General features: G+C 38.6%; 3 protein-coding genes across 6 annotated transcripts in view; all 3 read right to left on the reverse strand.

Annotated features, from left to right (window-relative positions):
* Nucleotides 1–11,820: 11,820 nt before the first annotated feature.
* LOC122030250 (TBC1 domain family member 5 homolog A-like) lies at nt 11,821–18,788 on the reverse strand. Of its 3 annotated transcripts, none has more exons than XM_042589432.1 (6): nt 18,435–18,786; nt 18,025–18,125; nt 16,834–17,010; nt 14,458–16,083; nt 14,267–14,349; nt 11,821–12,170 (listed from the first exon to the last, which is right to left on the reverse strand). In XM_042589432.1, the coding sequence occupies exons 1-6, from the start codon at nt 18,608–18,610 to the stop codon at nt 12,021–12,023; spliced, it is 2,313 nt and encodes a 770-aa protein (XP_042445366.1). In that variant the 5' UTR covers nt 18,611–18,786; the 3' UTR covers nt 11,821–12,020. The 3 variants fall into 3 exon arrangements, with proteins under 3 accessions (XP_042445366.1, XP_042445368.1, XP_042445365.1); XM_042589434.1 differs by having other exon boundaries at nt 11,821–12,114; nt 18,435–18,783; XM_042589431.1 differs by having other exon boundaries at nt 14,267–16,083; nt 18,435–18,788.
* Nucleotides 18,789–20,449: 1,661 nt separating this feature from the next.
* Nucleotides 20,450–30,343, reverse strand: LOC122029611 (glycosyltransferase BC10-like). Of its 2 annotated transcripts, none has more exons than XM_042588679.1 (11): nt 30,128–30,343; nt 28,605–29,116; nt 25,328–25,426; nt 22,879–22,979; nt 22,725–22,796; nt 22,458–22,548; nt 22,208–22,288; nt 21,685–21,744; nt 21,498–21,590; nt 21,348–21,386; nt 20,450–20,924 (listed from the first exon to the last, which is right to left on the reverse strand). In XM_042588679.1, exons 2-11 carry the CDS (start codon nt 28,983–28,985, stop codon nt 20,796–20,798), a joined length of 1,146 nt encoding a protein of 381 aa, XP_042444613.1. In that variant the 5' UTR covers nt 28,986–29,116; nt 30,128–30,343; the 3' UTR covers nt 20,450–20,795. The 2 variants fall into 2 exon arrangements, with proteins under 2 accessions (XP_042444613.1, XP_042444611.1); XM_042588677.1 differs by having other exon boundaries at nt 21,468–21,590; nt 30,128–30,342.
* Nucleotides 30,344–71,547: 41,204 nt separating this feature from the next.
* The window catches only part of LOC122030490, a 3,210-nt gene continuing 2,668 nt past the window's right edge, over nt 71,548–72,089 (reverse strand). The window contains exon 7 of the mRNA XM_042589711.1: nt 71,548–72,089. This exon is cut by the window's right edge and continues 30 nt beyond it. Within this exon, the coding sequence (XP_042445645.1) occupies nt 71,937–72,089 (153 nt within the window). The 3' untranslated portion in view covers nt 71,548–71,936.

A 72,089-nucleotide genomic window follows, 5' to 3' on the forward strand; every position in this document is an offset into this window, starting at 1 on the left:
TCTTATGACAGCTGCCAAGTCCTATGACTAGGCCATACTCCAAATCTGGCGGTAAGGTGTTCTGTTGTCCCATCGAAGACGTGCCGGGACTGTAGCAGTATGGTGTCAGGTAAGCTTTCTGACAAACACATACCGAGGTATGGGCTAAGGATACGTATTTGCCTCGGTAGGTGTGCGTGAGCTCTTTCACCGCTCTATATAAAGAGCCTTATACTTCGCCGGAGGTACGCGTTCTATAATTTTGGGAGCCACTTCTTCACTGTTAGCTTGCCTGACTTGAGCGTCGGAGGGTCGCCGCCGGGAACCCCTTCCCGGCCCGACTTCTATGCAGGTTCATCGGAGGTTCATACGATCAGCCGACTATCTACGTCAGCAACCCGGAGAGCGTCACGTGCCCAGCGTCCGTTGATTCAGCTTTCGGACATGATCAATTTGGCGCCGTCTGTGGGAACGCTCCTGCATCCGAACGGAAACAATGGACGAGGCTGGACGACAGCACACGGTGACGCTTTCCACGGAGGAACTTGACGCTCTGATCGAGTTGAGGGCCGCTAAGCTTGTGGAACAAAAACAGAAGGCACCAGCCGAGCGGCCTTAGCAGCAAGCCACATCAGCATCAGGTGGCCGAGCGGAAGCACCACAGGCCACAGTTCCATTCCATCAAGCTCTATTCCGTACTCCTGAAGCCGCAGCAACTAATCGAGATTGGGGATCATCTTCGGATGAAATGCCAAGACGGGATAGTAGAAAAGGAAAAGCCCCCCGAGCGGACGCATCGCCCGAGCGGATCAACCGTCAATTTTCAGAGGCTATTCTACGAGACCCTCTGCCCAAGCACTATGTGCCTCCGACGATCGGCGAGTACAATGGAACCAGCGACCCGGACGATCATTTGGGTAAATTTGATAACACTGCAACCCTGCATCAATACACAGATGGGGTGAAGTGTCGAGTTTTCCTCACCACCCTCTCCGGATCGGCTCAACGGTGGTTTCGGAGGTTGCCGGACGGATCTATCACAAGCTTCAAAGACTTCCGTACGACCTTCTTCCACCACTTCGCAAGCAGTCGGCGCTATCAAAAAACCAGTGTTAGTCTGTTTGCCATCAAACAGGAAGCCCGCGAATCACTCCGAGCCTACATCCAGCGGTTCAACAGAGTGGCCATGGACATTCCAACGGCCACCTTGGAGACCATGATGAATGCCTTCACACAAGGCCTCGTGGATGGGGATTTCTTCCGATCACTCATTCGGAAGCCGCCCCGAGACTACGACCACATGCTACACCGGGCCAACGAATACATCAACGTGGAGGAAGCGCAAGCGGCCCGGAAAAAAGAAACTCCAGCCGAGCGAGCTCCTCCTGCCGAACGGAAGCCGCACGCTGCTCATCAGCCACCCAGAGGACCAAGGGCCGAAGCAATCTGCTCCCCCCATGCTAGGTCCCACGTGCAAGAGGTAGCTACCCCGCGGCCCAAGCCAAAGAAGAGATGGACCCCAATGTTCTGCTCCTTCCACTGGACGGACACACATAACACCAGGGATTGCCGTAGTCTTCCTCTAATCGCCCACCCCGTTCCCAGAGGTGGCGGTCGTCGGTCGCCATCAGCCGACAGGCGACAGAGGCCTCGTGAAGCCGATCGGACGGTAGCTGACAGACGACAACAACAGACTCCCGAGTGGCATCGCTCTCCGAGGCGGGAGAATCTCCGGATGTCTAGGGAACGTCCCCGACCGTCCGCTCGGGAAGAAGAAAATAGAAGCAATACTTCCCGAGGCGATATCAACATCATAACTGGTCGGCCAACCGGAGGAGACTCCAACCGAGCAAGGAAGGCGAGCGTCCGGCAGCTCCAGATCCATGCAGTCAGCTGCAGCCAAGAGCGGGCTAGTGGACCCGAAATCAGTTTCGGGCCCGGGGACTTGGAAGGAGTTGAAGTGCCCCACGACGATGCTCTGCTCATCAAAGCGGTAATAGCCAACTACACTATTCACCGTGTTTTTATTGACACAGGAAGCTCGGTCAACATCATATTCAAAAAGGCGTTAGATCAACTGCAAATTAACCGCGCCGAGCTGCTGCCCATGCCAACCCCCCTCTACGGATTTACGGGCAATGAAGTCCTGCCGGTCGGACAAATCCGGCTGGCTATCTCACTGGGAGAAGAGCCGCTCAGGAGGACGCGGACAGCAAACTTCGTGGTGGTCGACTCTCCCTCATCATACAACGTCATTTTGGGACGACCGGCGCTCAGCGAGTTCCGAGCGGCCGTCTCCACCTTCCACCAGAAGATCAAGTTCCCTGTCGAGGACAAAGTGGGAGAAGTACGGGGAGATCAACTAGCAGCTCGGCGATGCTACGTCGAGATGGTCCGAGCAGAAGCCAATTCCGCTCGTAAGTCACCACGGATCGAGGTGAACGCTATAACTGAGAAGCCTCCCTCTCTAGTTTATGAAGAAAAAGAGGAAGTGCAGATTCACCCGACCCGAACGGAGGCCACAACGTTCGTTGCGTCCGACCTGGAGGCAGGCCAGAAACAGGAAGTGATCAAATGCCTCCGGAGAAACTGTGATGTCTTCGTCTGGTCAACGCACGAGCTGCCCGGAATTTCGCCGAGCATAGCGCAGCACGAGCTACATGTCCGACCGGACGCTCGGCCGGTGAAGCAGAGAAAAAGGGATTTCAGCGCCGAACAGAATGTCATCATCCGGGCGGAAGTTGAGAAGCTTTTGGAGGCCGGCCATATACGCGAGGTTCAGTTCCCGAGCTGGCTGGCGAACGTAGTATTAGTCTCCAAGCCGGGCAACAAGCGGAGAGTGTGCATAGATTTTCGGGATCTCAACAAACCTTGCCCGAAAGACTTTTATCCTCTGCCGCGAATCGATCAGCTGGTGGACTCCACCGTAGGCTGCGAGCTGATATTTATGCTCGATGCTTACCAAGGCTATCATCAGGTGCCGCTCGCCCGTGAAGATCAAGAAAAAGTCAGCTTCGTTACAGCCGACGGCACCTATTGCTATAATGTGATATCGTTCGGATTGAAGAACGCGGGAGCCACATATCAGCGGCTGATGAACAAAGTGTTCAAGGAGCAGATCGGGCGAAATCTGGAAGTATACGTGGATGACATTCTTATCAAGTCCTTCCGAGCGGCCAATCTCTTCGAAGACATGGATGAAACTTTTCGAACACTACGAAAATATGGAGTCAAGCTAAACCCCCAGAAGTGTCTGTTCGGAGCAAAAGGAGAGTGTTTCTTGGGTTACATAGTGATCGAGCGGGGTATCGAAGCAAATCCCAGCAAGGTGAAAGCTCTACAAGATATGCCACCTCCAAGAAATCTGAGGGAAGTGCAGCGTCTGACCGGTCGGATAACTGCTCTGTCCAGATTCATCTCCAAGACCGCCGACTGGAGCCTACCCTTTTTCAAAATATTGCGCAAGGCCACTAAATTTCACTGGGACGGAGAATGCGATCGGGCGTTTGAAGAACTGAAGGCATATCTGAATTCTCTGCCTGTGCTAGCCAAGCCAGCCGTAGGTGAGCCTCTTTGTATCTATTTATCTTCAAATGAGCAAGCAGTCGGCTCGGCATTAGTGAGGGCGAGCGGATAAGAGCCTGTATATTTTCTGAGCCATATTTTAAAAGATGCTGAATCTCGCTACACTAGGCTCGAGAAGTTAGCTTTCGCTCTGGTCCTTGCCGCTCGACGCCTTCGTCCATACTTCCTGGCGCATACCATCATTGTCAAAACTAATAGCCCGCTCGGACGAGTATTATTGAATCCAGAAGCGTCCGGACGTCTTATTAAGTGGACAACGGAGTTGAGTGAATTCGACATTCAATATCAACCCCGCTCGGCAATCAAAGCGCAGTTGCAGAACTCGGAGCCGGAAGCTATGTGGAAAATATTTGTGGACGGATCATCCACTCGGCTCGGAAGCGGGATTGGACTACTGCTGCTCTCTCCCCAAGAAGAAAAGATGAACTTATCCGTCCGGCTGGATTATAGAGCTACAAACAATGAAGCTGAGTATGAAGCCCTCATAGCAGGCTTGCAGGCAGCTCGACATGTGGGAGCCGGACGGGTGACTATACATTCAGATTCTCAATTGGCTGCTCAGCAGCTCTCTGGTACTTTTGAGATTAACAACGCTCGGCTCAAACTCTATGCTGAAGCCTTTGAGAAGCTCAGAGCCAATTTCAGAGAGGTCATCAAGAGGCCGATGAGTTAGCCAAACTTGCAAGTGCAATAACGTCGTTCATCACCCAGTCGCCAATCGAACAAGTGTCTTTGGTGGCGCACGTCGACCGGATGGAAGCCCTCACATTCCCAAGTGATTGGAGGACACCCATCATGGAGTTTCTCCGCTCGGGAGCTACGCCATCCGATCACCATGAAGCCCAACTTCTCAGGAGAAGGGTCGGTCGGTTCACACTTATTGGAGATCGCCACGTGTCAGCAGAAGCGAGATCGCCACGTGTCAGCAGGACACGGGTCGCATTTAATGAGCCCCCTTACCGCACGCAGCGCACGTGATTGGCAGTAGGGGAGAGGATTCTGCATGGATTCCAAGGGAGTACAAGGCACGGGCAAGACACCGTCGAACGGATGTGCATCCCTAAGCCTGGCCGAGCGGACTAATGCAGCGGCCGTTACTCAGTCTGATCGGCAGTCCAGTCAGTCGGACTTCGCCTCCTTCGACTAGACTTGAGGGGGAGGCAAGTGATCCGGCGGTTAGAACAGGGGACCCCCATTTTGAGGGGTCAACGCCACGTGGAAGTCAAAGGGCCAGGTGGCCGACCGGAGAAGGGCGGACCGGTCGGCCGACCGGAGAAGGATGGGCCGACCTCCCGGCCGGTCGACCGGTCGACCGGTGAATAACCGATGGCAAAAGGTGCCCCGACAGGGGTCGGGGTTCCGGTGCTCGATTGAACAGTAACGAAGGGCCGAGCAGAAGTCATGCTCGGCCGTAGACATAAAGTAACATACTGCTAGCATACCGAGGATCTCCCCAGCATACCGATGCATATGGAGGGTCGGACGTGACGTGAGTGCCGGGCGGCCGGACGTGAGATGAGTGCCGGCTGGCCGGACCGACCGGACGGGAGATGAGTGTCGGCCGGCCGGACGCCCCGGCATGGAATAGAGAGAGAAGGAACATCTTATGACAGCTGTCAAGTCCTATGACTAGGCCATACTCCAAATCTGGCTATAAGATGTTCTGCTGTCCCATCGAAGACGTGTCGAGACTGTAGTAGTATGGTGTCAGGTAAGCTTTCTGACAAACACATACCGAGGTATGGGCTAAGGACACGTATTTGCCTCGGTAGGTGTGCGTGAGCTCTTTCACCGCTCTATATAAAGAGCCTTATACTTCGCCGGAGGGACGCGTTCTACAATTTTGGGAGCCACTTCTTCACTGTTAGCTTGCCTGACTTGAGCGTCGGAGGGTCGCCGTCGGGAACCCCTTCCCGGTCCGACTTTTGTGCAGGTTCGTCGGAGGTTCGTACGATCAGTCGACTATCTACGTCAGCGACCCGGAGAGCGCCACGTGCCCAGCGTCCGTTGATTCAGCTTTCGGACAGGATCAATAACCATCCTCATGGTTTTAAAAGAGAGTTTTAAAAATTATAAATCTTTCCTTTTATAGCTTTCTATAAAATATTAAAAGAAAGATTTGATATCTTTCCTTATTTGTAGATTGAAAAGGAAGATTTTAATTTTGAGAATTATTTTTTGTAATCATCCACATGTTTTAAAAGAGAGATTTTAATTTATAAAAGTTTCCTTTTATAACCAACCATGAAGGAAATTTTTAAAGAGAAATTTTTATTTTAAAAATTTTTGGAAACAAATTAGGAAGTTTTAATTTTGTGTTTAAAACTTTCCGTCTTTGGAGGGATTATAGGGGTCGGCCACAAGTGGGGTTAAGAGGAAAATTTAATTAAATTTTCCTTATTAGCCATTGGCAAGGAAAATAAGGAAGTTTTAATTATGTTTAAAACTTTCCTTATTTGTCAAGACCAAAGAATATAAAAGAGAGGGTAGAGGTGTCTCATCTCACAACAATAATTCTATTATTCGTCTCTTCTCATCCTTGGTGGTGGTCAGTCCTCTCCTTCTCTCCTTTTCCTATTCTTCTTCCTTGGTGGCCGGCGGCATCTCATCTCAAGGAGCTTGGTGGTGACCGGATCTTGCTAAAGGAAGAAGGAGAGATAGGAGCCTTTGTTTCTTAGCATCCCTTGGAGCTTGGTTGGTGGCCGAAAGTTCTTCATCTCTTGGAGATTGTTGGTGGCCGAAACTTGCTTGGAGAAGAAGGAAGCTTGGGTGGATTCTCATCTCGGTAGATCGTCGCTCACACGATGTCCGAGATAAAAAAAGGAATATGGCAGACGATCGTGAGGTCTATAAGCTACAAAAGGTATAACTAGTTATTAGTTTTCACATCATAACTAGTTCATCCTTTTGTTTAGATCTTGAAATATCAAACATAAGAGGCTAATGAATCTAGGCTATTGAATTTATGTTTTCGATTTTGTGTTTCTTTTGTTTTTCGAACTTGTAATTCGATTGTTCTTTTTGGTTAAACCTAGAGTTACTATAAGGAGATTAAATATTGAATTTCGTTGAAAGACTTTATCTAGGAAGTGGTGGATGATCCCATACCCAAAAAGGTCTAGTGTCTCGCCATGTTTAACCTGGAAGCCGATCTCTGGAATAAATATTTAATCAAATTTGTAGCATGGGTGGATTTGGATCAATAATGTTAAACATCGTTTGCGATCCAAGTCTAAACCTCTAAGAACAGATAAGTTAAATTTGAAATCAATAATGTTAAGTTCTGTTTGCAATTCCAAATTTAATTTCTAAAGAACACAATAGGTTGTTAGGAATGGTTCATGACTTGTACAAAATTTTTGTACAGGGGAACCGGTACGATATTCCCAGTAGCAACCAACAAAAAGTTTGCTTCGAGCTTGAGCCAAGCTCGAGCCCGAATATAACTTAAATGAGTCGAGCTCGAGCCTAATACTGTTCGGCTCGGTTTGACTCGTTTACATCCCTACAAGCATGAGGTCCAATCATGACTTGGGCTTCTTAATTATGCCCGCAACTAGCTATATTCCTAACTTGGGAAAACTTTTAAGCCCACTTTATGCAAAAACTAGCCCTACGGGAGATAAGCATATGAATACCCAGGATTGGCATCTAATTCAGTAAATCAAAGATCTTATTCAACAATTACCAGATCTCACAGTACCTCCTACAGATAGTTTTATAATTCTTGAAACTGACGGATGTATGGAAGGATGGGGTGGAGTCTGCAAATGGAAAAGAAATAAATTTGACTCCAAATCCACAGAGAAAGTGTGTGCATAAGCCAGTGGGAAATACTCACCTATTAAAGCAACAATCGATGCAGAAATTTATGCGATGATGAATTCACTTGAGGCACTAAAGATTTATTATCTGGACAAAAAGGAACTTATAATTCGAACAAATTGTCAAGCTATTATTAGTTTCTTTGGGAAGTCCTCAATAAACAAAACATCCAGAGTTCGGTGGCTTACATTTACGGATTATATTACTGGCACTGGAATTCAAGTCATTTTTAAACATATAGATGGGAAGGATAATCAATTGGCAGATGCCTTGTCTAGACTAATATCTTGTCTTGCTACTACAGAATGGCTGAAGGAAACTATACTTGGCAAGCTGGAGCTAGTAGCCCCAGCCCTCAACGAGCTCAAGGAAAGGCCCAGCAAGGAGGCACAAGCCACACTGACCCAGGCTCTCCTGGCCCTCTCAACCTTATTAAAAAGTATCAACAACTCATCCAAGACCTCTACAAATATCCCTACACCCTTGAATACGAACAAGAAGTCAGGGAGCAATTGCACAATATATAGCAACAAGCGGCTATACAGGCAACAAATGCATTATAGCAGCTCAGGCTGCTTCACTCCCTGAAAACTTAGGATTGTCGCAAAAGGAGTACCAAGGACAACTGGTGGTCTGACTGGTACCTAGCAACAAAACAAATTAATGATCAACTTGAAAAAATGGCTTATTCACTAAATGATGTTGTTCGAATAATGGACTCCTTTCATCTTTAAAGAAGTGGTGGGCCCAATAGAATATATGTGTGCTGTAAAGTAGATTCGCGATAATATTCGTAATAAGATTATGTGTGCTGTAAAGTAGATTCGTGATAATATTCACGATAAGATTATGTGTGTTGTAAAGTAGATTCACGATAATATTCGCGATAAAGTCAGAAAACTGTCCTCACTAGAAGACCGTAGAACTCTAGCGATGATGGGGCCGAATGAGCACCCGACATTTCTACCCTCTTGCTATATAAGGATGGCTTCTCCCCCCTTGCAAGAGAACAAGTGATCCTTGGTTCTTACTTCGGGTTCTGTATTAAACAGGAAGTAATAAGAATCTATGAGTTTATATCTTTCCTCCTTATTTCTTTATCCCTCCCCCCCCGAGTTCGCATTTCGTTTTGGTATCAGAGCCCGTCTTAAAAGGATAATTATGCAGGGGTAAACTTCACGGGTACAGGTATTAAGGGAAGAACTAATACTGAAGTTTTATCTAATGAGTCTTTGAATGTTGGTATTATGCAAATCATGCTATTCAAAAGAACAAGTCCTAACTTGGTAATAGGCGAAGACATGCCGTGATAAATCCAAGGGCACACCTGCGTGAGACATAGCATGGTAAGGAACTGCCCTTTCAAAACTTATTTGATAACCTTAGAGTAAGTCTCACCCTTAGTACCTTAACCCTGTCTTTTTCAAATATCTAATCCCCCTTAGTAGATGAACAATTATATTATTACCAAAAGCACAAACTCATATAAAGACGCAATTAAAGCCACTGAACACCTTGAAGCTCCACCAATTGGTTTTGCCAAACCTAGCGATTTCCCAACCAACACCTTAGCTGTCATAATAAAACAAAACAATACACAAATACAACTCTTGGTTCAGGTAGCAGAAACTTTAAAGGACATACAGTCTGACCTTAAACTTATTATAGAACAAACAAAGAAAGGAGTCCAGGCAACTTCCATACCTGACGACTTGGTGGAAAAGCTAAAAAACCTGTCTTTAGGCCCAACTGACAAACCAAAGAAGGCAAGGGAAAGCTAAGAGTTTTCAAAGACCCCTACAAGGTGCTTAAGGAAGAATAGGCCAAATTAAAAAATTAATAGCCACCAGAACTGATACTACATCAGTACCAATACCTACTTCAACAACAACACCTTTATTTGAAGATCAGATACGAGAATACAGGCGAAATCAACGACGAATGCATAACCTCCAACGTACAACTGGAAGATTAAGAAGACAACTTACTAGGCAACAGAGTTCACAATACACTTTGGAGCAACAATTGGACCCTCAGGTACAATTACGTTTGTCTATGCAGGAACGTGCTTCAATAGTTCCTGTTGAAGTTTCGAACCATTCGCGGCGAGATGATGTACACCATAGGGTGTATGCTCATCGATCAGAAGAAGTTGTGCTTATCACTGATGGAGGCCAGCTAGACAAAAGCTTCAATAGGAAGAAAGCTTCAATAGCCTCCAAAGAAGCCATATGCAGTATGCCCACTTAGGTGTCTTACAGTTACGCATACAGGCTCTTCATCGACAAGAAGAAGGTACCATAGCTCTAGTCATCTTTCGGGATAACCGATGGCTTGGTGATCAAGCTATCCTTGCTACAATGGAAGTTGATCTTACTCAAACCACTAACCCTTGACTGAATTTTAAAATTCAATCAATAAAAAACTTGACAACTCATGTAACTCACACTCTCATAGCATCTACACCAACTTTCCTATCCAAAAGGTAAAATTTAGAGTAAAAAAATTACTTTATTAAATTTAGATATCCACTTTTCAATATTCCATATATTAGCTTTCCTATTTCTTCAATCTCCTTTACAATATTTAGGGAATGAAATCTATTCCCTAAATTTAGAGAAGTACTGTTTATAAATGCATAATTTAGGGGATGGATAGGGTAGCTAATGTAAAGATTTTTTAGTTACTCTATCTAAAATTTAGGGTAACATATTTGAATAGGGTATCTGATGTGGATGCTTTGACTATTTAGCCACCTAGAAACATACCACTGAATAATATACCTAATAGTTGATACTAACTTTAATTTTTATCTTAACAGCTTCAAATCTTTGTGCCCTAGTATTTGTGTACCTTTCTAAATTTGGCATTTTACTAAATCATGTAAACAAGTTTCAGTACTTAAATCACGTATCTAACTTTCATGATACCAAATCACATACCATATTTTTGAAATACTCTTTCTCTATAGGTCCATCAGTTAGTTCCAGACAAAACTAACTAATGGATCTAGAAAACTTTAAATCACTTCAAATCAAAATCATTGCACTCTTAGAAACCTCTTTCAAGGTATTTATGCCCTTGGATCTAAATTTAATGGTATAAATTAAGAGTAGTGAATTAAATTGAGAGCATATCTCTAAATTTTTTACTTTACCAATTCAAAAGTTCATTACTCTCAATTTATGCTATCGAATTCAAATAGATATATTAAAGATATTTTCAAAAGTACATTGATTTTGGTTTAAAGTGATTTGAGGTTTTTTAAATTTATCAATTAGTTTTAGATCAAACTGAAAAATTTAAAAGTTTGATATTTTTTGAATAGGGGAGTCCTAAGAACCCAATTAGCAAGTATCATTATCCTAGACCTTAGAATGAGCTTGTGATAAATTTTATCAAGCCTTTACAAATTTAAAAATTCACTATTCTCAATTTATGCTATCGAATTGAGATCCAAGGACATGGATATATTAAGGAGGCTTTCAGGATTATATTAATTTTGGTTTGGAATGATTTGGAGTTTCTATATTCATCAGCCAATTTAAGACGAAACTGACTGATGGATCTATAACATTCAAAAATTTTGAAATTTGATATTTTTCAAATCAAGGGTGTGTTATTGGAAACTATTGGTGGTATTGGTTAGTGTGTATTATTATTCTAGGCCTTATAATGAGTTTATGATAAATTTTATCAAGTAAGTTTAAAATTCACTATTCTCAATTTACATTATCAAATTTAGATCCAAGAGCATAAATATATTAAGAATATTTTCAAAAGTATATTGATTTTGATTAGAAGTGATTCAGATTTCTCTACATCTATTAATTAGTTTTGTCTAAACTAATGGCCTATAGAGAAAGAGGAAGGGTATTATGATAGGTGATTTGGTATTATGAAAGTTAAGTATGTAATTCGGATAATATTGCAACTTGCTTAAAATGTCATTCTAAATTTGAGCTCTTCAAATAAAATGTTCTTCACTAGATTTAGGAGAAAATGTGCCCATGCTTACGACTTTGAGGAAATAGTTTTCTACCCATACTTCTAAACGTAATCCCTGTGATGGTAGTAAATTAGAATTTCTATGAATAAGCTATAAGGAATTTATCCCCTATTTTACCATAAACACGAGTTTAGAGGGTCAAGTGATTTTTTGGGTGTATATGATTACTAAATGATAGATTGGGTCAAACAAAATAAATCACTAGATGATGTTTCAGCATTTGTAAAAACATAATATTGTGAAGAACAGAGCAGAAAAGTAGTAGCAGAATAGCTTTTCCTCTCAAAGGAATTTTAAGTCACTCACTTTGAAACAGATTACAAAGGGTTATAATGGTGTAAACTGAAAAGTTTTGTACAGAACAGCTCATTTAGACAAGTAGAAGCTGTCAAACTTCCTTTGGATTTTAGATAAAAAGTTTCAAGGAAAAAAAATCTCAATCAACACACTTGGACATTAGAATTTTATGTACAAGTTGGACTTATCTACAAAATCTCACTTTCGTTGCCCCCAAATAGATTGAATAAGGAGACACCTACAAATGATGATATTTTGGATTATGTACTTAGAGAAAAAGAGGAAACAATCATATATAACGATCTATGTACATATTGCTATCGTGTTACATCTCAGATAACAAATTGCTAATCTTCTGAAGTTCATCGAGGGCTGCAAATGCCGCAATTTGCTGTTGTCCGAGATCATCTGCATTCGACCTGCTATTTCCAGAATTTTCAGGGATTTGATCTTTCTTTAAGGCCAACTCAATGATCTGCTGAATAGAAGGTTATAAACAGGTGTATACCATAAAGATGAGGTTTACAAAAACTAAGATAGCATAATTCAAAAAGCTCAGACTAGATGGTGGCTAATCAAACACTTAATTGACCTCACCATTTTTTTTAGCAAGACAGGAATAATATACCTTTTGTCAAATCCTGTGAATGTTTTCATTGAAATTATGAAGGAAAAAAAAAGAGACTAGCATTGCAATGGGTTTATCATCCTTTGGTTGAAATGCCAAAGAAGTCCATAAATTCCAGTCATTTAGTTAAGTGTTGCAGTTAATACCTATTAATGTATCGATTTATAAGTCAGACAGAATTAATGAGAAGGGCAGCTTGTTCAGAGCTACCGTCTTCCTTTTCACCCTTTAAAGCTTTAGATGGTGGGAAAGAAGTAGGAAATTTGAAAGGACATGCATCTTTCATTAAACTCTTAAACGCATTAGAAGATGGAAAAAAAATTCTGTCAAACAAATTTGCTATGCTTGAGTACCATAACATTGTGATCACAAATTTTCTCCTTACTAATTTGATTGAGTAATGTTCAAGGTATTGTCTCTAAAAAAAACTAGTGTTCAATATATAGACCTCCAGGTAGGCTCAAGTTCTTTGAAATGTTTTAAACCTGACTATTTTGAAGCCTTATCATGGCCCATTTTCCCCAACATTGAAGTTTGCAACTATGGTTAATAGAGTATGCCTCATCCACAAAACCTCAAAACCCCAACATTGAAATTTGCAACTATGGTTGATAGAGTATGCGTCATCCACAAAACCTCGAAACCCAGTCAATTATGTGCATGCTAGTATTTGCGGCATGGAAATTCTCTTGCATTTCAAAGGAAAAATTTAGGCAGAAGAGTCAAATCATAAGATTTTTTAATACACATCTCATAAATATATTTTGATCCACAAGCTGTAGCTATTCAACAGAAAGCTTGAATCCAACTACAGAGATTTTTTTATATATTATGGTTTATTTTTAAATGTTGGAGCAGAAAATATATTGTTTTATGGACAAGAGATGGCTTAACCACAACAATGTGCCATAATTATTATGCTAGGCACACAATTCACTAATATAAAAACTAGTTGAGACTAATTATTCAAAGAGAAAGATCAATTAGTCATCATTATCACATCATCAAGTCTTGTTGGTCCCACTATTTGGGGCTGGGTACATGTAACTTACCCTACCATTGCATTCACTGCAAGGTGGTATATCACTTAGTAATATTCAATTATTCAGATAGCAATTTATCAGTAAATTATACAACAATAAGCAAACCTTATCCCACTAGGTGAGGTCGGCTATATGGATCCTTTTACGTCATTGAACTATATCCTCAACTATATCATCATCTATATTTAAATGAAGTTTATCTTGTTTTATCATTGCTAACCAAGTCTTTTTTGGTCTTCCTCTTCCTCGTTTGATATGTGTGTTTGTCGTACTTTCATATCGTTTAACTGGAGCATTTATTGGTCGTCTAAGTACATGCTCATACCATCTTAAACGTGTCTCTCGGAGTTTTCCCTCAATAGATGTAACTCTGACTTTCTCTCTAATGCTCTCATTTCTTATTCTGTCCATTCTCGTATGTCCACACATCCACCTTAACATTCTCATCTCTACAACTCTCATCTTCTGCTCATGTGCTCAAGTCATAGCTCAACATTCAGCTCTATATAATATAGTAGGTCGAACTGTGGTTCTGTAGAATTTTCCTTTAAGTTTTAGAGGTTACAGACACATAAAACACCCAATGTTGTCCCTCATTCAATCATCCTGCTTATGTTATGTATAAAACATCTCTCTCAATCCCTCCATCATTTTGCAAAAATGATTCTAAATGTCTAAACCTCTCGGTTCCGAGCAACTCGTCGTCTCCTATCTTAACAATTGTCTTATTATAAAAATTATGAAAAAGGAAAATGGTTTGAAAAGTCCAGCTAAACTGGCCTTGTCATTTTTTATTACAACCATGCTAGACAAATTTCATCCAGGCATAACAAACTAACAGAGATGAAATGACAGCTAAAAAAATTAATTGTAACCTTTTCTGTTAAATGAACACTTTACCTGTATTTTATCAAACATGGACTTTCCGATAGTTCTTAAAGTCACATTGATATCTTTGTCCTCATCTTTCATCCTTTCATGCACTGAAAAGGAATTACAGCGTGGATGATTAAATTTGTAGAACAGAAATAGTGCAACAATCTGCATCAACAAGGATGTTTTAGATTCAGCTGTTCCATTTTCTAGGTTACCTTGACAACCGCCTCTATTAGATTTTTGAAACAACTGAAATCTACCAGCAAGTGGTTTCTGCTGCTTTAGAGGTGCTGCATCTGTTTCTTCTCTACCTGATCCATGTCCACTTTCGCTTATACACTTGGTGATACCTTCCTTATCAATAATGTAACTACATGGCTCTTCCACATGATTAATCTCATCATAAGAATCAACAACCAACGAACTTGATGTGGCACTACTTTCATCTGAGTCATACTCATGGTCATTGACCATTCTAAGGGGACTGGTCATTGTTGACAAATTCTCAGCACTAAAACATGTTTCGCCAGCAACGTCTGATTGCTTTCTCTTGATATTTTGATCATCCTGTTCCCCATGAAAATATGATTCTGTTTCTACCTCTGAAGTACTGGGAATTCCACATCTATACTTACTTTGGTCATTTTCAGTATTACTGTCTACAATAGTTTTCTCATCAGAAGGTCCTCCATTTTTGTTTGGTATCTCCATTGGACAAGGAACAGATCCTGTCCTTGATAGACTGAACTTTCTAGCTACTGCTTCCTTTTTCTTATCACTCGAAGTGGTAGTGGTGCTATTTCCCTTTTTAAGTTCTTCTGATGCATACATAGATCTCCACTTCTCTTCCCAGTAGCTGTCTGATAGTTGATTTGGAGTGATTGGGCTAGAACCATAGGAAAGGCTATGTCCTCTTCTACCTTCACGATTATATCTAGAGGTTCCTCCCTGAGAACAAGAGGAGAAAACCAAGTCCAGAGCAAGAGCTTGCAGTGACTTTGCTTTCTCGATCAACTTCTTGACATTTAAGTCTTCAGGAATATTTAATAACCTCTGGAGACAAGCTGTTGCAAAATCAGTGGCTAGAAGTGAAGATCTCAGGTGAAGTAGAACAGAAACAGCCATTGCTAGGATAAATGCTCCCCTAGGTGAGCACAATATCCTGCATCTAAATTCTAGCTCATTTGCCTGATGTGGAAAATTTTTATTGTTAGGGTAAGAGAATATTTTGTCCCACATTATCAAAAGATCCTCTAGTGGAAATTCTCGTCCAAATAAAACACGTAGCCATCTCATTGCAAAGTACTGAGGCTCTACACCAAGCTCAACCAGATGACTGTGAAGAGATGAATCAACGGTAGCAAGGAGTTGATAAATTGCTGAGGCAGCTTCAATTATGGGAGGCAATCCTGTACTGGACCCAATGGAGGGAGAAGGAGAGAAGAATTCTGCCATCGCAACCACACCATGGGCATCATTCATTAAAATATCAAACATGCAGTAGGCATCGTGCTCCATGAATTTTTCTGATAAGATGACACCCAACTCTCCTTCTGCTCCATAAGCATCGCTCATAAAAAAAATGTCCTTTGTTTCAGGATCTAGCTCATCAAGGCTTCTCACTTTGGCAGTTTTCCCTTGTGAACTATTATCTCCATCAGTTCCTATGTTCCGATTCATGATTTTCTCAAACCTATAGTTGGCACTCAAGTCAGTTTCAGGAAGAGATACCCCTTGAAATTCATCATTGAAGTGGTCTTCATATTGTCCACGTACATGTGAAAGGTACTGGAGATCAACATGAAGAACATACAAAAGTGGAGCTAGTTGTTCATGCATTCCTGTAGAAAGATAACATATAGGTAAAAAACAAATACAAAATACATGGTAATATCTGAAATCTATGCTGCCATTATTGATAAGGTGTTATGTATTAAATTTGGCTGCAGCAATTTGGAACTAGCAATTTCCAAAAACGGAAATAAATGCAACATAAAACTATGGAACATTCAGAACTATCAAGAGGAAAAACTTTACAATCAATAGCTAGACGCAAAATAAGTTGTTCATTATACTATATAGTATATACTAGGAAATGCAAGTGAGTACTAACAATATTCTGGTGTATTAAAAATATTTAAGACCTAGAGAACTGGTTCTACATAGAACAATCCAGATCAGCAAGGATTCTCGTCTCTTTCTATGGTAAGAGTTATGCTTGAATAAATCACTAGTTTAGTGGTTGAGACACCTTAATATAGGAAAAAAATAAACTATGTGCAAACTTGCAGCTATTTGTTCAATTTTTGTATTTGCAAAGGAAAAAACTATTTCTGAAATTGAATAGCACAAACTTCTAGTAACAATCCTGGAGTGGCAAGTATGACAAATTTATTGGTTGCACGACTAAGTAGAAAATTAGTAGTTTTGTTCAAAGTTTGATTTGCCTTGTTGTTTTCAAAATATCACATTATGAATCACAAAAATGCAACAAAATATGCTTTTATGATAATTGTTGTTTAAATAGCAAAAGCAAACACAGATCCAGCAATGTGAGGCAACCAGGATGAAAACAAAAAAACTGTATGCACCTTGCCTATATCCGCATTCTGGATGAATAAGGCACCACAAAAGAAGTATTCGTCTCAACATAGTCTGGCATGTGGTTGTCTGGAAATAACTTTCCTGATCAGGATACAACCGTGACAAATCCTGATCAAGCATCTTTTCCACTTCAGCATTCCTAAAATAGCGGCTCCAAATGCTATCTGTTGAGACAACATGTGGATCAGTGTCAATGTAAACCATGTTATCCTATATTCCAGACAAAATTCATAAAACAAACAGATAAGATTGAGTTTGCGTTTTCAAAATTGAGGTCATCAAGTCATGTTATCAAAACAAACAAGAAACCATTTTCCCTTAGACTATGGGTGAGAAACCCAAGGGATTCCATCCCTTACTAGGCCCAAAGGCACTGTGTCAATGACATGGAACATCCATCCTTCAGGGACTTTGGATTTTTGCCTCCCCTTAAAGCAAAGTACTCTTTCAATTTCTTCCTTCCAAACTAGCTTCCCAGTCTTCTCAGTAGCCAAAGGAAAGAAAGTCAACCAAGATTTAGAAGTTTCAATCACGCTATAGCTCAAGAAAACAAAGTTTCATGCGCTCGTTAAATCTGCAGTGCAAATAGATAAAGAGACACAATCCACAAAAGCCTAACCCTCTAAAGAGGAATTCATCCATCTTGTTTCTCTCTAATGAGATTTGATTCTTCTCATAAAATCGTTCTATTAGACTTTTTGACAAAACTATTGCCTTCCAATTCAATGGGGCTAAATGTTGGAGTCAATTTCAATCCAAATTCTCCTCAAACAAGAGGTATGAGAAAGATACGAAATTCAGTGAAGGAGTTCAGATTTGGTCCACTAATCTTGGGAGGAGATCCATTCCTCCTTGGGGACAAAACACCCAAAATAACCATGAGTTGCTACAATATTAGTTGTCTGCCTGGAAAACAGATATTTCTCTAGTTATGTATGTCAAACACCTTCCTGTTCCAACTTGAAATATGGAGTCTTCACATCAACATCATATATATGAACATATATACATCACAAATGATGCAGTGTGCAAAGAAAAGTGAATGTAAACTGATGAATTGCTCTTATTATACCATTTTTTGTATATAAAGGAAGAGTATTTGTTTGTAAGGAAGGACATTTCGTTCACATGCAAGCTTGATACTAAAAATTAAAAAGGACAGCAAGTTTACCACTTACCTGGGCTTTGTGATAATGGATTGTCCTTGACAAGATCAGAATTGATATCATCCTTTGAGAGATGAGGATCGACTATAAGCCTTCGTCTCAGATTGGCATATCTGGCAAGCAAAAAGGTATGTGGGTTGACGAAGAAATTCCAAAACAAAAAAAAAGACACATGATTTTTAAGGAAAAAAAGATGAATTTTCTTTTAATTATAGCACTTGATGTCGTCTTGAAGATGATGGTAGATCCGATAAGAGGATAAATAAATTTCTTAAAAATAAAATATAGCATTAACAGATAGCCGGTCGATGATCAACTGAACTGAATATATTTCTCCCATTTTCGATAAATTGAGACGAAAAGGCATTCCTTGGACAATTCCGTCAAAAAAACACAAAATGTCGAGGAAAAGACAGTCCGACCTCCTCCTGGAATCTGCAGCGACACGCCGGAGATCAACGATGGAAGAAGAAGAACTCGGCAGGACGCCGAGATCGATGCGCCATCGTACTCCGCGAAGGCTTGAGAATCTGACGACGGTGCTCGATTCGTGCGCAGAAGACGACGGCGTTTGATCCAATGCGGAGACAGGCGGCATCGACCAACGGTTTTTAGATTGTTTGAAGATGAAATTGGGGAAAACGAAATCAAATGGCAAAGGGTGAATGGTAAAGGGGAGAAAAAGTTGCGATTTTGGATGGCGAAAACTTTGTCTGGCCAATGGGAAGATAAAAATTTGTGTAGAATATTGTGCGCGGTTTTCTTCTTCTTTCCTTTATTTTTTTTTTATGATCGATCGGTGGAAAAATACTTTGCGATTGTGTGTAAATTTCATTATAATATATTTTAATTTTGCTCTTTTACTTTGAATAAAATAAAACAATATGATTTCGTAAGGAAAGTGGCTCATCTGCTTTTTATTATTATTATTATTATTATTTTTTATTTTTTTTAATGACTTCTCTCACTTTTAAATAAACTAATTGGCCATCTCCTTCCTTATTTTAAAATAATTAAGGAGATATTGTTTCTCTTCTAATAGGACGATAAACAAGTCGAACCGAGTTAAATTTTAGAGTGTTTAAACTTATTTAATAAGATAATTAAGTCGAACCGAACTTAAAATGAATCAAACTTTTGAAATGATTATTCAAGTTTGACTTGATTTATTTTTTAATAAGCTTGTTTAAAATTTGATTTGAACTTGGTTCGTTTAGATGCTATCGAACTCTCAATTTAAACTTGGCTTGAGCTTGGTTTGAGCTTGGCTTGAGCTTGGTTCGTTTAGATGTTATCGAACTCTTAATTAAGATTTTTTGATTGTTTGAAATTTTTAGTTGTTTGATTGGTTATTGAGTTTAATAAGTTAAATTTATTTATTTTATTTTATTTATTGTGTATTTAGTATATTAAAAAGAGTTTTATTAATAAATATGATTTGTGAACATTGTTCAAGAGCGTTGGTGAATAACGTTGTTCATGAACGTTAACAAGTTGAACATATATATGTTCAAATTTGTTTGTTTAACTTAACGAGTTGTTCAAGTTTGTTTATTTAATTAATCTTGTGTATATTGAATGAGCATAAATAAATTCTTACTAAACCGAACACTAAAATTATTCATGAATACTTAGTTCATTTAGAGCCCTATCTTCTAAAACGTAACATCCGTAAATTATTAATTATTATACTCTCATTTGCTAGTCAAAAATTAAGCTGGTCAAAAAATAAACGGGTACCCAGACCTACTACAAATTAGGTTAGTATTTTTTTTAAAAAAAAAAACTACCAAATAACACAAATAGGATTTTAATAACAAAGCAAATATTATCATAAAAGAATAGATTGAAATTTTAAGTTACTATTTTTTAGAGTTTAATATGGGTGGGTACGTATTGCAATCCTTGCTTCTATCTTATCCTATTGCAATCTTACTTTATTTTTTGTAAAAAATTATTTTCAGAATTCAAACTCATGATCTTTTATCACATGACAATAATTTTACCATTACGTCAAGACTCCTTGATTATGATAGCATAATACTGAGTAGAAAAATCCACAAGATTGTTATCTTACCACTGAGCATTAGTCATTGTGTGAGATTATGTCTTCACTAGTGACTCAATCTCCTATAGTAGAAAAAAAAATTTGAGTAGGGCCTGAAGTTAGATTCCTACCAAGACATAAGGATGAACTTTGTTACAAGTATATCATTTGAATTTTGCAGTAGATGAATTGATCTTTTATGCTATTTACCTTTTTTATATTTATTGCTATTTACCATTTTATATCATATTATAATTATATTCATATGTTTCATGATGATAAAAAACGAATATGTTCGCCCAACTCCCTCCAATAAGATATATTTAATGAATGATAACTTCAAAATTGAAAGGCATCCTTTTTCTGCTTTTCTTAATTTCACTTTAGGGATGAATTGAAAAAGATCATAAATAAACTGTCCCAGAATTACAAAAGAATTAAACATAATGTTTAATGTATTAACAAAATTTGCTGCGTAGTGATCGAATAAACAGGGAGAAACACAACTAAAAGAGAAAAGATATCTAACTAAAAACTGGGTGCAGTGTATCATCAAATAGCCACCTCTTAACCCTAATCATAAACATACTTCCGGGTCATTCCAGTTGCTCCAACATTCATCTGGTTTTTCAATCATCTGGTTGCAAAATGTGAGTGGATTTCATGAAGGAATGATCCAACAACCTCATGTCAGGAGGCAGACACCACACCAAAGAATGACATCCAAGTTGATAAATCATATAGCAGTGTAATTGGAGAATAATTGAATCAGATTATCAAGAGTTTCGGGATAAAATTTCCTCGCAAACAAATAGCAAGGTCTCTTCATTCCGTTCCACATACAAGGTTTTAAAGTCGCCACTTTCTGCAAGAAAAGGGGATGACAAGTACCATTACTGAAGGTCGGTTAAACAGCAGAATTCACTTTATCATGTCATGTAGCATCAATCATCAGATTCCCTTGTAAATCTATAGCATATATGGTCGCTACATGAATTTTCTGAACATAAGCACATCAAATATGCAAGGAATTCAGTTCTTGTTGTGTTTATCTCATAGGTTTCTGTACTTGAAATATCAATATTGGTGAAAATATCAATATTGGCATGAAGTGTCTTAGTTCTACCACCAAAGATGTAAAAATATTTATCACATATTTATTGACCAAAGCAATCACACGAGAAAATATTTTGTGCCTGTGGTGATGCTCACAGCTTTGTACAAACCTATGCAGAAAACTAACAGAACCAGAGGAAGGATCATTCTAAAAGAAATACAAGTGGATTACCTTCTCATCGCTGGTGACATGGAAACTCTCATCAATTGACTGTCAAGAACCATATCAACTAATGAGAACTAGAGGCATTAGGACAGTTTGGATCATAATTTTTCAAGAAAAAATGCTTACTGTTATATTCTTCAGGCGTTCATAACTTACATCCTGAGCTCGGTATGCTTTTGGGTGCCACTTTCCTTCAGACCAATCAACATGTGTCACAGACCAATTGGCAATCCCAGTAGGATCTACCATCTGCAGAATGTATCCAATTGGTTAGTGATGACCACAAGATCAAGTTAGCTGTTATCCAGGAAAAGTATGCCACAAGATGTTCTTATCTGCATACATTGAATAGAGTTGGCAGATAATGTTCATCGGCATAGCAGTTACGACCATCAAAACCTGGCTGAGAGGTAAAAAAAAAAAAAAAAAAAAAAGAAAATCAGTATATTTGTAGTGTTTGACCAACCTAGCCTAGCAAATACTCAATATCATGGCTCAGTCATTATTACATTCCCTTGATATTCCTATCATGTAAACTTAAAACAACTTTTGATTTTTCTTAAAATTAATCAGTGCAACAATACTAAATAGAGACATCAAGGAGGAGAAACTCTCAAATAACAGTAAAATTGAAATTTTTGCTCTGTAGAGTCATAAAAGTGAATCTAGCTATAATTTGTAAAGCTTTTTACATCTGACATATAGTAAATAAATCATTACTATTTAAAATAAATAAAAATAATATTAAAACATGTTAGACAAAGAAGTATATTTGATCTTACTCCGATTTCATTTTACATCAGTTAACCTATTTTCAGCTATTCTCTGGTAGAAAATCACACTAAGAAGAACAACTATTTTATTACCTTGCAATAAAGCTTGAATTTTGTATAGTAGAGACTGTCTGCCAGTACTATTAAGGCATGTTGGCGCTTCATTGTGAACCACTGCATTGCAGAAAAGGATCAACTAGTGCTTTAGGAAATGATAAGCTTATGTTCAGTATAAGGGGAAAAAAGAAAGACCACAGATGTCATGTAAGACAAGGATTTTGCCTTCTTTTGCTGCAGCATCAGCATAAAAAAATTCTCCTGGTAATTTTTAGGAAAACTGTACCTGAGAACCCTTTCTGAAGTCTCTCACTTCAATCTCAGGTAACATATGCTCAGTATACCTTGCATTTCCATGAGGCCCAGGATCCCAGAAACTAATAACAATCGGATAAAAGAGATAGCAACAAAATTGTTAATCAGCACATCAAGTCAATTTTTAAGAAACATATTATCAAAAAATATTCAGAAGAGTTGCCAGATTTGGTAAACATCTTCAGAATACAATAAACAAACTCATTGTTGAAGGAGAAACGGAATAACATGGTTGTACCTGTCGATGAAACTGACATTTGTTGCCATCAAATAGTTGTAGACATAGTCAAAGTTATGAAGAGGAACACAACTGTCATATAGGCAGCATGGTTGATCATCATGTTGGTGTAATAAAGAGGCCAACTGATCTTTGACAAGCAGTAAATGAATACCTGTCAGAAAGCAACACAAAGTGTTGATTATCAGGGTCTTGGAGTGCATTTGTCAGAAGTCGTCTCTCCGCATCAACCATAGAAATCTTCCCCCAAACAACCTACATGCAGAAACATCTTGTTTGAGGAAAATTAGGAACATTCATGCATGTTTCCTTGAAGGGATGGAACATGGGAGAGAAAAGGAGAGATGGAGGATAGAGATTGAAGAGAAAGAGAATGTGTTCTTCTACTTTGCATCAATGAAGTAAATGAATACGAATAAAACTAAAATTTCATACAATGCCCTTGTACAACCACACCTACAATGCTAGAGAACTTGATGATAACGTAGTTGCAAAACTATGAGGTTGCTCATTTCACCAGCCCCAATCCCTGCATGCCACCTTTTCACCTCTTCATGAAGGATTAGGTATAGCTTGTCGAAAGATTAGATTGGGCAAAAGCAAGTAAAGCCTTAAATTGTGTCTCGTGGTGCATGAGTCAACAAGGGTCAACATCAAACTTAACAAAAGTGGAGCGAGAAGGGCAGACCAAACAAGAGGAAAGGAGGGGAGGGAGAGATTGTGGAGAAAGGGGAGGAAGCTGTGGAGTGGCCAGAGAGGAAGATAGAAAGAAGGGATGAAGGAGAAACTATGGAGGGTGGATGGTACATGTGCTATCACTAGTTATCCTTAATGGCCCATCTACTAACGAAAGAGAGGGATAGTTTTTGTAAGGCCAGATTACTATTTTATCTTTAAAAGTTATCAAAATTATCCAAGATATCATTTAATGTACCTGCAAGGTTACAAGAATTTTATTTTCTTTACTATACCATCTGAACCCAAAATTTTAAAAAGGAAATAAAAAATCTGAAACATTTTTTGCTAGCTGAATTTTGATTTTAAATCATTTAAATTTTCAATTTTTTAATTTTTTAATTAAAATTAAGTAAAGTATATAATACAAGTTGTAGTTATATGGATGGAGAAAGGCATCCCTATGTTTCTTGGGGCATTGTCTCATTTAACTGTGTTCTCTGAACCTGAAAATCAAAAATAAAAAATAATTAAAAAAAAAAATCTGAAGCTTTTTTTTACTAGCTCCCTTCAATCTTTAATCCTTTCAATCGTCAAACAATTTTATTTTTTTTAAATGAAGTATAAAATTTTAAACTGTAAATATATGGATGGAGAAAATCATCCCTATTTCATGTGTTGTCAATTTTAAATGACAATTTTCTAGCGTTGTCATTTATACGACTAATTTATGTCCATCTGAGGGTGAGGTAAGATTGCAAGAAAACCTGACCCAACTAGAGAGATTCAGATTATGAAAAAAAAAAATGCATTGTATTATCTGAACCTAAAAATCAGGAAAAGAAAGAAAAAAAATCTAAAACTTGTTTTTGTCAACTCAGCTCATATTTTTAATTCTTTCAAATTGCATATATTTTTTAATTCAAAGTTTGTGAAGTATATAATTGTAAGTTGTAAAATACATGGATAAAAAAAACATCCCTACAATCAAACGTGGATAAAATAGACATTTTCAATTTCTTTTTTTCCTTTCTATTAAGGAAGACAAATGAAGTGGCCAGATAGTCTAATTTCCTTCTTTTGTATTCTTCTTTCTAAATAGACATATTTTAGTATCTTTTTTTCTCTCCCCTACCCTCCATTTTAACTCCTTCCTTCCCCTTTCCTTCCATAAGTAGGTGGGATAGGCATCAAGTATAAGTGGGTATCATGTATCCAGAGTGTATGTGTTTGTTTTCCGTTGTTGAGATGAGTCAATGAAGTTGATGCAATATGTAAAACATTGTACATATATAACAATTGGAGAGAGACAAAGGTCTGAAAAAACAAGACTAAAGGTTGCATGTATACTAAGGAGAACAGGCTGAAAACATTTACTCAAGTGCTGACATGTAATTGCAAGATATTGCACATTGTGGCAAAAGGCGAATACGCTTACCCCCAGCGCCCCCGCCAACCCGTTCCAGGACCAATACGGAGGAGGTAAATCACGGACGGCTACTAGCCTTTGGAATAGTGACTAGAACATAAAGGAGGTATTTACCTCGGCTTTGCCGAGATTCGAACCCCAGACCTCATTGTGGCAACACCTTATGCGCTAGCCACTAGACCCATCCGAGGGGACTACAAGATATTGCACATGAACCATAGATACAACACGTAATTGGTTATTTAAGATCTTCACATGCATTTCCATTGTTCTTCATAAAAGTTTGACCACGTTTACGCTTAACTAGTACCAAAAAACAGTTCGGTCATCACAAGTTAGTACCATACTGTGTGATGATATTGTACAGTAAAAACATACATGGAATTAAAAAAACATCCTGTTCCATTGTATTTTGTTCAATACTTATTCCATTTCATCATGCAATTGTAGAACATTTGAAGCATGTATTAATCTGTAAGAAAACAGGTTCTCAAATTACCTTTTCACTTCGAATATCTCGTCCCACAAATATAGGACTCACATGGACTGGTTTTTCTCGTGATGCATGTACATAGATGGAGAATCTCCCCTTGTGACCCTGTAAATACAAATTTAGTTCCACTTCGAACTACAAGTTGAAAAGAAGTCAAGCCTTGCACAGCTTACATGAAAATGACGACCTAGCATCATTTCTAAATTAGTGTAACATAAAATCCATGGCCAACTTTTGAATCATTGATTGTTGGCACTTTCAATGTCAAGCATTGGTCAAGCAGTTGACCATGTACAAAGTGATTGGTATACCTTGATCATAAAGCTAGTAGCCAATCCAGATATCCTTGTAGTCCATAATTTTACATGACAATATTGCAGAGAAATGGAATATGTTGGGTACACACATTTTTATTAATTTCTGAATGAGGCTAAATTCTGTTCAAGTAAATGTAGACAGTGTTATGCACAGGGCTAAGTAATGTTACAAGATATTAAGATGATATTGTAGCATCAAGATGCTGGTATGCAAATATAAAGATGTAAATTTATGCAGTGAAATCATATTCTATTAAGTTTAACAATGAGTTAGAGAAACCATGAATCTTTGTGTGTTCATTTCTTTTTTAGGCGAAGAATACTCCTAAAATCACAATGACACAAAACAACAGGGCAGTTACTAGAAAGTCTGAAAAAAAATGGACATTGTCAAATGATAACATGTAAAGATATCCAGTTTACATGCACTTAAACATATAATTTTACCATGTCATGCCCTTACATATTCTCATTCTAGACAAAATAAAGTACACAATTATTAATAATAGAGATAATTATAATTTGTTATAATACAATTAAGATTTTTAAATTTCCAATTATGCAAGTACTTTGAAAATTATAATGGTCTTCTGGCATCATTAAACAGATGCACTGACAGATGAATAAGCAATACATTCAATTCTGAAAGACAGAAACATGGTGAGCCATATCTCAAATATTTGAATAATCATATATCAAAGTCTACTGGAGCACCTGGAAAGTCCACCAAACTGTGCTACGTTTAACTAAAATTCATTCATCTCAAAGAATACTTAACGAGTCACAGTGACACAAAAACAATTGTCCCATTTACATGAGCACTTAAATATATAATTTTACTATAATAGGAACACACCAAGTAGATCGTTCAAGACAAGTTTACACAATTATTAACCATAAAGACAACAATAAAATTAATACAATTGAGAATTTAAATTTCAAAGTTTGAAAGTATTATTAGGACTTGCAAATGGTCTGAGGCCTGGCACAATTTAGGCCGAGCTTGGCATAAAGTCAGGCCAACCCTAGTTAGGTGGGATTAACAAGCCCACATGTCAGACTCAACATGACTTGTGCAGTAGCCAGGTCGCACACAACCCTAGTTAGCAAAACATGCATGCAAAGTCGAACATAGCCCAAGCACAGGCTTGATTAACTTTCCCCACAAGAAACCAATTCAAACCATTTCAAATGTATAAATTACAGCCATAAAAGAAAAAAATAAAATAAAATCATGGGGGGCATATTGGCCTTTTGTCTGTTAAAAATACCAAAATAGACTTAAAAATTCAATACAAATAATAAAAACTCTTAAAATTTATCCAGAAATATTCTCCCACTCTAATTCTCATCCAAACACTTTCTCGTACTCATCTCAAGTTATCAATTCTCAATTAGCATACCTACATTCTTATCCGCTGAAAGTCTCAGCTTTGTCTCAAGTTTTCTTACTGTCTTCTGAATTTTCAATTCTCTATATTTTAGAATATCACCACCTATATTTCATCCCAACTCTCATCAACATCATCCACTCTTCTGCAAGGAATAGATAATGACTTTGAATTTTACTTAATTTTAATTTAGAACTTAATTTCAGGTTAAAACTAATTTTATGTTTCATGTTTTTTAGAAAAACTGGTAGGAGTAGTACCTTCTAGAATTGGTTCATCATGGAACATTAATGATTGAACCTGGGAGGAAATAAATCAATTCTAATAAACAGCCGGTGCCCCTGCTATTCTGGGTTAGCAAATTGATCATATTGAACTACAATATGAACAACCAATATTAGAGATCTCGACCAATTTTAAGATCAAGAAGAGAAGGCAATGACGAGATATTGATGACACTAGAGTATGTATAGATAACACACTTAAATAAACCATTTTTAGGAATTTTGGACATCATTATTCAAAATGGTGAAGAACGAGTCTATTGTAAAGTGAGAAAATGGTTAACGGCCACTTTCCTTGCTTATCAAACTCATGAAAATAGAAATGTCATTACCATTGTCTTTAATTCATAATAACCTTATTACTTTTATTTTTTAAGAAGTGTTTAAAAAATTGGCTGATAAAATTAGGCATGGGAATTTATGTTAATTATGTCATAACCGGGTTGCACCATTCATGTTAATATAAAATTTATGCAAAATAAACTAAAATTTTGAGTTTTTAAAATTAATTTCATATGATCAAAAAGATTAATTGAACTTCTAAATAGTTTATTTAGGCAACGTAAAAAGGTATTAAAATTAATTTAACTAGGCAAACAGTTACTCCATGTCACTCATTTACATATGTGGGTTGTGTCATGGCATTTCCAAATTTTTTTTCTCCTTGTTAATCATGTTACGGGTTGAGTGAGGCATCCAGGCATGTTGAACATTATCAACCCTAGCCCTATACAAAATATATAGTGAAGTTTGAATCACCATTTTAATGGTCGACCCCACATATTTAGAATATTTTGTTTGGGCACACTTGCAACTTTTACACAAAAAGAACTAAAATCACAATGTGATCTGACACATTAAATTTTTTTAGAGAATTTAACAAAAATCATACTTTTGAAATTTTAAATATATAATTGCATTAATTTTTTATGTTCGGACTAGCAGCCATAATTCTCTTCCATATATTTGAAGATAATTCTCTTTCATATATTTGGATCAAGTCAATGAAGTCAAACCATTGACATGCACGAATATTATGAAAACTGTACTGGTTCTGTGGAATCATTTAACATCTAGATAATTAATGAGTAGAGAATATCATATTCAACTCAAAAGGGCTGAAACTTGGCATGTCATATCTTAAATGTTTAAATAGTCATATATCAGATGACCCCAAGACTAGAAGATTATATGCACGCAATGAAAAAGATTACTGAAGGCACATCAGAAGAATGAAAAGCATTTCAATTAGCGAACAAGAGAATCACAACATAAAAGGTTAAAGATTTACCAGAAAAAACTTCTCCCAGAGTTTCTCAAAGGGCAGTGAACCAGGAGTCAAAAACATGAAGGCTATTTTCGAATTTTTTGGCTCAACAGTTGGCATAGAGAGAATTTCCTTGATCAAAACATGTGAAGCAACCTCATCATCCGTAAGCACACGGGCTACAGGAGGTAACCAATCCTTAAAAGGACCACAAACACTTGAAGCAAAGAAGTAGCAAGCTGAATAGCGGCGAGGAGGATAGACATAAGCCCCAATCAAGGCAACACACACCATGCATACTAAGATGATGATCCAATGAGGTCTTCTTGAAGTTGGTCTGTGGCGTACCATTGGCATGGTTTGCACATTCCCATTGCCTAAGTGCCATGGATGAGATATTTTCATCTTGTTCTTCTCATAACAAGAGTTGTGTTGACTCTTCACATGAACCACACTCACTTTATTGTATATCCAAAGACTGACCACAATCCACAATAATAAAGGCTGCAAGTTCTATCAACCAATAGAGGATCCCACTGCACAAGAAGAACAAATACTTCAAAATCATTTCCACTGTGAAGGAAACATAAACTAGATTACCACTATATTATAGTAACTCTTACCAAAGGCAATGACAAATACTGTTTTCTTCTACATTTGAAAGAGTTTTGAGTTTTTTTTTTAAATTAAAAATATTGTTTAATTATGAAAAAAGTTTAAGTATTTATGACACATAAGAATATTTCCCTTATTTGCTCTCAGGAAGAAAAAAACAAACACAGCAGATAGGTGTATGGTTTAAATCCTCTCAAATTTCCTTTTACAAACAAGCTACTCTGGACTCTGGAGTAGTAGATAATAAACCTCGTTCTCTTTAGCTTGATGTGTAAAAGTGAAACAAAAAAGGCTGTACAAGAAGCATAGTTTCTCTAAATTCTCCCCAATGATAGTCTCAACATAGTCAAATGTCCGTTACTTTTGCAGTTGGCCCTCAATGCTTGAAAAACGGTGACAAAGATGGTCAAATTCAAACAAAACAGAAGTCAAAAATAGGTAAATAAATTGAATTTTTCATCCAGTAAAGACAATCTACCGGCGCGACTCCAGCTACCAAACACATTGAATCATTACCTTCGCGGAACTAACCAAATCTGACAAATCAATTAGTACCAAAAACAGATTCAACAACTATCAAAAGTCGTTGAACAGAAGAAGCTGACGACATGGACAAGCAAAAATAAAATAAAAAATAAAAATCAAGAAAGTCCAATACCCAACATTTCCCCCGATTGAACAAAAACAGCATGTACAGAAAAAAAAAAAACAAGCTCAATCTGAATAAGAAGCAGTCAAACGAATCCAAGGATCGGGAGGTAAGGAATTGCCTGAGAATCGAGGAGGTTGCCCCAGGAATCACAGATCCAGAAACGAAAGTGAAGAGGCAGCTGGGAAAGGAAAGAGATCTACAGGGAGAAGAAGGGGAGAATGGAGAATCAAATAATACGAGCAGGCGAGATTTAACTACTTGAAATCGGTCGCTTTCTTACTTCGAATCTCAACTGTCGGCTGAAAAACGCCTTCAAAAATGGCGACTCTTCGCCCTTCTCCACTTTCGATCCTCCGAACGGTCGCGTTGAAGGATGAGGGCGAGGATGGGGAGCAGTCGTAGCCGGCGTGCTCGCTAGCTCCCAACGAATTGGGTTATGTGGTTTGATTTGGTATTCTTTTTCCCGTGTTGAATCGGCGATCGAATGTTATCCCCTACGGCTCGGTATTTATATTACGGTAATCGTATTCGAGAAGTATGTATAACAATTAGTTTGACTGAGGCGGGTCAACCAAGTGGGCAATAGATGGGCCCAACCACGAAATGCAACCTTAGTTCGACGCCCATCAAAACTTACCTGGCTAGTGCCTAGTAGGCCCACTAGTGGGTTATTATTTATTTATTTATTTATTATTATTATTAGTTTTTGAACTTTTTCCGGTTCCAACAAATTCTAGAAAGATAGTTAATTAAGAATCAAAGTCGTCGTCTTCCAAGGCGGCGTCATGGTTCCATTTTTAATTCATGTCTCCGTTTTCCCCTAAAATTTGAATATCTAATTTGATTGTTATAATTTCACAATAAAAATCAATGGCATCCAAAGGTCAAATGTTTGATACCTTAAAAATGATCATAACGCTTTTTATTAGAAGTGGACACTAATTTGGAAAGTGAAATGCATATTAATATGAGCAACAGTTCGAAGGCAAGTTGAATCATCCATAAAATAATTTAGTCGATCCGTGCAACACATAGATTAAACCAAATGCCCTAACTACGTGCTAAGAAATCTTCAAGTTGACTCCTAAACTATAGTCGCCGTTCCATTAAAAAAAATTGGAATATCTGATCTAGTCAAAGGCTAGTTTACGGTTTTAATATCCATGGCCGGCTTCGACTCAATTTTTTTGGTTGCCTTTATAATTTAATTAATTAGCATTTGATAGAGCTCACACGCTGCATTTAATTTACAGTTATAAATTTATATGGAATACATATTTCTATATCGACTATATATATATATATATATATATATATATATATATATATATATATATATATATATATATAGATATATATATAGTTTTGATATGCTGGGCGACGCTTTGTGCACGACCGTGAACGACGCATAGACGTAGCACCGCCAGCTCGATTTCACTACAAATAAAATAATCCATGGAAGTTACTCTCTCCCTTTCTCGCCTTTGTTCAAAATTTCGACGGCGCTTATTACCAAAAATAAAATCTCCCTCGTCGCTCTCCCTCCCTCTCCCTCCCCGCTCTCTCTCCCTCGCTCCCGGTCCCCTCCGACGTCCGTCCTCCGGGCGACCTGACGCTTCCCCGAAAAGTTCAATAGATCCCTCCGTCCAAACTCATCCCTCGCGCTCCCGGCCGGAAAGTTGCTCCAGCGTCTTCAATCGCAGGTCTACTGTGAGATCCTACCACCTCACTCCAATTTAATTTCTTAATCCACACCATTATTATCTTGTGAAATCAGTATAAAAATAGCTATAATAATTGTATAAAGATGCACCGCGGCTTTGCTCCCATTTCTAACCGTTGCATCAACTACTACAACTGATGAAATCGTGCTTATAGGATATGACTTGGATTCGTCGTGGTAGAAGGTCGGAAGAACTTATGCTACGACCTGGATGGTCGACGGCTCCAACAATCGCTTGCTCTCCGATGGACTTTCATTTTGCTGCTACAAGGTGTAGCAGCTTCATGGGGAGGAAGCTGCTACAACGTGTAGCAGTTAACTGTGCATGAAGCTGCCACACCTTGTAGCAGCTACCTTGATATTTTCTAGCAGAGATTAACGTACTCAGTACCCATAGTTTTCATATTGTCTTTATCAACCCAATTCAAAAATTATTCTTAAAAAAAATTTTCACTGCTTCAGCGCCTTTCCTGCTACAGATTGATTGGAATTCTCTCTCCTTCGCTCCCTCCGTCTCCCTCGTCTTCGTCGAAGGTCGTCCGGCTGACCACTTGGGCCCCTGTCGGGAAAGTGAAAGGCTCCAACAACCGCCTGCTCTCCGGTAGACTTTCATTTTGCTGCTACAAGGTGTAGCAGCTTCATGGGGAGGAAGCTGCTACAACGTGTAGCAGTTAACTGTGCATGAAGCTGCCACACCTTGTAGCAGCTACCTTGATATTTTCTAGCAGAGATTAACGTACTCGGTACCCATAGTTTTCATATTGTCTTTATCAACCTGATTCAAAAATTATTCTTAAAAAAATTTTTCACTGCTTCAACGCCTTTCTTGCTACAGATTGATTGGAATTCTCTCTCCTTCGCTCCCTCCGTCTCCCTCGTCTTCGTCGAAGGTCGTCCGGCTGACCACTTGGGCCCCTACCGGGAAAGTGAAAGGCTCCAACAACCGCCTGCTCTCCGGTGGACTTTGATTTCCAGCTACAAGGTGTTGCAGCTTCATGGAGACGAAGCTGCTACAACGTGTAGCAGTTAAATTTGCGTGAATCTGCCACACCTTGTAGCAGCTACCTTGATATTTTCTAGCAGAGATTAACGCACTCGATACCCATAGTTTTCATATTGTCTTTATCAACCCGATTCAAAAATTATTCTTACAAAATTTTTTCACTGCTTCAGCGCCTTTCCTGCTACAGGATGATTGGAACATGTATATACATTTGATTTAAAATTTTTTATGCTTTTGTAGGGCCATGTGTTTAGGTTTGCTGCTACACGGTGTAGTAGCTTCTTAGACTCATAACTTGCTACACCTGTTTGTAGTTGTATATCATATTGCTTAAAGGCGCTGAAAAAAGTAATATGTGATGTTGCATCGGCTTTGCTTTGGTTTGCAAAGCGTTGTAGCAGCTACTATGACTAATAACTACCACACATTGTAGCATTTACATATACATGTAGCTTCCACAACTTGTTGCATTTACCCAAATTTGTATTTCTTTGTTATTGTTTTATTTACCTTTAAAAAGTTTGTAAGTAACTTCCATGTTTCAGTAAATTATAATCTATTGGATGTATATGTGTAGTGCTTACCGCTAGTAAAACTGTCAGACGTTATAGCAGCATGCTATCTCGTGTAGCAGCTCTTAATAAGTATAAATATATCTGGTATTAATACATGTGACCGGTGTGGCCTTAGCAGATCACGTCACGTCACCGAATTAGATTCTACATCGTATATAAGCTAATCCTCACTAATTCTCATATAGTGTAGCAGCTAATATGTGTTATGTGGAAATGATGGATCAGTGATATGTGCAACAATAACTTAATCCGATGTTTACAAATAGAGTAATATATGGTAGTTGTCGCTATAAAATGTAGTAGCTACTTAGTACGAGGATAACACGTTATAGTACCCATACATTTCACTAATATAATTACCTGAAAAAGTAATGTCAAAACATTTACATTTTGAGGGCATGTTCAGATATATTTTGCACAATGTTCAATACCTCTAGGATCGCCTGTATTACTCTCTTCAACTTAGAGACTAGAGAGTGGTAGTACCTATCCTCAGAACGAAAATGGCAAGGTGTTAGACCCTACAAGATTAGTGCAAAAATTATAAGATAAATATGCGTCCAGATTGAGTCATATAGGTACATAAAAACATGATTGTACCAGCTATAGATGTCAAATCTTCTTCATACAATTCGTCATCATTGGTATTATCCTTCTCTGTAGCATTTGATCTAGAAATCATATAGTTATTTACTATATTGTTTTTGGATGATATAAATTGATATACGCAGCTAAATATGTATGATCTAAGGCGATAACTAATGGACGCATACCTCTGCTGTAGTAAAGGACAATTGCGCTTGTCGTGTGAGACACCTCGGTGACCGCATCCACGACATAGCCTCGCTTTTGAGGTTGTTGTCTCTTTTGACGATTTCAATCGTTTTCCACACCCCTTTGCCCTGACCAAAGAAGGGTCAACAATAGAGGGCCCCCCATCGATGCTTTGGTTTCTTTGACTTTGGTTGTCATTTTTACTGCCAATGTTAAGCTCTTGAAGTTTACTGTATATACAATTGAATTGATCATCCAACATGTTTGTCCCCTCATCAGTTAAAGATGCAACATCAATAACTATTGAAGCTTTATAGGATAACCTAGAGTGTCTTGCCATCAACTTCGCATCTGGAGTGTCGATGGAAGTTTGTGCACCAAAGTCATAGATTGCCCCCACCTTGGCATTTCTTGTCCATCAGTTGAGTATGCACTTATCAGGCAGTAGAAACACTTGGTTAATACGGAAAAATGCTAACATATGCCTATATGGAATACCCTCAAATTCAAATTTACTACAACTACACGATATGTAGTCTGCAAGTTTGTCATGTGTGAGGACCCTTGGCTTTGCAGATGAACCACTTTGAAACTTCATGACATGATAACTCACTAAGTCACCAACCATAGATACTTGTTCCACATAATAACCATGACTCACACTCATTTCACTTTGAAAGTCCAACCATTTTTTTTTTTGGTGTACACCCTGACCATTTGATATTCCATAGGTCAGTTTGTCTTAATCTTAGGTTGCTCGACCATATCAATATGGTCGGCAACTAACTCATTGTGTCGTTGGTGTCGCAATGCTCTATTAAAATGTGTGATAAAATCCATCAATGAGTTCTTATGTGATACATACTTCTTGAAAAATGAATGTGAGATTTCAGATCGCTGACTGCTTGACATTCCAGCAGAAAAAACATGGTTAAAAAATAATGGGACCCACCTTTATCTTATTTCATACATCAATGTTAACCAATCATTGTTCTCCAATCCAGAACACCTGATAACTTCTTCCCATGCCTTATCAAATTCGGCTGGGGATAAGGAGTTAACAATTACATCCTTTATCGTTTGATAGTAGTTGCGAAAAGTCAAGGGGGGTAATTTATCTTGAAATTTATTGAGTATGTGCCACAAACAATACCGATGCATTGTTTGAGGTAAAACCTGGCCAATGGCCTTCGTCAACGCTAGATCTTGATCGATGATAATCACAGTTGGTGGACCTTTAGGCATTGCTTCAATGAACTTTGTAAGCAACCAAACAAACGACTCAGTTTTCTCATCACTTAAAAAGGCACACCCGAATATGATGCTCTGATGATGATGATTAACTCCTATGAAGGGTGCGAAAATTAACCCATATTTGTTGGTGTTATAGGTTGTATCAAATACAATAGCATCACCAAAGACGCTGTATGCCTTCCTTGATACATGATTCACCCAGAAACACCTAGTGAATCTTCCTGTTGAATCAATCTCATAAGCATAGAAAAAGACGGAATTCTTCTCTTTCTCAGTCGCAAAAAACTCAATCAGTGTTTTAGCGTCAATTCCCTTTTGTTCATCCCTTAACTCTCTCTCAAAGTTTCTAATATCCCGTTCCGTGCAACCTAGAAACTCAGGGCCTCCGGAATCTATCTCCAATAATCGGACTTGTTGACAAGTTGGGATATTAGCTTCTGTAAATTGCTGCGTCAAAACTTTCTTGTCTTCAGAAACATGGCGATGTGAGCGGAGCAAATGCACCTTCGAAGGTGTTGAGAGTGGATGATTATGACTTTCCAAGAATTTAGTGACAATCCAATTTGCCCCGGTCTGTTCTTTAACAAGTGATAGTTTTGCCCTACATCCAGTCCTTACTTCCCCACGTGCTCTTTCCTTTACACTGTCAACTTGAGCAACTTTTTTCTATTTTTCATCTGTATGCCCTTCTATAAAGCATACAAATTATTTCCATCCAACTTCATTTGTTCGCTTATTCTTCTTACTGTTGCCTAATCTTGCACTAAAGCCGGATTCACATGCATATTGATTATAGAATGCAAAGGCCTCCTCCAATGATGGAAATTTCATCCCAATCTGTGGTTTTCAATCTTCCCCCACTTGGGGATTGTATAGGTGAGGACCCTCAGAGGTGTCTGCCATTGCTAGAGGATGACATATTTAGGACCGATTGTAGATATGAATTACAATCAATGATGATGACTAATTATGTTAAAATATTAGATTGTGGAAATGGTTATATGATCGAAGATATAAGTACGATAATCTAAAAGGCGAAAATATTCCATCTGAACCCTTATCGTCATAACCCTATTCCCAAAGTGAAGAGTCAAAATAACTTACAAAAGTAAAAAAATCGAAGGCGGAAACAAGATGTCGCAGTGAGGTTGGGGGAGCTGCAACGGTCCCGTCGGTCGAACTTAAGATGGGAGAAGCAGTTTCTATATATTAGCTGATATACTCAGTAGCAGTTTCTACAGATTAGCTGCTACACATTTTCGGAGAAGGCACCGACCGTGAGCTGCTGATTTCTTTAGCATTTAATTCGAATTAGTTTCTAGACATTGTAGCAGCTACCCCCTATATGGAGATGCAACTCGTGTATTGGTTACTGTCGATTCAGATTCTCTTTGTAGCATCTACTACATAATATATACAAGGAAACAATTAGTAAGCTTTTCACCTTTTCCAAATACCTCACAGAAATCAGAGTAATGACATCAGCTAGTTGGCAGTACTTGCAACTTGTTACAACCGTAACTGCTACAGCAATAAGTTTTATGACCAACATGCTACAATAATAAGTTTTATGACCAACATGAAAACTAAATTCTCTCATTCCATCTTGTCCAAAATTTGTTGGCCTTTGATACATTAAACTCTCAGCGTATCGCATCACAAAAATTGCACAATCTAGCCTGCAAGATAGAGTTAATATCATACTGTCAATAACATAATTAGTAGCAGAGGATTGGACATGCATCAAATTTATGATTAAGCATATCTACTTACGATTTAACTTGTGTTGGCCCCGGGATCGTAGAAACCTCAAATTTTCTTGACATTAAGGAATGTAGCCCTGGATACCATATTTCGTAGTAAGGTGGGTTAATATTTTTAAAAATATCAACCTGCACGAGTTTGAAGTTTGTAACCAATGCACACATACATCCATTACAATATGATTTACTCAACATGGAAGTTACTTACAAACTTTCGAAACTTAGATGTGTATAGTTGTGAGGATCCAAGTGAGTTGTAATGCAAATATTGAGCTTCTTGGAGGTCTATGATCAGTAGGTGATAGTGATCATCTGCATTATTTAATGGACAGAATATATACCTGAGTGGTTTGTCAGTGTCAGTGCTTGCTGCTAGGCCAAATGCCTCATATGATATCATTGCAAACAAATCCTGTGTATGCAGACAAACATTATTGGAGGCATATATTGAAAATAAAAACTAGATAGGAGTAGTTGTTGTCATCCTTACATCAAAACCAACATGACAAAATATAGATGGCCAATAAGGGATGCCGGAAGTTTTGGCTTCCTCTGCAATTACTGCAAAATATGCATTTATGCAATCACCATCTCTATAGCCAGTCCAATCAAAGATACCCATGAAAGATGTCAAACCCAATGACATAGTTCCATTGGACCATATTGGTTTTGTCGTAACCCTACAAAAAACAATAAAAAAAACCTTTACATTAATTTTGTTTACGTCACCCCTCCCAATAGCTGCTACACTTAAAGCAGTTGCCTGAATTATATGTGTTATATAAACTTTAATATCAGGTGCAGGAGTAGATTTGCTTAAACACAATGAAATGTTTGATTCACTATTAATTAAGAAAAACCACTTCCAAGATAAATAACCTTGTGTTCACAATCAAATGGTATATAACTCAAGAAACTTCCAACTCATGTTAGCTGCCTCAGTTTCAACAACGTCTCTGCCACTACAACATCTTTATTTTTCTTAAAATATGCCTTCGATTGCTGAAACAAAATATATAGGCAAGGTTTCAACGTGAGTATTCAAATGTGAATTAAGAGTAATAGAAGATACATTTAACCAACCTAACTCATACCTTAAGTATTTTGGATTTAAGTTGGGTAAGGGTAGACAAATTTTCATTCGATGAAGATGTGGCAGTTACATCAGTAGATGGTACATGGCCTTCTTGTACTTTAACAGGAGCCTCCCCAACTGCCTCTCCTTTGCCCTTGGCCTTCTCTACCTCATGCTCATCTTCAAAAATTACTCTTTTACTCCTTTTGGCCAAGTGCAATCCCTTAATCTCTTTGCCAGTTGGGGGTTTCCTTCTCTTTGTAGCACAAGTCTTTGTCCTGGGTATTGGCCGCGTGGCAGGTAATGGGTGAATAACCTTGGCAAACAACTGACTTTCAAGCTCTTTGATTTTCCTCTCTTGTTCTGCTATATTTTGCTCTTTTACCTTTATACTTCTGTCCTTCTCATCTATTATTTTATCCTTGGAAGCTAATGATTTTTCTGCATCACTGGCAAAAAAAATTTTCTCTTGATTTAGCTCACTTATTATGCGCTCCATCTGGGCAATGACCTGGCCCTTGCCCTCAACCACAGACTCCAGTCGAGATGTTTCTGCCTCCCAGGCTTGACATTTTGTACAAGCCTCTTTTTCCTCAACATATTCTACACAAAATGGCTCTGGACTGCGATACGACTTTTCCATACATTCTGCTGCCTGTACAGGAACTTGGTGGGGAATACCCTGAGCATCGACTGCCTCTTCATTAGATTGCTCAGGAATTTGATTAGCATTTCCCTCCCACGCTAATTGTAAAAACCCCTCTGCAATTTGTTGATCTATATGCTCTACAATATCTTCTAGGGGATCGTTTGAGAGCAGGTGTGTCTCTAGGTCCGAAGGATGCAAATCAACAATTATTTGTGCAGGAGGTAATTCAGCGATCCTCGACTTTATTGTCTCCACGCGGGAGCCTGACCACTTCCATCTGCATATTCTTGGAAGCGCATGCTGTCTGTAAGGATCCATTATTCTGACATGTTCACACATCCAGACCTGCAATACAATAAAAACTGTCAAAATTTGATACATTCTGGATTTATCTTATGAGACTATCATTATATTTAGAGACTTACAGCAAGGAGATGTGCGAACCCTCTGAGCATGGGAGCTTGCATTCCCGCAAGGTCCTCAGGTTTCACCCTCAGTGAAAGCATCGAACCAATGACCCCCAGCTACGAGCTGATATAGTCATATACAGCCTTACACCAATTATACCTACCTAAATTGGCAAAATCATCTACGCAGTCTATTAGTGATTGTACTGGTAATCTAGATATGCTGCTAGTAGTAGTAAATAAAACACTAACAAAGAAATACAATATTAATAATTGACAAAACAGAGTATCGGTTTCAGCAGAGGGAGGTTGGTTGCTGAGGTTTATCATCTTCTTCTCCAGCTCCTTCTGTGTACACTCCACATTATGGAAGTGTTGTAGAAATAGTGGGGTGGTAGATGCATGCTATTGCAAAATAACTTCAGCGCCGTGGTCTGGAAGTCCAAGTATCAATGAGACGTCTTTCCTAGTGAAGCTAATCTCCTTGTTATGAAAGATGAAGCATCTAACTTGCACGTCCCAATTGTCAAACATATTTTGAATAAGACTACGAATATTTGCAATTTCAGGCATGGCTAATGCCCAAGCAAATGAGCTTCCATTGATCATCTCCAGCTGCCGGTCAATTATGTGGAGTGATGATATAAACCCCTTGAAGTGAGGGTAGTTACTTTTCCAGTGCACTTTCTTGCAATATGCACGGGAAGCTGCAGTTCTCTGGCTCACCATTTAGTTCTGTCAAACATAAACATAAGCTCATAATGCTACTCACTTCCCTTATGTGTAATCTCTATATTATAAACCATAATAGAAACCCCAATACTGTTATTAGTAAGTAGTAACCAGACCCTAATACATTACCATGTCTATAATCTCTATATTATCAATCATAATATGAAACCTGAGACTGTTATAAGTAACCATAATCTAATACATTACAAGTTCTATAATCTCTCCTATATATAACAATGTGACTAGTTGTGCTTAACATAAGTACTCTACACGTTGTAGCAGTTAGTGTCAAGTAGCTGCAACATATGTAAGAAGACAATGGAGATTGTAGTGTTTAAGCGAGTTGTTTCATTTTGTAGCAGTTCAACGACAAGAGTTACACCACGAAAGATATATATTTTTGTTTTAAACTCATTGCTCCCTCAAAGTAAACCATCTTTGGTGAGCGACCTAAAAACATTAAACCCCTAGCAGCTAGGAGACGATTCTCAACCCTAAATATTCAAAATATCCAAGTAGCCGAAGCTTTGGAACATAAACCCTAACATATTACTTACAATGAAGGCGAAGCTTCGAATGACAAAAAGAACGTCGTAGAGCAGAGAGGTTGATTGATGAAGACTCCGTGGGCCACCGAACAACTATCGAAGAAATTCCTTCGAAATATTTGTCACACGGCGAGTTTAGGGTTAAAAACTTTGATCTATGAGGGTTAAAATGTATTTGAACATTATAAATATATATTATCACAATAATTGAAAAACTAACCGAAGCAGCTCAGGCAGAGGAGATAATTTTAAAATTTTTTTTTCATGTTGATAATCTGTGTACAATAAGAAAATCATAGCTACCAACAATAGGACTTACGAATTTAGCTGGCACATGTTTTGCCAGCTACATGTAGATGTAGCTGCTATAAGGTGTTGCAGTTATTAGCCGAGATAGCTGCTACATCGCGTCGCAGCAAAACAAATAAAATCAAAGGTGTTGAAGCATCTGAAATATTTTTAAATCAAATATTAAGCAATTTTAATTAAAGACATGACCAGTAAATATTTTTAGGGTTAATCTTTTTACAAAAATATTGCTACTAAAAATGGGCCTTACCGCATTAGCTGCAACAAGTTATGGCAGCTACATGCTGAGGTAACTGCTACAATGTATAGTGCTTATTAGTCGAAGTAACTGCTTCAACGCGTGGCACAAAAACAAGGCAAAGCCGGTGCAACATCGCATATTACATTTTCACATTTTTTTTAGCAAGATGAAAACTCTGCTACTGGGTTAATCTCTGCTAGAAAATATGCCTGCTAGAAGACCGACAAACCAACATTGTTGCTGCAAATAGAGGGTTAATCTTAAAGTGTAGTGTTAATCTATGCTAGAAAATAGAGGGGCTAGAAATCCGACTAACCAAGTGTTGGTTTCTACTCGGAAAACCTAATGGTTCCACTGTACAAAAATTTTGTACAAAGGGCTGAACCTTTTCCTAGCTACCATGTGTTCTTTTAAATTAAACTCGGATCGCCTGCGGAACTTAACACGCTTGATCCTAAATTTAATTTATTTGTTCTTTTAGGTTTAGACTTGGATCTCCTGCGGAACTTAACACGTTCGATCCAAATCACCTAGGTTACTAATTCCATTAAATATTAATTTCCAAAATTGGCTTCCAGGACTGCATGGCGAGGCACATAACCTTCTTAGATATGGGAACAACCACCACCGCCTAGACAAAGCCTTTTAAGGAAAACTAATATTTAATTTCCTTAAATAACTTTAGGTCAACCAAAAAGAACAATCAAATCACAAGGAAAAGAAAAATAAAAGAACACAACATCGAAAACTAATTCGAAATACTAGAATCACATGCCTCTTGTATTTGGTATTTTTACATGAAGATAAAACTAACATGATGCGGAAAACAATATTAGTTATACTTTACTTAGTAGATAATGACCTCTTGATCTTCTACCGTATTCCTCTTCTAATCTCGGACATTGTGTGGGCAACGATATTCCGAGACGAGGACCACCTAGCACCTTCTTCTCCTTCCTTCAAGTTTCGACCAAGCTCAAAGATTCCAAAGGATGAAGATCCTTTTCCACCAACCAAGCTCCAAGGGATGCAAGCTTTCTCTCCTTCTTCTCCAAGCTAAAATCCGGCCACCACTTGATCTCCAAAGAGGATGAGAGGTTAGGCCACAAGGATGGAGAGAAGAGAAAGGGAAGAGGCTGGCCACACCAAGGAAGAAAAGAGGGAGAAAATAATAGAGGTTGTTCACCTTGAAGGCACCCAAAACCCCCTCTTTTATAATCCTTAGCTTTGGCAAATAAGGAAATTTAATTACAATAAAATTTCCTTACTTTCCATGACATGAATTAATTAAGAAAAATTAAATAAAATTTCCTAATAGATCATGTCATGGTCGGCCACCTCATGGAGAGCAAACAAGGCAATTTTCAATAAACAATTAAAATTCCTTATTTGTTTTCAGAATTTTTTTTTAAAAAAATAAAATTTTCTTTTAAAATCCTTTCATGGTTGATAAAAAGAAATTTCTATAATTTTAATTTTTCAACATGTGAATAATTTATAAATAAGAAAAATAAAATATCCTTCCAATCTACAAATAAGGAAAGAGATTTAATCTCTTTCTTTAATCTTTTATAGAAACTTAAAAGAGATATTTTAATTTTTAATCTCTCCAATAAATTATATCTTCCACATAAGAAAATTTTAAAATTAAAATTCTTTTCTAATTTAATAGGGGCAGCCACCTAAGCTTGGGTTCAAGCTAGGGCCGGCCACCCATGGACCAAGGTTTGGCCGATCCTAGCTTGGTTCTCAAGCTAGTTTGGTCGGCCCCTACACCATGGGTATGAAGGTGGGTATAGGTGGGTATAGTACTCTATAACTAAGAGGCTATGATAGAGACCGAGAGGAGGAATTAGTTTTGGTCTCCCGATAAAATTAAGCATTCCATGTTCGCCCCGAACACACAACTTAATTTTATCAATAATAATTCATTCCACTAGAGAACTATTATTGAACTACCGCACCAATCCCAAATTACACTTTTGGGCTCATTCTTATTATGAGTGTGTTAGTCTCCCTGTGTTTAAGATATCGAGTGCCCACTAATTAAGTAAATTACTGACAACTCATTTAATTAATATCTTAGTCCAAGAGTAGTACCACTCAACCTTATCGTCATGTCGGACTAAGTCCACCTACAGGGTTTAACATGACAATCCTTATGAGCTCCTCTTGAGGACATTATCAACCTAGATCACCAGGACACAGTTTCCTTCTATAATCAACAACACACACTATAAGTGATATCATTTCCCAACTTATCGGGCTTATTGATTTATCGAACTAAATCTCACCCATTGATAAATTAAAGAAATAAATATCAAATATATGTGCTTCTTATTATATTATGATTAAGAGCACACACTTCCATAATAACTGAGATAATTGTTCCTTTATAAAGTCAGTATAAAAGAAACGACCTCTGATGGTCCTACTCAATACACTCTAAGTGCACTGGTGTAATTATATAGTTAAGATAAACTAATACATAATTACACTGCGACCTTCTAATGGTTTATTCCTTTCCATTTTGGCCGTGAGCTACTGTTTATAATTTATAAGGTACTGATAACATTATCTTCTGTATGTGACACCACATAATATGTTATCTACAATATAAATTAATTGAACAACTACAAACAAATGTAGATAATTTGACCAAATGTGATTCTTTATTCAAAATAAATGTTTACAAAAGCTTAGGTTTTCAGTATACACTCCAACAATCTCTCACTTATACTAATGACTAAGCTGCCATATCTGCTGTCATACATCTGATTCCCATCCCCTCCACATGCCGATCGAAAACTTTTGCTGGAAGGACCTTAGTGAAAGGATCTGCCAAGTTATCTGCTGATGTAATCTTGGCGATGACAACTTCTCCTCGCTTCACGATATTTCGTATCAAGTGGTACTTGCGCTCTATATGTTTACTTGCCTTATGGGCTCGTGGTTCCTTCGAGTTTGCAACTGCACCGCTATTATCACAATAAATTGTGATGATTTTGGGCAAACCAGGAATCACATCTAAGTCCATTAGAAAGTTCCTGAGCCATACTGCTTCTTTAGCTGCCTCAGAGGTTGCTACATACTCAGCTTCCATGGTTGAGTCCAAAACGCATTTCTGCATAACACTCCTCTATACAATGGCTCCACCTCCTAAAGTAAACACATAGCCTGATGTAGACTTACTGTTGTCCCTATCTGATTGGAAATCTGAATCCGTGTATCCCACAGGGAGCAAATCGTCTGCTTGGTAAACTAGCATATAATCTCTAGTTCTTCTCAGATACTTTAATATATGTTTTAGCGCAGTCCATTGTCCTTATCCAGGGTTACTCTGATATCTGCTAACCATGCCCATGGCAAAACAGATATCAGGTCTCGTACACAACATTGCATACATAAGGCTTCCTACAGCCGAAGCATAAGGAACTACTTTCATGTCCTCTATCTCCTTTGATGTCTTCGGAGACATCTCTTTAGATAGAGCTACTCCATGCCTAGGTAAGAAACCTTTCTTGGAATTCTGCATGCTAAAACGAGCAAGTATTGCATCTATATATGAAGCTTGGGACAGACATAACATTCTTTTCTTGCGATCCCTTATAACTTTGATCCCAAGAATGTGTGCACAATTTCCTAAGTCCTTAATATCAAATTGTTTGGACAACCATGCCCTTACGTCCGATAATACCTTGACATTGTTGCCAATTAACAAAATATCATCTACGTATAGTACAAGAAATACCACCACATTTCCGTTACACTTCTTGTATACACAAGACTCATCCGGACATTGAATAAATCCATATGACTGGATTACTTCATTAAACCGGATGTTCCAAGACCTTGAAGCTTGCTTCAGTCCTAAATGCACCGATTGAGCTTGCACACTAGATGCTCTTTGCCTTTTTCAATGAATCCTTCTGGTTGCTTCATATGGATGTTCTCTTCAAGACTTCCATTAAGGAAAGCTGTCTTGACATCCATTTGCCAAATCTCATAATCCATATGAGCAGCAATGGATAAGAGTATCTGGATACACTTAAGCATGGCTACCGGTGAAAAGGTCTCCTCATAATCGATTCCCTCTTTCTGAGTGTACCCTTTCGCAACAAGCCTAGCTTTGAAGGTTTCTACCTTCCTCATCCCTCTTTTCCTTTGTAGATCCACTTGCATCCAACGGCTTTTACACCATCGGTTCTACAAGCTCTCTGACCTTATTAGAGTACATATACTCTATTTCGAATTCATTGCCTTTTGCAAGATATCGCATCTATATCTTGAGTGCTTCATCATATGTTCGGGGATCGGTTCATGTTACTGGGATCAAGTTCAAGACTCTCCCAAAACATGAATCTCTCGGGTTCCTCACAACTCTCCCACTACAACAAGACAACGTCTGTGGTTGTGTATCATGTGTAACACGTGTTGGCGGTCTCTTGTGGTACTTCATCTTGCATTGTTGGTACTAAAATAGACGTATCCTCTCTAAGTTCTTCTAGAACAACTTTGCTATTGGGCTTGTGATCCATTATATAGTCTTTTCTAAAAGTCGGGCATTGGTGCTAACAATGACCTTCGGTCTTTAGGACTATAAAATAAATCACCTGCGTTCCTCCGATAACCCACAAACACGCGAACTTCAGACGAGATTCTAACTTATCAAGATCTGGTTTCAAGACATGTTGGACTACCCAAACCGAATATGTCTTAGGCGGGTTTCGCCCATTCAACAATTACGTGGGAGTAGAAGATACCGATTTAGAAGGTACTAAGTTCGGAATGTGCGCTGCTGTTTCCAGAGCACGAATTTGGTAATTCTGAATAACTCATCATCGATCTAACCATCTCCATAAGAGTCCTATTTCTTCGTTCTGCCACACCATTCTGTTGGGGTGTACCAGGTGCGGACAATTGGGATTGAATCCCGGCCTCTGATAAGTAATTCCTAAATTCTCCTAAGAGGTATTCGCCACCACGATCAGATCGTAGTGTCTTGATACTTTTACCTAGTCGTTTCTCCACATCAGCCTTGTACTCTTTGAACTTATCAAAGCACTCGGACTTGCGGCGCATTAGGTAAATGTATCCGTATCTTGAATAATCATCTATAAAAGAGACAAAATATTCAAAACCACCTCTCGCCTGAACATAGGACCACACAAATCAGAATGAACCAATTCTAACACTTCTTTGGCTCTATACCCCTTGGCCTTAAAAAGCCTCTTGATCATTTTACCTTCCAAGCAAGATTCACAAGTTGGAAAATTTTCCAACTCTAATGAACCCAAGAGTCCATCGTCTATAAGCCTTTGAATCCTACTTAAGTTAATATGACCAAGCCTTAGATGCCAAAGATATGCTTGGTTCATTTCTGAAGGTTGTTTTCTCTTATTAGTGTTAGAAGATGTGTTATAAATTTACATATTTTGCTTTATGGGAGAAATTGGATTTAAAGTATATAAATTGTCAACTAATGCACCAGAACAGATAATCACTTTATTTCTCTTTATAACTACATTGTTATAAAAAGAAACAGAATATCCATCCAAAAACAGTTTAGAAACTGAAATTAAATTCTTTCTAAAACTGGGTACATAAAGATAATTTCTTAAAACCAATTTTCTATTTCTATCAAAAGATAAGTAGATGTCTCCCACTGTAACAGCTGCCACCTTAGTAGCATTGCCCATGTAGACGGTTATCTCCCCTTCATATAGTTGTCGGGTTTCCTGGAACCCCTGCAAAGAATTACAGACATGATCAGTGGCTCCCGTATCTACACACCAGGTGCTGGTAGATAACACCGCTAAACATGTTTCAACAACCAGAGCATGAGATATACCTTTGTTGTTTTGATTCCTACGAGGACAGTCCTCCTTCCAATGTCCTGACTGTTTGCAGATGAAGCACTTGCCCTTCGGCTTCTTCACTCCAGCTTTAGGTCCTGTACTCTGAGATTTATTCACTTTCTTTGCTGAGCTAACTTGTTTCTTCTTCTTCTTTACTTTCGATTTAGAAGTAGAACCATTTTCAACATAGTGAATCTGAGAATTGTGACGAAACAAACCTTCTGCTGCTTGAAGTTCTGTCAGTAGTTCCGCCAATGAATATACCCTTTTATTCATATTGTAATTCAGTCAGAATTGCTCAAAACTTCTAGGTAGCGTTTGGAGGATCATATTGATCTGGGTTTCCCCATCAATTTCTCCTCCAAGGATTTGTATTTCATTCAGATAAGCCATCATCTTTAGGATATGATCCCTTACAGGAGTACCCTCTTGCATGGTGGTCGTCATTATCTTTCTCATGGCTTCTTGCCTAGAGGCCCGATCCTGGTGACCAAAGAGTTCCTTGAAATTGTTCATAATATCATAGACTGTTGGTAAATCTTGATGCTGATGTTGCAATACATTTGACATTGAGCCAAAATGTAACACCGCGCCATCTCATCTGCTTTTACCCATTTCCTATGATACTCAATCTTCTCTTGGGTAGATTCACCATTGGGTGTTTCAGGGCAAGGTTCAGTCAGTACAAACTTATAGCTTTTAGTAGTAAGAACAATGTCCAAGTTCCTTTTCCAATCTATGTAGTTAGGACCAGTAAGTCTATTCTCTTTTAGTATGATGGCCAGTGGGTTGAAAGTCATCCTAAGAATCACAAATAACTTTTGGTCAGAACTCTAAATTTAGAATAATATTGATTCCTCAAACAATACTATTTTAAATTAACCAACACCTCAAAACACCGCGAATTTTGTATGCCACGATAGTGTGGACGTATAAAAATTCAACATTTGTAAAAGGAGGGTTTAACCCATTAATTTTATTATCTTGTCAACCTAACTTTTTGACAAATAAAATTAATAGTTGGTTTCCTTTGGTCACACGAATAATAGTAGTGACTCCGATGGGGAGGATACTATTAGACGTGTCTAAGTGTATACCATTACTTGACACTAAGTCCATTAATAAGATTGTGCCCCTTCCGATGGGGAAGATCACATGCTCTTAATTAACTTCCTATAGTCATCCAAAATGGAAGTTTGTTCGAGTGATCCACAAACAAACTCATCTGATATGGAGGAAGGCACTCAGAGCCAACGCGCAAGTTTGTTTGCATCACTTACAAACCAGTAATGGAGACCGTGGAATTTATTTAAAATCCCTCTCCCACTTAGTTATTTGAAATGAGGAATTTTGACTATGCTATCCTACTAAAACTGTATACTAACATGCACACATAGCATAGTATAAAAGCAATAAATAGAAAAACTAATTTTCAACTATTATGACTTTTATCTATAGTTGTCCTCCATGTGTTGTCATCCCTAGCTGCTGTCATTTTTGGCCACCGCCACCGGGTCTAGTTGTCGCATTCATCTTGCTCCTTGTTCCGCTGCGCCTCTAGTCTTCAAAAGGTTCCACACCTTGCAAGATTCGATCCGCGACATAAATAGAATTTTACATTTTTCGATCCTATATTCCTCGAAGGAATGTACATGTATCCAGATCAAAAAATAAAATCCTAATAAAACTAAATACAGCTCCTGCTGTATTTTATAATACAATCATGCACACACAATAAATGCCCTTGATATGTCCAAGGGTCCAATCACACACATAATAACTATAAGTCATAATAGTTGGATCCTGCATCTACAAAGTTAGCACATCCTACTATTAACCTGCCTAAATTATGTATGACATGTACATAATTAAACTAATACCAAATACACAGAGGCAAAACCCTAGCTCTGATACCAATTGTTGGTTTCTACTCGGAAAACCTAATGGTTCCACTGTACAAAAATTTTGTACAAAGGTCTGAACCTTTTCCTAGCTACCATGTGTTCTTTTAAATTAAACTCGGATCGCCTGCGAACTTAACACGTTTGATCCTAAGTTTAATTTATTTGTTCTTTTAGGTTTAGACTTGGATCTCCTGCGGAACTTAACACGTTCGATCCAAAACACCTAGGTTACTAATTCCATTAAATATTAATTTCCAAAATTGACTTCCAGGACTGCATGGTGAGGCACATGGCCTTCTTAGATATGGGAACAACCACCACCGCCTAGACAAAGCCTTTTAAGGAAAGCTAATATTTAATTTCCTTAAATAACTTTAGGTCAACCAAAAAGAACAATCAAATCACAAGGAAAAGAAAAATAAAAGAATACAACATCGAAAACTAATTCGAAATACTAGAATCGCATGCTTTTTATATTTGATATTTTTACATGAAGATAAAACTAACATGATGCGGAAAACAATATTAGTTATACCTTACTTAGTAGATAATGACCTCTTGATCTTCTACCGTATTCCTCTTATAATCTCGGACGTTGTGTAGGCAACGATCTTCCGAGACGAGGACCACCTAGCACCTTCTTCTCCTTCCTTCAAGTTTCGGCCAAGCTCAAAGCTTCTAAAGGATGAAGATCCTTTTCCACCAACCAAGCTCCAAGGAATGCAAGCTTTCTCTCCTTCTTCTCCAAGCTAAAATCCGGCCACCACTTGATCTCCAAGGAGGATGAGAGGTTCGGCCACAAGGATGGAGAGAACAGAAAGGGAAGAGGCCGGCCACACCAAGGAAGAAAAGAGGGAGAAAATAATAGAGGTTGTTCACCTTGAAGGCACCCAAAACCCTCTCTTTTATAATCCTTAGCTTTGGCAAATAAGGAAATTTAATTACAATAAAATTTCCTTAACTTTCCTTGACATGAATTAATTAAGAAAAATTAAATAAAATTTCCTAATAGATCATGTCATGGACGACCACCTCATGGAGAGCAAACAAGACAATTTTCAATCAACAATTGAAATTCCTTATTTCTCTTCGGAAATTTAAAAAAAAAAATTCCCTTTAAAATCCCTTCATGGTTGATAAAAAGAAATTTCTATAATTTTAATTTTTCAACATGTGAATAATTTATAAAGAAGAAAAATAAAATATCCTTCCAATCTATAAATAAGGAAAGAGATTTAATCTCTTTCTTTAATCTTTTGTAGAAACTTAAAAGAGATATTTTAATTTTTAATCTCTCCAATAAATTATATCTTACACATAAGAAAATTTTAAAATTAAAATTCTTTTCTAATTTAATAGGGGTGGCCACCTAAGCTTGGGTTCAAGCTAGGGTCGACCACCCATGGACCAAGGTTTGGTCGGCCCTAGCTTGGTTCTCAAGCTAGTTTGGTCGGCCCCTACACCATGGGTATGAAGGTGGGTATAGGTGGGTATAGTACTCTATAACTAAGAGGCTACGATAGAGACCGAGAGGAGAAATTGATTTTGATCTCCCGATAAAATTAAGCATCCCATGTTCGCCCCGAACACAAAACTTAATTTTATCAATAATAATTCATTCCACTAGAGAACTATTATTGAACTACCGCACCAATCCCAAATTATATTTTTGGGCTCCTTCTTATTATGAGTGTGTTAGTCTCCCTGTATTTAAGATATCAAATGTCCACTAATTAAATGAGTTACTGACAACTCATTTAATTAATATCTTAGTCCAAGAGTAGTACCACTCAACCTTATCGTCATGTCAGACTAAGTCCACCTGCAGGGTTTAACATGACAATCCTTATGAGCTCCTCTTGAGGACATTATCAACCTAGATCACTAGGACACAATTTCCTTCTATAATCAACAACACACACTATAAGTGATATCATTTCCCAACTTATCAGGCTTATTGATTTATCGAACTAAATCTCACCCATTGATAAATTAAAGAAATAAATATCAAATATATGTGCTTGTTATTATATTAGGATTAAGAGCACACACTTCCATAATAACTGAGATCTTTATTCCTTAATAAAGTCAGTATAAAAGAAACGACCTCTGATGGTCCTACTCAATACACTCTAAGTGCACTAGTGTAATTATATAATTAAGATAAACTAATACATAATTACACTACAACCTTCCAATGGTTTGTTCCTTTCCATTTTGGTCGTGAGCTACTGTTTATAATTTATAAGGTACTGATAACATTATCTTCTGTATGTGACACCACATACTATGTTATCTACAATATAAATTAATTGAACAACTACAAACAAATGTAGATAATTTGACCAAATGTGATTCTTTATTCAAAATAAATGTTTACAAAAGCTTAGACTTTCAGTATACACACTAACAATCTCCCACTTGTACTAATGACTAAGCTGTCATATCTGCTGCCATAAATCTGATTCTCATCCCCTCCACATGCCGATCGAAAGCTTTTGCTAGAAGGGCCTTAGTGAAAGGATCTGCCAGGTTATCTGCTGATGTAATTTTGGCGATGACAACTTCTCCTCGCTTCACGATATCTTGTATCAGGTGGTACTTGCGCTCTATATGTTTACTTGCCTTATGGGCTCGTGGTTCCTTCGAGTTTGCAACTGCACCGCTATTATCACAATAAATTGTGATGATTTTGGGCAAATCAGGAATCACATCTAAGTCCATTAGAAAGTTCCTGAGTCATACTGCTTCTTTAGCTGCCTCAGAGGCTGCTACATACTCAGCTTCCATGGTTGAGTCCAAAACGCATTTCTGCTTAACACTCCTCCATGCAATGGCTCCACCTCCTAAAGTAAACACATAGCCTGATGTAGACTTACTGTTGTCCCTATCTGATTGGAAATCTGAATCCGTGTATCCCAAAGGGAGCAAATCGTTTGCTTGGTAAACTATCATATAATCTCTGGTCCTTCTCAGATATTTTAATATATGCTTTACCGTAGTCCAATGTCCTTGTCCAAGGTTACTCTGATATCTGCTAACCATGCCCACGACAAAATAGATATCAGGTATCGTACACAACATTGCATACATAAGGCTTCCTACAGCCGAAGCATAAGGACCTGTTTTCATGTCCTCTATCTCCTTTGATGTCTTCGGAGACATCTATATAGATAGAGCTACTCCATGCCTAAAAGGTAAGAAACCTTTCTTGGAATTCTGCATGCTAAAACGAGCAAGGATTGTATCTATATATGAAGCTTGGGACAGACACAACATTCTTTTCTTGCGATCTCTTATAACTTTGATCCCAAGAATGTGTGCACAATTTCCTAAGTCCTTCATATCAAATTGTTTGGACAACCATACCCTTACGTCCGATAATATCTTGACATTGTTGCCAATTAACAAAATATCATCTACGTATAGTACAAGAAATACCACCACGTTTCCGTTACACTTCTTGTATACACAAGACTCATTCGGACACTGAATAAATCCATATGACTGGATTACTTCATTAAACCGGATGTTTCAAGACCTTGAAGCTTGCTTCAGTCCATAAATGCACCGATTGAGCTTGCACACTAGATGCTCTTTCCCTTTTTCAATGAACCCTTCTGGTTGCTTCATATGGATGTTCTCTTCAAGACTTCCATTAAGGAAAGCTGTCTTGACATCCATTGCGAATCTAGATATTAATTAAGTGAGTTGTCAGTAACATTTAATGGCTACCGGTGAAAAGGTCTCCTTATAATCGATTCCCTCTTTCTGAGTGTACCCTTTCGCAACAAGCCTAGCTTTGAAGGTTTCTACCTTCCCGTCTGTCTCTCTTTTCCTTTTGTAGATCCACTTGCATCCAACGGCTTTTACACCATCAGGTGGTTCTACAAGCTCCCAGACCTTATTAGAGTACATAGACTCTATTTCAGAATGCATTGTCTTTTGCCAAGATACTGCATCTATATCTTGGAGTGCTTCGTCATATGTTCGGGGATCAAGTTCATATTTACCCGGGATCAAGTCCGAAGACTCTTCCAAAAACATGAATCTCTCAGGCTCCCTCACAACTCTCCCACTACGACAAGACACCGTCTGTGGTTATGTATCATGTGTGACACGTGTTGCAGTCTCTTGTGGTACTTCATCTTGTACTGTTGGTACTAAAGTAGACGTATCCTCTCTAAGTTCTTCTAGAACAACTTTGCTACTGGGCTTGTGATCCATTATATAGTCTTTTTCTAAAAACTGGGCATTGATGCTAACAATGACTTTCTGGTCTTTAGGACTATAAAATAAATCACCTTTCGTTCCTCTGGGATAACCCACAAACATGCGAACTTCTGTACGAGATTCTAACTTATCAACATCTGGTTTCAGCACATGTGCTGGACTACCCCAAATCCGAATATGTCTTATATTGGGTTTTCGCCGATTCTACAATTATATGGGAATAGAAGATACTGATTTAGAAAGTACTAAGTTCAGAATGTGCGCTGCCGTTTTCAGAGCGTACCCCCAAAACGAATTTGGTAATTCTGAATAACTCTTCATCGATCTAACCATCTCCATAAGAGTCCTATTTCTTCGTTCTGCCACACCATTCTGTTGGGGTGTACCAGGTGCGGACAATTGGGATTGAATCCCGACCTCTGATAAGTAATTCCTAAATTCTCCTACAGAATGGTGTGGCAGAACGAAGAAATAGGACTCTTATGGAGATGGTTAGATCGATGATGAGTTATTCAGAATTACCAAATTCCAAGCAAGATTCACAAGTTGGAAAATTTTCCAACTCTAATGAACCCAAGAGTCCATCGGCTATAAGCCTTTGAATCCTACTTAAGTTAATATGACCAAGCCTTAGATGTCAAAGATATGCTTGGTGTTGGGACCAATTATGTAGCTAGAGGTGGGTGAATAGCTCGACGCAATCTCGTGCTCATCGTTGTTTTCTTCTTGTGATGAAATGCAGCGGAAAATACAAAGAAACAACCACACAACCCTAACTCGTAGATTTACTTGGTATCCACCTCAAAAAGAGGTGACTAGTCCAAGGATCCACACACTCACACACCCTCCACTAATAAAACACCCCTTTACGGTAACCACCGAAGGCAGAGAAGCCCTACAATACTCTCAATACAACAAGAAAGCAAGAGAAGACAAATACAAGAAATATCTTACAAGATATGCGGTGAAAACCCTAACCCTAGCTTCTTCCTCTTGTTGTAGTCACGCCTCTTGACTTGGATGTCTCTCCAAGATTCTTCAAGAACTGGCGGTGAGAGTGGAAAATGCTGTGGAGAAGCTGCTGTGAAGATCGGAGCTGAACAGTGCGAGCGATGGCGAAGGAATCGCACGCCAACGACTTTATCCAATGCCAACGGTCGGATCCCAATCGATTGGATTGCTCCCAATCGATCGGGGAGGCTTTGGATCGATTGGTCGATCGATCCAGAGCGCCTCTGTGCTCTCAGGAATTGCCTGGATCGATCAGCCGATCGATCCAGGGCTTATCGTGCGAAATCGCACCTCTCAATCGATCGCCCGATCAATTGGAGGCTCCCAATCGATCGGCTGATCGATTGGGAGGCTTTCTGTTCGTGCGACACTTCTCCCCAATCGATCCACTGATCGATTGGGAGGAGGCTTGTCGCGGGGACTCACCCAATCGATCGGCTGATCGATTGGGCATGAGCCAATCGATCAGCTGATCAATCCAGCTCATGATTTCGCCTAAAATCAAGTCCAAAGCCCTCTAAACCAACATTCGGTCATCCATGACTTGTTAGTCCATCATGCCTAGCATCCGGTCACCCTTGACCTGCTAAGACTCCCTGACCAAGTGTCCGGTCAATCCATTTGACCCACTTGGACTTTTCTCCCCGTGCGAAGTGTCCGATCATCCTTGACCCACTTGGACTCATCTCCACCAAGTGTCCGATCAACCTTGATCCACCTGGATTTCCCGTGCCAAGATCCGGTCAATCCCTTTGACCTACTTGGACTTCTCAACACCAGATGTCTGATCAAACTTGATCCATCTGGATTTCCTGTGCCTGACTTCACTCACTAGGACTTTCACCTAGCTTCACTCACTAGGATTTTCTTTCTGCCTAACTTCACTCACTAGGACTTCTTATTTGCATAGTTTCACTCACCAGGACTTTCCATACTGCCTAGCTTCACTCACTAGGTCTCTCACTGCCTGGTTTCACTCACCGGGACTTTCACGTAACTTCACTCACTAGGATTTTCCTTCTACCTAACCTCCCAGTTAGGACTTTCACCTGACTTCACTCACCAGGATTTTCCAGTCAAGTATCCAGTCAACCTTGACCTACTTGACTCTCCTTCACAATCTTCTCACATGAACAATTGCACCTGCAATCTCCATGTCTTGTCTTCATGTATTGTCAAACATTGAAACCCAAACATCAAGACTCGAGCTTGACCCAATTCAAGCTCAGTCAACCAGGTCAACCTTGACCTAGGGAATATTGCACCAACAATCTCCCCCTTTTTGATGTTTGACAATATCAATTGTAAGTTAGGCTAATCTCATAGCCTAAACTTCCTTCATGCTAATATGAGAATGATGGTTTCCTTCATTCTCCTCCTTTTTTAGAGGGCAAACTCTTTCTTAGGTAATGAAGGCCTAACTTAACCACACATTCTCCCTCTATTGGCACACATCAAAAACTCTCATCCTAAAGAGTTACCCAACGTTGTTGACAACTTCACTCATTGTTCACAACACAATAACGAAGGTCTCATACCCTTCATTATTCTAAACGCTCATCCTTGAGCATATACCACTTGGTATATTCACACACGATTCAAATGAAGTTCTCATACCCTTCATTGTCATCAAATGCTCATCCGTGAGCAAACACCACAACAATAATGAAGATATCCACTCTTCATTACATTCAAACACCCAACCTTGAGCATTTTCGCTAAAGAAGGTTAACCACCTTCCAAGGTGTATGAAAAGTAAATTTTCATGTCCTTAAAGAGTAAACCCCCCCTAAAGACATGCACGTAACTTCTGTCATTGCACCAACAATGACTTGGAATCTCTAAACCTTTAGGAAATCCAAAATTAGAAGTTTTAAGGTTCATAAATTCAATAATGAAACCAAACCTCAACCTAAACTTCGACTTAGTCTTCCTTAACCAATCCATCCTTGTTTTCATCATGAAAACTTCCCTTAAATGTTTATAAATATGTTTTGAGGGGTTAGGAATGGTTACCTAGATTAAAGATGGTCCAAAATGTTGAAATCAGACTTTACCATCCAAAATCAGCATTCCCAATCGATTGGAGTTGGGTTCCAATCGATTGAACCTGCTTGAATCGATCCACTGATCGATTCAGGAGGGTTGGATTGATCGATGGATCGATTCAGGAAGCTTCTATTTGCAAGAAGATTGCTCTCAATCGATCGCCCGATCGATTGAGACCCTTCAATCGATCGGGTGATCGATTGAAGCTCTGAAAAAGTTGAAATTTCATTTCAGTCAATTTCAGAAACCCCTAGAAAAATCTACAAAATTCCAAAAATCATAAAAATCGTTGTAGACATTATTTAGGGCATATAGTATCATGGAAAAATAATTTTCTAAGAAAATACTTCATATTTTCAAAGATTGACACAAACTTGAAAACTTGTAAACACTTTAGTGTTTTCTTCAAGTTTGTGCTCAACTATTCAATGATGATTACTATCAAAAGATAGCCTTCACCAAGGTTTTCCAAAAGCATTTTAAAATGATTTTCAAAATCAATATCCAACCATGTTCCTTGGGCTCAATGCACATGACTTATACATTAGTTTTCCCAATGATTGGAAAGCACATAACTATGTGCTTAATGAACTTAAACCTCACAAAAATACACTAAATCAACATCTTGAGTTTTTGTTCATCATCCTAACATCTCACTTGTATTTAATGTGTACGAAACCACATATAAGTCACCTTATAGTTCTTAGTGAGATGTAAACTTTTGGTTTTGCCCTAATCTAGGGATCATGCATATCTACCTAGGCATTTTGAGATGATGAACATCCACTAAGGATGTTACATGTTAATGAATGTCATTTGCCCTTAGTTTGCATAAAATAAATTAATGCATGATAATGTTATGACATACATAAAAAAAAAATAATTTTCAAAAGAAAATATCCTATAACTACATGATGTATGTATGACATGACATGGTATTTTTGTGATTTTCATAATAAAATATGAATGCAAGAATAAACATGATGTCATGACATATGATGGGCAAATAAAGCATGACAAGTTTTAGCATTAATGAAATATACCTACATTACCTATCTAAGTATTCTAAAACCTTAGCTAAATCCTAGATTGCCCAATTTCATCAAGAAAATATCAAACCCAATTTTGACATTTTCTTTGCCTTTTCCTACATTGTGCCAATTTAATTTAACCATATTCCTCAAAATTTTGCACAAATTACTCTCTCAAAGAGTAACCAATTTAAGTTAAGACATAAATTGTCTTTAATTTCCTAAGAACATACCAAAATCCCAATTTGGTAGTTCTTTTGATTTTCCCTATTTGTGTCACTTAGAATATCATCCAATTTCTCAAAATGTGATACATTTTACTCTTCCCAAGAGTAGACATATACCCCTTATCATTTTCAAAAGTTAATAATAACCTTGAAACTGCTCTCTGAGTGTCAACTTCATTAAAGTTGGGTTAACTACCCTTCTAATCGGAGTTGACACTCTCTAACCCATTTATGGGGTAGAGAAAATGCTCCTAGGAACCCAAAACCTATTGGTGCTCCTTGGATGCTCTAGGTATTCACTAGGGATAACTTCCCTAGATACCTTCCTAGTGACCTTGTTAGGCTTCTTAGAAGCCTTGATCACCTTTTCTAGATCAACCCTAGGAATAAACTCTCTTGTGACTTTCTTTGTGACTTTCTTAGACTTCTTAGAAGTCTTAGTCACATTTGTTGCAAAAATACTCTTAGGGATAACCTCCCTAGTATTTTTGACTTGACTCTTAGACCTAGACTCGGTTCCATAGCTATATGGAACCCTATGGTAAGAAATTACATCCTTCTTAGCCTTGGGTTTGTATCCCAAACCTCTATGGCCATTGGATGACCGTTGTGCTCCTAAACCTAGGTTTTGCTCATTTTGTCATTTTTGGATATTTTTCATTCATTTTTGGGTCTTTTCTAACTTATCAAGTCTCGACCTCAAGACTTGATTTTCCATCCTTAAATCTTTAGCTTTAGGGTTTTCAATGAATTCGTGAGCATTTTTATTTCTAGACCTATAACTAAAATCCTTAGAGTTATTGCCTAAATTCTTATCTACCTTCCTAACTCTATATGTGGTAGTTTTAGCATGAAGAGCCATGTGTTTTTCTTGAATGGCATCATGCTTCCTATTTTTATGGTAAATAGCATTAAAATGAAATAAATTAGAACTAGCATGTTTTTTTACCATTATTTAAAGGGGTAGACTCAATAAATGATACCTTTCTTTTTACCTTGGAGGCTCCCCCTTGAGTTGTGCTTCCTCCATGAGCCTTGACCGCTTTCTTCCCCTTGGGACATTGGCTCCTATAATGTCCCTTTTGATTGCAAGAGAAGCACACAATGTACTCCTTGCTCTTCTTTGTTGTGGGGACGGTCTCTTTGGGTTTCTCCTTGCCCTTTAGTACAACTTGGCCCTTCTTCTTGGCCACCTTGGGGTACTTGCTCTTGTAATGCCCATGTTTCCTACACTCAAAACATACAATGTGATTTTTATTTTTAATTGAATTAGTTATACCTTCATGTGTAGGGATGACACATGATCCTCCATTTGATGTTTCTTGATTTTTGGAGGATACATCATCTTCTTCTCCATTTGACCCGGATGTAGAAGCTTCTCCTTCTTCTTGATCCGGCGTTACCAAAGGTTGCTCCCCCTCAATCCTAGAGGTGGAGGCTACTTCATCTTCATCTTGTACATGGAACAAGAAGTATGCCCTCTCCTTGCCCTCTTCATTGCATTCCTTTGAAGATGAAGCTTCTTGAACTTCTTCTTCGGAAGATGAGCATCTCTCACCTTCGGAATTCTCCTCCTCTTGGTCTTGCTCCAATGAGTCACCCTCTTTGGATTCTTCTTGGTTTGATATAGTGGAGGGGATCTCATGAATCTTTGCCAATTTGCTCCATAGCTCTTTGACATCTTCAAAATCTCCAATTTGCTCCAAGATGTTGCTTGGCAATAAATTGATCAAAAGCTTGGTCACTTTGTCATTGGCCTCACATCTTTGGATTTGTTTTTGGCTCCACTTGCTCCTCTTGAGTACTTTGCCCTTGGAATTTGTTGGAGCTTCAAATCCTTCCATTAGAGCAAACCATTGCTCTATCTCCATCATCAAGAAATTCTCGATCCTTGATTTCCAAAGATCGAAGCTTGTTGAAATAAACAATGGATGCACCCTTGTATTGAATCCAAGTCCGTCTTGGAATTCCATTGAAGTTGAGCTTGATAAAATCTTTGACTTGAAGAATTTTGCTCCAACTTCTTCACCCTCTAGCTCTTTTCCCTTTCCGGCGATGATTCCGGTGAAGATCAACCTTGCTCTGATACCACTTGTTGGAACCAATTATGTAGATAGAGGGGGGTGAATAGCTCGGCGCGATCTCGTGCTCGTCGTTGCTTGCTTCTTGTGATGAAATGCAGCAGAAAATACAAAGAAACAATTGCACAACGCTAACTCGTAGATTTACTTGGTATCCACATCAAGAAGAGGTGACTAGTCCAAGGATCCACATACTCACGCACTCTCCACTAATAAAACACTTCTTTACGGTAACTACCGAAGGAGGAGAAACCCTACAATACTCTAAATACAACAAGAAAGCAAGGGAAGACAAATACAAGAAATATCTTACAAGATATGCAGTGAAAACCCTAACCCTAGCTTCTTCCTCTTGTTGTAGTCACGCCTCTTGACTTGGATGTCTCTCCAAGATCCTTCAAGAATTGGCGGTGAGAGTGGAAAACGCTGTGGAGAAGCTGCTGTGAATATCAGAGCTGAACAGTGCGAGCGATGGCGAAGGAATCGCATGCCAACGACTTTATCCAGCGCCAACGGTCGGATCCCGATCGATTGGATTGCTCCCAATCGATCGGGGAGGCTTTGGATCGATCGGTCAATCGATCCAGAGCGCCTCTGTGCTCTCGGAAATTGCCTGGATCGATCAGTCGATCGATCCAGGGCTTATCATGCGAAATCGCACCTCCCAATCGATCGCCCGATCGATTGGAGGCTCCCAATCGATCGGCTGATCGATTGGGAGGCTTTCTGTTCGTGCGACACTTCTCCCCAATCGATCCACTGATCGATTGGGAGGAGGCTTGTCGCGGGGACTCACCCAATCGATCGGCCGATGAGCCAATCGATCAGCTGATCGATCCAGCTCATGATTTCGCCTAAAATCAAGTCCAAAGCCCCCTAAACCAACATTCGGTCATCCATGACTTGTTAGTCCATCATGCCTAGCATCCGGTCACCCTTGACCTGCTAAGACTCCCTTACCAAGTGTCCGGTCAATCCCTTTGACCCACTTGGACTTTTCTCCCCGTGCCAAGTGTCCGGTCATCCTTGACCCACTTGGACTCATCTCCACCAAGTGTCCGATCAACCTTGATCCACCTGGATTTCCCTTGCCAAGTATCCGGTCAATCCCTTTGACCTACTTGGACTTCCCAACACCAGATGTCTGATCAAACTTGATCCATCTGGATTTCCTGTGCCTGACTTCACTCACTAGGACTTTCACCTAGCTTCACTCACTAGGATTTTCCTTCTGCCTAGCTTCACTCACTAGGACTTCTTATTTGCCTGGTTTCACTCACCAGGACTTTCCATACTGCCTAGCTTCACTCACTAGGTCTCTCACTGCCTGGTTTCACTCACCGGGACTTTCACGTAGCTTCACTCACTAGGATTTTCCTTCTGCCTAATCTCTCAGTTAGGACTTTCACCTGACTTCACTCACCAGGATTTTCCAGTCAAGTATCCAGTCAACCTTGACCTACTTGACTCTCCGTCACAATCTTCCCACATGAACAATTGCACCTGCAATCTCTATGTCTTGTCTTCATGTATTGTCAAACATTGAAACCCAAACATCAAGACTCGAGCTTGACCCAATTCAAGCTTAGTCAACTAGGTCAACCTTGACCTAGGAAATATTGCACCAACACTTGGTTCATTTCCAAAGATATATATATATATATATATATATATATATATATATATATATATATATATATATATATATATATATATATAATTAATGTTTTTGGGTTTAATGAAATCGATGGGCTACAACTGTAAATCTTAATAAATCAGTCAGTACAACAGTAGTCAACAAACTAGTAAGAGTATCAAATACTTGTGACCCCCACTTTCACATCATCTTTCAAATATTTTACTATTCAAATTAGGGGTGATCACGGATCGAGTTGGTTCGATTATTGGGCTAAAAAACTATCCGGCCCTACTAGATCAGATAATGCAAAATCGGGACCTACATCCGGCCCTATATCCGGCGATTCTTGTTGGGGCAACATTCCTCAGGTCAAGGTTGACCTGGTTGACCAAGCTTGAGTCTTGGTTTGGATTTCGATGTTTGACAATGCAAGGTTGATTGAAGAAGAGTCAAGTATGTCAAGGATGACCGGATACTTGACTGGGAAGTCCTAACTGGGATGTTAGGCAGGAGGAAAATCCTGGTGAGTGAAGCCAGGTGAAAGACCTAGTGAGTGAAGCTAGGCAATTGGGAAGTCCTAGTGAGTGAAGCTAGGCAGGAGAAAAATCCTGGTGAGTGAAGCCAGGTGAAAGACCTAGTGAGTGAAGCTAGGCAATTGGGAAAGTCCTGGTGAGTGAAGCCAGGCAAGAGAAATCCAGATGGGTCAAGGTTGACCAGACATCTGGTGAGAGTCCAAGTAGGTCAAAGGGATTGACCGGATACTTGGCACGAGGAAGAAAAGTCCAAGTAGGTCTTAGGGAGTGACCGGATACTTGGCAAGAAGAGAAAAGTCCAAGTGGGTCAAAGGGATTGACCAGACACTTGGTGAGAGAGTCCTAGCTGGTCAAGGGTGACCGGATGCTAGGTCTTATGTACCAACAAGTCAAGGTTGACCGAATGTTGGTTTGAGAGGCTTGAGACTTGGTTTTGGGCAAAAACCAAGAGCTAGATCGATCAGTGGATCGATCCAGGAGCTGGATCGATCAGTGGATCGATCCAGGCTTTTCTCCAGCGAACAGAAAGCCTCTGGATCGATCAGTGGATCGATCCAGGCCTTTTCCAGCGAACAGAGAGCCTCTAGATCGATCAGTGGATCGATCCAGGCCTTTTCCAGCGAACAGAGAGCCTCTGGATCGATCAGTGGATCGATCCAGAGGTCCCAATCGATCAGCCGATCGATTGGGACGCTGCTGGTTCGCGCGATAAGCGCTGGATCGATCCGTGGATCGATCCAGGCGTTTTCTCCAGAGCACAGAGGCGCTCTGGATCGATTCGTGGATCGAACCAAAGCCTCCCCGATCGATTGGGATTCGACCGATGGCGTCGTTTATAGCTGTTGGTGTGCGATGGCTGCAGTAGAACTTCACCGATTCATTCCAGATTCATCACAGCTCCTCCCCAGCACTCTCTAAGCTCCTCACCGCCAGTTCTTGAAGGTTCTTGGAGGTTCATCCAAGTCAAGAGGCGATTTGCAACGAGAAGAAGAAGAAGCTAGGGTTTTTACTACATCTCTTGTAAGCTTTTGCTTATTCTTTACTACCCTTTCTTCTACTTATATTGAGAGTCTTGTAAGGCTTCTCCGCCTTCGGTAGTTACCGAAAAGGAGTGTTTATTAGTGGAGGTGTGTGTGTGTGCGTGGATCCTTGGACTAGTCACCTCTTGTGAGGTGGATACCAAGTAAAATCCTATTGTTAGCATTGTTGTAGTTTGTTTCTTTGTATTCCGCTGCGCATCACTTTGAAGAAACAAGCAACGAAGCTCCGAGCACACGCCGAGCTATTCACCCCCTCTAGCTACTTTTTGGTCCTAACAAGTGGTATCGAGCAAGGTTACTCTTCACCGAATCACCGCCGGAAGGGGCAAACATAACAAGCAAAGCTAGAGGGTGAAGAAGTTGGAGCAAATTCATCAAAGTCAAAGAATTCAAGAAGCTCAACTTCAAGATGCAATTCCAAGATGGACTTGGATTTGATACAAGGGTGGCTCCACCATACACATCCACAAGCTTCGATTCTTGGAGATCAAGAATTGAAAATTTCTTGATGATGGAGATAGAGCAATGGTTTGCTCTAATGGAAGGTTTTAAGGCTCCAAGGAATTCAAAGGGCAAAGTTCTCAAAAGGAGCAAATGGAGCCAAGAACAAATCCAAAGATGTGAGGCCAATGACAAAGTGACCAAGCTTTTGGTCAATCTATTGCCGAGCAACATCTTGGAGAAAATTGGAGAAGTTGAAGATGCCAAAGAGCTATGGAGCAAATTGGAAAAGGCTCATGAGATCCCCTCCACTGTACCTAACCAAGAAGAATCCAAAGAGGGTGACTCATTGAGCAAGATCAAGAGGAGGACTCCGAAGTTGAGAGATGCTCAACTTCCGAAGAAGAGGAAATCCAAGAAGCTTCATTCTCAAGGGAGTGTAATCAAAAGAGCAAGGAAGGAGCATATTCCTTGTTTCATGTACAAGAGGATGAAAAAGCTTCCACCTCCACAAGTCAAGATAAATCAATTGGAGGGAAATCGATTTCGGATCAAGAGGAAGCCTCTACATTCATATCAAATGGAGGAGCAAGTGTCACCCCTACACAAGAAGGTATAAATAGTTCAATTAATAATAAGAATCATATTATATGTTTTGAATGTAGGGAACATGGGCACTACAAAAGCAAGTGCCCTAAATTGGCCAAGAAGAAGGGCCAAGTGGCACCTAAGGGCAAGGAGAAGCCAAAGGAGACCATCCCCGGAACAAAGAAGAGCAAGGAGCACATTGTGTGCTTCTCTTGCAATCAAAAGGGACATTACCGGAGTCAATGCCTTAAGGAGAAGAAGATGGTCAAGGCTCAAGGAGGAAGCTCAAGTCAAGGGGGAGCCTCTAAGGTAAAAAGGAAGGTAACTTTTATTGAGCCTATCCCTTTACATTATGGTAAAAAAACATGCTAGTTCTAACTTATATCATTTTAATGCGATTTACCATAAGAATAGAGAGCATGGTAAAATTAAGGAAAATAATGTAGCTTACCATGCTAAAACTACCACACCTAGGATTAGGAAGGTAGATAAAAATCTAGGCAATCACACTAAGGACCTTAGCTACAAGCCTAGAAATAAAAATGCTCATAAATTTAATGGAAAACCAAAAACTAAGGACTTAGTGATAGAAAATCAAGTCTTGAGGTCAAGGCTTGATAAAATGGAAAAGACCCTAAAAAGGATGGAAAATATCCTAAAAGGGCAAAATGAGCATAGCCTAGGTCTAGGAGCACAAAGGTCATCTAATGGCCATAGGGGTTTGGGATACAAACCAAAGGCTAAGAAGGATGTGCCTAGTTATCATAGGGTTCCATATAGTTATGGAACAAACCCTAAGTCTAGAGGTCAAGTCAAGGATACAAGGGAAGATATCCCTAGAAGTATCTTTGCAACCAAAGTGACTAAGACTTCTAAGAAGTCTAAGAAAGTCACTAACAAGGCCACAAGGGAGGCTATCCCTAGAGTTGACCTAGAAAATGTGACTTCTAAGAAGCCCAACAAGGTCACTAGGAAGGTATCTAGGGAAGTTATCCCTAGTGAGTACCTAAAACATCCAAGGAGCACCAATAGGTGTTGGGTTCCTAGGAGCATCTTCTCTACCCCATAGATGGGTTAGAGAGTGTCAACTCCGATTGGAAGGGTAGTTAACCCAACTTTGAGGAAATTGACACTCAAGGAGCATTTTCAAGGTTTTTGTTAACCTTTGAAAATGAAATGGATTTATTATTTACTCCTTGAAAGAGTAAAATGTGCCAAAATGATTGAAAATTGATCTTATCTTAAAATGACATATATTAGGAAAACCTAGAGAAATACCAAGTTGGGATTTTGGTATTCTCTTAGAAATTTAAGGCAATCCGGGCCTTGATTTATGTGATTACTCTTGAGGAAAAATGGAATATGCCAACATTTGAGGGTATGCTAAATTTTTAATTGGCATAAACAAATCAAGAGAAATAGAAATGTCAATTTAGGTTTTGGCATCTCTTTGAAGCATTTAGGGCAATCTAGGTTTAATGTTTTAAGATAAAACAAGTTGCATATGTTGAGTTTAGCTAAGTGGTTAAGGATACTTAAAAAGGAAATCTAGGTACATTTTATTTATGCTAAACCTTGCCATGATTGTTTGCCCATCATATGTCATGACATCATGTCTATGTTTGCATTCATGTTTTATTATGAAAAATATAAAAATACCATGTCATGTCATACATACATCATGTAGTTATAGGAATCTTTCTTTTGAAAGCTATTTCTTTTTGATGTATGCCATAACATTATCATGCATTATGTTTATTTCCTTAAAATTAAGGACAAGTATTTTTACCAACAAGTGGTATAAACAAATGACATTTATAAACAAGTGGAATCAACAAGTAACATCCTTGTTGGATGTTTACCACTCAAAATGCCTAGAAAGATATACATGATCCCTAGATTAGGGAAAAACCAAAATTTACATCTCACAAAGACCTATAAGATGACTTGTATGTGGTTTGTGCACATTAGATACAAGTGAGATGTAAGGATGATGAACAAAACTTAATATGTTGATTTAGTGCATTCTTTTGAGTTTTAAATTCATCAAAACACATAGTTATGTGTGTTTCCCATCATTGGGAAAGCTAATGTACAAGTCATGTGCATTAAGCCCAAGGAACATGGTGGGATATTGGTTTTGAAAATGTTTTAAAATGATTTTGGAAAACTTTGGTGAAGGCTATCTTTTGATAGTAATCATCATTGAATAGTTAGACACAAACTTGAAGAAAACACTAAAGTTTTTGCAAGTTCTCAAGTTTGTGTCAATCTTTGAAAATATGATATATTTTCATAGAAAACTATTTTTCCATGATAAATTATACCCTAAATAATGTCTACACAAATTTTTACGATTTTTGGAATTTTGTAGAATTTTCTAGGGGTTTCTGAAGTTAACTGAAATGAAATCTCAACAACTATCAGAACTCCGATCGATCCATGGATCGATTGGAGTGTCTGAATCGATCAGTGGATCGATTCAGAAGGCAATTCTAGCGAGCAGAAGCTCGCTGGATCGATCAGCCGATCGATCCAAGAAGACTGAATCGATCAGTGGATCGATTCAGAAGGGTTCAATCGATTGGAACCCAACTCCAATCGATTGAAGATGCTGATTTTGGCTGGGAAAGCTTATTTTCAGCATTTTGAACCTATTTTAGTCTAGGAAACCATTCCAAACCCCTGAAAATATAATTGTATACATAAAAAGGGTGTTTTCGTGTGGAAAACAACGATGGATTGGTTAAGGGAGGCTAAGTTGAAGTTTAGGTTGAGATTTGTTTCAAATTTTGAATATTTGAACCTCAAAACTTCTAAAATTGGGTTTTCTAAAGTTTTAGGGATTTCAAGTCATTGTTGGTGCAATGACAGAAGTTACCATCATGTCTTTAGGGGGAGGGACTCTTTAGAGACATGAAAATTATTTTTCATGAACCTTGGAAGGTGGTTAACCTTCCGTTAAGAACATGCTCAAGGTTGAGCGTTTGAACTTTAATGGGGAGTGGATATCCTCATTGTTCAAGTTGGATAATGCTCAAGGATGGGCATTTGCCTACATTGGGGAGAATGTAGGGTTAAGGTTAATGAAGGGTATGGGACCTTCATTATCGTGTTGATCACAACGAGTGAAGTTGTGAGCGACGATGAGCAACTCTTCAGAGTTTTCAACAAGTGAATTCGTTGATGTGTGCCCAAATGGGGCATGGTTTGATGTGTGCCAATAGGGGAGAATGAAGGGGTAAGTTAGGCTTTTATCACCTGAGGAGTTTGCCCTCTGGGGGAGAATGAAGGGAACTCATCATTACCTAGTGGCATGAAGGAAGTTTAGGCTATGGGATTAGCCTAACTTACATGTGGTATTTAAGTGATGGTATTGTCAAACATCAAAAGGGGAGATTGTTGGTGCAACATTCCTCAGGTCAAGGTTGACCTGGTTGACCAAGCTTGAGTCTTGGTTTGGATTTCGATGTTTGACAATGCAAGGTTGATTGAAGAAGAGTCAAGTATGTCAAGGATGACCGGATACTTGACTGGGAAGTCCTAACTGGGATGTTAGGCAGGAGGAAAATCCTGGTGAGTGAAGCCAGGTGAAAGACCTAGTGAGTGAAGCTAGGCAATTGGGAAGTCCTAGTGAGTGAAGCTAGGCAGGAGAAAAATCCTGGTGAGTGAAGCCAGGTGAAAGACCTAGTGAGTGAAGCTAGGCAATTGGGAAAGTCCTGGTGAGTGAAGCCAGGCAAGAGAAATCCAGATGGGTCAAGGTTGACCAGACATCTGGTGAGAGTCCAAGTAGGTCAAAGGGATTGACCGGATACTTGGCACGAGGAAGAAAAGTCCAAGTAGGTCTTAGGGAGTGACCGGATACTTGGCAAGAAGAGAAAAGTCCAAGTGGGTCAAAGGGATTAACCAGACACTTGGTGAGAGAGTACTAGCTGGTCAAGGGTGACCGGATGCTAGGTCTTATGTACCAACAGGTCAAGGTTGACCGAATGTTGGTTTGAGAGGCTTGGGACTTGGTTTTGGGCAAAAACCAAGAGCTAGATCGATCAGTGGATCGATCCAGGAGCTGGATCGATCAGTGGATCGATCCAGGCCTTTTCCAGCGAACAGAGAGCCTCTGGATCGATCAGTGGATCGATCCAGGCCTTTTCCAGCGAACAGAGAGCCTCTGGATCGATCAGTGGATCGATCCAGAGGTCCCAATCGATCAGCCGATCGATTGGGACGCTGCTGGTTCGCGCGATAAGCGCTGGATCGATCCGTGGATCGATCCAGGCGTTTTCCCAGAGCACAGAGGCGCTCTGGATCGATTCGTGGATCGAACCAAAGCCTCCCCGATCGATTGGGAGTTTTCGAATCGATCGGGATCCGACCGTTGAGTCGTATTTGAGCTGCAGGCGTGCGATGGCTGCAGTAGAACTTCACCGATTCATTCCAGATTCATCACAGCTCCTCCCCAGCACTCTCTAAGCTCCTCACCGCCAGTTCTTGAAGGTTCTTGGAGGTTCATCCAAGTCAAGAGGCGATTTGCAACGAGAAGAAGAAGAAGCTAGGGTTTTTACTGCATCTCTTGTAAGCTTTTGCTTATTCTTTACTACCATTTCTTCTACTTGTATTGAGAGTCTTGTAGGGCTTCTCCGCCTTCGGTAGTTACCGAAAAAGAGTATTTATTAGTGGAGGTGTGTGTGTGTGCGTGGATCCTTGGACTAGTCACCTCTTGTGAGGTGGATACCAAGTAAAATCCTATTGTTAACATTGTTGTAGTTTGTTTCTTTGTATTCCGCTGCACATCACTTTGAAGAAACAAGCAACGAAGCTCGACGAGCACACGCGAAGCTATTCACCCCCCCCCCCCCCTCTAACTACTTTTCGGTCCTAACAATTCTTATGTATCAGATATCCGACGGGTTGTCAGTTATTTGGATATCTGACTCTATATCCAATGAAATATAAAATATAAATATAACAAAAATAAAATAAAATTTTAAATGATAATAGACATTACTCATTACACGTTATAGCAGCTAATTGGAAATAGCTATTACAACGTGTAGCAACTTATCGGTAGTAGTTGCTACAACGTGTAACAGCTTATCAACATTAGTTGCTACAAGTAGGGGTGATCACGGATCGGATTGGTTCGGTTATTGGGATAAAAAAATATCCGGCCCTACTAGATCAGATAATGCAATATGAGGACCCTACATCCGGTCCTATATCCGGCGGATTATTTTTTTTCGGTTCGGGTCGGTACAAGCGGGTTGGTCAGTTTGATGGGTTGATTGCTCACCCCTAATTCAAATATCTCAACTTTCACAATGAAATATCTTACCAATCAAATATTTATGAGTCTCACCCATCAAATATTCACTATCAAATATCCTCAATTCCACAATCAAATATCTCGCCAATCAAATATTTATACGATTCACGATCGTTTAATTAACTTACATTTAATTTTAAAAAAAAAATATAATAGAAGATATATAAATTTATGTTCATACAAATATAAATATTTTATAAATTTAAAATTGAAATAAGAGATACAAATTATATTAAATTAATAAAATACATAACGATAAATTACAATTAATAAAATAAACATGCAGTAGATAAAATAAATCATATAAATTAACTACATGTTCAATTTTTTCTTCAGTTGTCACATATCGCTAGATGATTTTGAAGTTGTTCCTCAGTCATGCCTCGTGTGTCCATCACGAGGAGTTGATGTACTTGGATGAATTGATCAATTTTCTTATTGTTATTATACTCTTCCAACTGTGTCATTGATTGTTGCATAACCTGATTCAATTCATCAATTAGGTCTACTCTTTCTTTGTCTTTCCTCTTTGCTGCCTTCTGTCCCATTGGACGAGATCGGATTTCTCTATCATCTATATTAGCAGTTGTGTTAGGATTAGAAGAGTCAGTATGTGCACCTGATGATTCTGATGTTCTTGCTTTTTTTGTAGTCCGTCGCTCTGAGCATTGAGGAGCATACATCGGACTATCTTTCACGATTTTCCACACATGCTCATATTGGAAAGTAGTTTTAAAAGTACTCTTGTATTCTTCATGAGCTCGCACCATCAAATCCTTGTCACTCCATCCGCTTGGTCAATCACTATACCATTTATTGTATATTCCATTGTATCTATTTACAATCTTTTTCAATGAAGGCCAATGTGATTTTGCTTTCTCCGCAGTTCTCTTTTTAGCTCCCTTAGCTCGATTGGTATTGAAGTATGCCACGACTCGTTTCTAAAATGACTCACTTTTCTGGCATTACCAACTACTGAATCTTCACTCATAATTGTGTAGGCCGCTGCAAGGAGCTTATCATCTGCTACTACCCATACTGTTCGCTTGCTATGGTCTTCATTTGATTCGTTGCCCATCTCTGGTGCTTGATTGAGAATAATATCGTCGGACCCTATTTCAGATGAGAATGGAGGAAATTGTGAATCGGGGGATGCATAAGGTGTACCTTTATCACTGTCAGTTGCATCAACACTTCTCGATTCATTTGATTGAATCTCTAGTGATTGAAGTGGATTAATTCCATGAGATGAGGTTTGCATGAAATACTGACTACTCTGCTTAAATTCTGGAGGATATGTATAAAACGGAGCTCAAGGGTCGTCACTCAAAGAATTTGGATAACTTTGGAAATTATGGTAATATGGTGGTGGGTATGGAAAAGGTTGAAAATTTGATGGATGTTAAGTGAGAAATGAAAAATGAGGATTGAAGAAATTAGGACGGGCTCGAGAACTTTCTTCACTAGAATTTTCGTCGGTATTTGGAGAGTTGAACAAATCCCTAAAATAATTACCAGAATTTTTATTTATTTCTCTCTAAATTTTTGGTAGGCAATGGATATGAAAACGATGAAAATAGATGAAAGAAAGAATGTATATATAGCAAGAAATTGAACGTTACCCAACGTTTAGTTTTTCGAACGTTTTCGAACTTTTAATTTTCCAAACGTTTGATTTGTTTTTAATTTTTTGAATTTAATTAAATTGAAAAAAACAAAAAAAAATTCTAAAAATAACGACAACCCATTATGTTTGATGGGCCCACCATATTTAATTAAATTAAAAAAAAAATAAAAAAAACTCAAAACAGTGGTAGCCCATCATATTGGTGGGCCCCACAAAAGAAAATCACCAGGCACAGACAATGAGAGATATTTGAGAGGGGGATATTTGGAGAAATATCCTCTCCAAATATCCTCCATTGGAGATGCTCTAATCAGGGCATACGTGAAAAGAGCGTCCATCATTTATAAAATTACCATGTTCCATTTCCAATTAAAATCAAATAGACGCCCCTTTAACAAGATAAGTTCAAAATATCCTTCAATCATCTGATCTATGTAGAAATTAACAATTAATTTCTATAACATATATAGAAGTTAGCAACTAATTTCTACAATAGTGACTATATATTTTAATTTTACTTTCATGAGTGATAATCTACTTAAAATAATATTTCAAAGAACAAAACAAATAATGGAGATTTCATGACACTCACTATATTTCAAATGAACATTATTTAATCATGATCAATCGTGTAACTTCTATAATGTGTAAAAACTAATTATTAATTTCTACAATGATAATTTTATATCATTTTGATTTTATTCATGATATTCATTACATTTTAAATGAACATAATGACATCGTGATTGAGCATGTAGAAGCTACGTATACCAGCTATTTGCTAGCTTTCACGCCATGTAGCAAATGTTATACTTGCTAGCTTTCACGCCATGTAGCAACTATCTGTTGACCTCTACACATGCCACGTGGTAGAAGAGCCGATAGTTTTTACATGTTGTAAAAACTACTCGAGCTTCTACAACATTGAATCTATTGATATTTTTAAGATAAAATAATGAGAGAGACGTCCATTTAACTTTAAATAAAAGAACGTTAATGTGATGGTTCTCTTAATTTGGAACACCTTTTGATTTCTGCCAAACTTAAAGAGAAAAAAAAACGACGAATAAACAGAGATGTCCACTCCATATTCATTAAGCAAGATGAGACAAACTGGCTAACAGTGCAGAGTTTAGATGGCCATAACTGTCAAGCAAAGTCTGAAGCTAAAATTACATTCAGCAGTTAGCTGTTTCTACTTGAATGGGGCATTGCAGACTACGTGTAATTGAGTGGTTTTCCTGTGGTTTTCAATCCATTCTATTTTTGAGAACTTACAATGTTTACAGGTTTGGATAGGTAGTACCTAAAACCAATACGAAGCAGATTGTGGATGCTGATGCTCCTACACTAGCTCAAATTTGTCTACTGAGTACTGAGGGCTCAAGCATTAGTAACACTTTTCGATATTTACTAAAATTATATATATTACACTAGATTTAGAATTCCAACTAAGTGAGATGATGAACCCACTTTTCCAGGACAGATGGAGAACCATACCAAGGTCTTAGTGTATCATCAGAACCAAATGGAGAGTGATAAACACCATCTAAGCTTATATTTAGTGCACCTTCAAGATGAGCAGACACTTCAGGAACCACACC

This window comes from Zingiber officinale, chromosome 10B, assembly GCF_018446385.1.
Source record: "Zingiber officinale cultivar Zhangliang chromosome 10B, Zo_v1.1, whole genome shotgun sequence".
Taxonomy (NCBI): Eukaryota; Viridiplantae; Streptophyta; class Magnoliopsida; order Zingiberales; family Zingiberaceae; genus Zingiber; species Zingiber officinale.

Bases quoted from the DNA above. Each gene is read 5' to 3' on its own strand.
- LOC122030250 (XM_042589431.1), bottom strand. From the start codon at position 18,610: ATGCCGCCTGTCTCCGCATTGGATCAAACGCCGTCGTCTTCTGCGCAC. The intron at 18,126-18,434 runs GTCGGACTGTCT...TTTGCTTGCCAG, and splicing joins GCTGCAGATTCCAGGAGGAG to ATATGCCAATCTGAGACGAA. The intron at 16,084-16,833 runs GTGCATACAGTT...ATCTTTCTACAG, and splicing joins AGAATGCGGATATAGGCAAG to GAATGCATGAACAACTAGCT.
- LOC122029611 (XM_042588677.1), bottom strand. From the start codon at position 28,985: ATGAAAATATCTCATCCATGGCACTTAGGCAATGGGAATGTGCAAACC. The intron at 22,549-22,724 runs GTACAACCATGT...GATTGTTATTAG, and splicing joins AATGTCAGTTTCATCGACAG to TTTCTGGGATCCTGGGCCTC. The intron at 20,925-21,347 runs GTAATCCACTTG...CTTTTCTTGCAG, and splicing joins ATGTCACCAGCGATGAGAAG to AAAGTGGCGACTTTAAAACC.